Consider the following 60,948-nt stretch of genomic DNA (forward strand, 5'->3'; position numbering starts at 1 on the left):
AACTGGCCACACTTCTCAATTTTGATATGTGACTGTGAAAGCAAAATGCCTACATAGGAAAGTTGTCTTGCATATGTGAGATAAGACAAATTTGCTTGCAACAAGATGGAGGTTACAGCATGTGGGACTTTGATAATCAATGTGTGTCCCAGAACGATATCAGCAGACTTTTTAACTGCCTCTGCTGCAGCTGCACAGGCCTGCACGCACGTAGGCAAACCTGATGCAACCGAGTCTAATTTGCACGAGTAAAACGCAAGTGGACGTTGCTTTTCTCCGAAGGCCTGCGTTAAAACAGCCTTCATGTAGCCTGCACCTCCGTCTACATGCAAATAGAAAGGTTTGTCATAATCTGGCAATGCTAAAACTGTACGTGTTTGGAGTGCGAGTTTTAGATTGCTGAACGCTTTTTCTGCTTCTGGTGTCCATTCTAATTTATCTTTCAGTGCTAGATTTTTACCATAAATTAGATTCTGCAAAGGCTGAGCTAAGGAAGCATATTCAGGTATCCAACTTCTACAATAATTGCAAAGACCTAAAAAGCTCATCATTTGTTGCTTCGTGAGTGGTTTTGGAGCATTTTGTACTGCTAGTTTTCTGCTGTCTAACAGTGTTTTCCCTTCCCCTGTGAGTGTGTGTCTGAGGTATGTGACCTTTGGGCTCCACAGTTGTAGTTTGTGCTGTGAGACTTTATGGCCCTGCTCAACTAAATGGTGTAACACTGTCATTGTGTTTGCTTTACAGTCTGCTAGTGTGTTCCCTGTGATGAGTATATCATCTACATACAAGAAAAACTGCCCCGGAGCAGGGAGTGTGCACAGCGACATGGACTTTTTTAGAGCCTCTGCGTACAGGGTGGGGCTGTTCTGAAAACCCTGAGGTAACCTTGTGTATGTGTACTTTTGACTCTCAAAGGTGAACCCGAACAGATGCTGTGAGTCAGGGTGCAGTGGTACAGAAAAGAATGCATTTGACAGATCTATAACTGAAAACCACTGTTCCTTGGGGGTCACTTGATTCAGGAGTGTGTGTGGATTTGCTACCACAGGCGGGATTTGTTCTGTTACTTCATTTATTGCTCTGAGGTCATGTACTAGACGGTACTTTCCCGTATTTGCTTTTTTCACTGGGAAAATAGGTGTGTTACAGGTTACTTTAGTTGTTTTTATTAAGATGCCTGCCTTTTCCATGTCTGCAATTACTGGTTTTATTCCTGCTTTGGCTTCTCTGTTGTGAGGGGATACTGTGATTTTACTGGCCTGTAAGTTGTGGTAGTTTTACTACAACAGGATCTGCTCCTTTAATTAGTCCTACGTCTGTTGGTCCTATAGACCACAGCTTTGCAGGTAGTTCTTCTAGTTCTGGATGTTGCTCTAAAGAGAGTGTGTATCAATCCTCACTAACTTCATGCATGTGTGCATCTGCGCAGTCAGTCATGTGGGTTGCTGGCTGTGTTGTGAGTACCCACCCTAATGTGTACCTCATACATCCTGTTCTACGGCCCTGAAACCACCCTTCATGTGTTTCTTCAATTGTCTCATATCTGTCCCTTTCAACCTGAGTGAGGATGCGGCCTAGGTCTTTTCAGTCTGTATTGTCATTGCGTGCTACTGACACATGTGGTTTTGGCATCCTGTTTAGCTCTTGTACCTTTTCTGGCTGTATTACAGAACACACTGCGTTGCCGCTTTGGGTAACAAAGGTGTTGCAGTGTGAGTTTCTGCGGTCCTAGTCTGTGCACTTGTTGGTCATATATGGAGTCATGACCTGGGCTTTGTTTGAACCTTAAGGTGTTGTGGTAATCAGTAAAGTCTAGCTTTCTTGAATGAGTTGGCAAATAGCGATTTGCTATATGCTGCAAGGGTTCTAATGGAGGCAGGTCTAGTGTCCAATAATAGTGCGGTTCACCCTGTCCTTCACACACAGTAAGCTGACGGGCCTCAGGACTTTGCTCTTCATGCAACATTAGTTTAGCATACATGCCCTCTGGCCCTGGCACTACACCGATCTTTAGTTTTTCTAAAGCATCTCTCCCTAAAAGGTTGACTGGGCAGGATGGGTCATATATACATTGGTCCTTACAACTTCTGCCGCTTTCTTTGTGTACTAGCAACAATCTTTCTGTTAGTGATTTAACACTGGTGTGGCCTGACGCAGATTTAACTATCAGGGTGTCACTTGAGTATTTAAAATTTTTGGGCTTTTGATTTAACACGGTTTTACATGCTCCAGTGTCACATAACATGGTTATAGATTGGCCACTGACATGGATTGTTACTGTGGGTTTGTGTTCAGAACCTAGGAGCAACTGTTCTATGTTGAAAATTTCTGTTTCCTCTTCTGTTTCCTGTTCTAGTCACTTACTCTGATCCTCACTTCTATTCCTACAGTCTCTTGCAAAGTGTCCTTCCTTTCCGCAGTTATAACAGCGATTGTCTCTATCATTTTTGTCCCTTCTATCTCCTCTGAAACCTGCTCTTCTCCTTCCTTTGTTCCTCTGCTGTCCCTGTCTCTGTCCTCTGTATCCACCAGCAAATGCCACGAATCCTGTTTCAGGATCCACAGTGAAAACACCTCCTTTCTCTTTCTTTTTTAGCACTCGGGTTGCATGTTCTGCATACTGCAGAGCATCTGTTAGGTTACCGGTGTTCATTGTCACCCAGTGTTTTTCAACATGGGCTCTAACTGGGGGAAGGAGACCATTTAAGAATGCATTCTTTAATTGCTGTTGGTATGGTCTCTCTGGGCCTTCTTCATAATCTAGGCCTGAATGCTGTCTAAAAACTGGGCGTAGCCGGTCGAGGAAGTCTGATGCTGTCTCGGCTTCCTTTTGTTTTACTTCTCCTATTTTTGCGTAATCTGCTCTGGGGGCCAGGCGGACTCTAATCCGCTCATACAAGTGTGTTATAGCAGTTTGTAAGTCAGCAGATACAGGAGCTAGGGCCCTACCATGTTCGTCTGATCCTGTAAAATCTTCCCTCACTGTTCCCATTTTTAATCCTAACAAGTCTTGTATCACTTGGTGCATTTCATGGCCATTTAAATACCACTGTCTTCTAATTAACTCGACAGCTTCTCTCCACTGTATGAAGCCTTCATTTAAAGGTGGGACATCTTTGAGTACATTCTGTTTATCTTTTGTGACCATGGTCTAAAACAAATATGTTTGGGTTCTCATCTCGCTCATTATTTGCACCACCGGTCAGCTGTCCAAATCTAGGATTAGGTGTGGCTATCATTGGGAATAATTCAGAGGGTCCTGGGGGGTCAACACTTCCTCCCATGTCCCTGCCTGATGGATCTTTCCCTATGTCTTCCTGTGGATTTTTATTTACAGTCATACAGTTTAATGCGTTTCGGGCTTGAGCATAGGAGTTAGGTTGGTTGATAAACGGATTTTTGATTGCGGTTCTGGTGCTGACGGCATTGATACATAAGGGGTGGCTGTGGGCTTTGTAACGCTGTTTCTTTTTTTTTTTGCCTTTTTGTCTATTTTCACTACATCTTTCTTCCTCCTCTTTCCACGCTTTAAAATATTGTAACTCTTGAATACGTTTTGTTTTCTTTTTAGGATTCTTTTCAGTATTTATTTCTGCTTGGAAGGTTTCTTTTAATTTAGTCAATGCGGAGGGGCTACATTTTCCCTCCCATGTGGGACTTTTAGTTTTCTTTGGATTTCTCCATCTACATGCACTAATTTGTCCGGCGCCTGGACATTTTTTTTTCTAACCACTGCTCGTCAGCAGTGAGTTTTGAAGCTTCGTTACCCATTTTAATCCTTTACAACTACACAACTGCGGCACCTTCTCTGGCACGAGAATCGAGAGAGTTAGTTGACACGGCCTTCTACTTTCAAGCTATTCTTGAAAGCCGTGTCAGCTTTACGTGATAAAACACGACCTTTTTCTTTTCACCAGTACTTGGGTGGCCAACAGTAAACAAATTAGTGGAATAGTTCAGCCTCCTTATTGTGCTGTAAAATCAACTTATTCCATCAACACAAAAATAAAACAATAAATACCTTTATGCGCGCGCTAACTTTACCCACTACAGGGGAGCTACCAGTCCTACTTCAGACGAGCTCTATTTTATTTTAAAATGCTACCAGCCTTCTTCAGGCGAGCTTTTACATGCTACCAGCCCCTCTGGGCGAGCTTACACGGTTTTACGCAACGTGTCTCAGAGTGTCAATATTCACCTGCTTGTTGAGTTATTGCCGGGTTGTCAGGTCCTCCTCATCGACCCCCACCGTCGTGGACCACTTCTAAAAACGCTGGCCAGAACCCGAATTCACGTCTCTGGTCTTTTATCCTGTACCTAGACAGGAGCTGTCAACAGACTTCAGCGCGGGCTTCTCACAACATCAGGACTCGATGAGGTTTTCCCGTAGGATCACACAAAAGTGTTATGTCTAATCCGGCTCGAAGGACCAAGAAATGTGAGGAGTTTCCCTGTAATGCAACTCAGGTTGGAATAAATGACACTCAGACAGGTTTTACAAATTAACGTGCACACGGGTGAGAGCTTGAAGGAGACTCACACACCCTGGAGCAGTTGTCAGCCTTTATTTATACTCAAGCATGTTTGCGTCTCAGAAACATGCAGGAAGAGATGACATACAACTGTGCAGACTTCCTGCTGAGCTTGCACAGTGTGCAGGCTTCCTGTTGAGCTTGCACAATGTAACTTCTCTAGTAAAAAGAGCAAACGCATCTAGAAAACCTTAAATGAAATGTACTTCTAAACATAAACATAATAAAATCTTTCAACATCTCCTCAAAGTGCAACAATTGCATTCGCAATTTTATTTTTTTTACGTGCACTCAGAATAGAGTCACAAAAATACCGCCATAAGCTTCAAGGCATTTAACCCTAGAACTGCCAAGAGGGTCTTATATTGCATGTTTTCTCTTATTTTAAAAAAGGAAAATTAATGTAATTATTTTACAAATGAAAAAAAAATGTAATCAAAGGTAACAAATCACATCCAGTAAATGGCCTGTATTTATATAGCGCTTTTCTGGTCCCTAAGGACCCCAAAGCGCTTTACATAGCCAGTCATTCACACACACATTCACACACTGGTGATGGCAAGCTACGTTGTAGCCACAGCCACCCTGGGGCGCACTGACAGAGGCGAGGCTGCCGGACACTGGCGCCACCGGGCCCTCTGACCACCACCAGTAGGCAACGGGTGAAGTGTCTTGCCGAAGGACACAACGACCGAGACTGTCCGAGCCAGGGCTCGAACCGGTAACCTTCCGATTACAAGGCGAACTCCCAACTCTTGAGCCATGATCGCCCCAGTACACATAGATTGTTTGCTGCAGTGGACAAAGTTTGCCAACTTTAATACTCTCCTTGACCTGTGCTACTGGAATATCATTTTTTAATACATTCACATGTATCCCACTGACACATGTGACACAAAGTATTTGCTGTCTCATAACTCCAGCTGTGTTGTTTGGAGAGATACACTGGAGGCTCATGAACACTGTTTGTGGGGCAGTGTGGTTAAAACAAAGTTATACTGTGATATGTAAGTTTTCTATAAAGGAAAAAAAAAGGCAAAAATTGTTTTAACTTTTTTTAAAGTTGATTTATTTATTAGACGTTTGATGGTACAAAGCCGACTATAACACAAAGATGTATGTTGAAGGACTTGACTTCAGGTTGCTTATCTAGCCTTGGCCAGACCCACCATATTCTGGCCTCTGTTGAAGATGGAATAGTACTGTCTGAGGAAGACATCGCCTAGGATCCACAGGTTGGTACCTTGACCACTGAAGCCAGTGAGGCAGCCATAGTTCTGGGACTAAGATGTAACAGAAAAAAAATAAATAAAATTTAAGGAATATGTAGAGAAGTTATAAAATATAAATAAGGAAAGAAATGCTTACCGGACTGATGTAGACAGAGGCTGGGAGAGTGAACTGCTGTCCATTGATGTTGAAGGTCACATCAGGCATTTGGCCAATGTTGTTGCAGCTGACCATGTACTGATGGAAAAGCAAAGATAAAATAAAATAATCTGCCTGTAAGTTTTGTAAAGTTTGAAGACTATCAGTTTCACAGACCAAGTAGTACTTCACTCAAAATATTTGTCCATATTTTTTAGCACTGACCTCTCCATTCTGGCTGCTTGCTCCCAGCCAGTAATTGATGTTATCAATGTCACCTTGAGGTCCAACAATCAGAGAGGTTCCAGTATCCACAATAGCCTGACAGCCACCATTACAAGCTACAACCTGGCCATTACCAGAAACACTGTAATGGACAACACAGTATGCATCAGCGAAGAAACTTATTTGCCAATAAAGCTCTATAATGATTCTGAAATCAATATAGAGCTGTAACTTTTGGTTTTACCTGTCAACTGTGATCTGCCAGTACAGTTCATTGGAGAGAGGAATCCAGGTGATGGAATCAGAGTAGTGGTTGGTATCAACACCACCAAAGGTCACCACACTGCCTCGCTGATTGTTACTACAAAGAAAACCAACAGTTCAAACTACAGGGAAACTAGGAATTGAGTACAAATTGATATATGAGGCATCTAAAAAATATTTCCAGTGTCAAGTTAAATGCTGCATAATACTTACGAGCTCAAATACACAGAGAAAAGGTTCTGGTCGATTAAGCCCGCATTCATCATGTTGTCAAACACAGGTGTCGCACCAGAGGCAGATAGACTTGGGTAAGCCAGACCAAGGATACCATCAGCCTGCATGTACTGCATGAAGGGGGCCTCAGTTTGGCTCAAACCAAATATCTGGTTTGTCACAGTTAGACCACCAACCTGCCAACCAAAGATGAAGCCAGTACAGAGTTTGAAAACCAATGGTGATGGTTATTTGAAGGTACATGCTTGGTTCTTTATCTATTGAGCTCCATTAAAACCAAAACCACTCCAATTGTTATTTAAAAATCACATCTGACAAACCCCTTCATTTGTATTTTATATTTTCAGATTTTACATTCATACATACTTTTTGAGGCTATTGCAGTTTTTACTGTGAAAGCACTGTAATACCTTTACAATTACTATTAAACAGGTGAAAGTTCTTTTCCCTGGTTTTTAAAAATATTTTGGAGCAATACATTTTCAGGCTAACATGGTTATAATTTTGTAGGGATTATCATGGCGTTTTTTCATCTTTACAGTTGTTGTTAAGCAGATGAATATTTTGGGGTTGTTTTTGCTTGTTTTAAAATTCTCACCGTAACAGTGTCATATCCCAAGAAGCCAGTCATGCTGCCAGTGCCATATGTGATACTGAGAGGACTGCCATTTTGTCTGTATGTGCTGCTCCTACCAGGGTCAAATTTGACATGGTTGTCTAAAAACAAAACATGGTTTATGGTTAAATGCTGTACCTCAGTTCCATTACCTAACTACCAAATCGTAAATATAAAAACCATCCATCCATCATCTGAGTTCTGATAATGGGGGCAGCAGTCTAAGCAGTGAAGCACAGACTTTCCCCACCCTGGCTACTTCTTCAACTCCAAGCCAGCAAAGAATTATAATCTCTCCAGCAGCTCCTGGGTCTTCACCAGTGTCTCCTCGTGGTAGAAGAAACTTGAAACAGTACACCTACATTGTGTGTCTATTAGAAATCTCTCAATCTTGCACACCAGATCAGGCTCCTTCCCCACCAGAGAAATAACATGTATCACTAGTTAGTTCTTTGGAAGTGCTAGGAACTTCATCGTTGATCGTCACCGCACCCCTACGGCCCTTTTTCTGGGTGAACCCATGTAGCTTCTTCAGGCTAAAGTAAATCCAACAGATGTTCATCCTCAAGCACCTAACCTGGGCCTGACTCCAGGGTGGGACCTTGGTAACTCAGTCTTGGGAACTGTAAATTGTACCCATGGCCGTTATATATATTTTTTGTCATTATAAAGGTTTTCAGTATCACTCTCTGACTTTGTGTGGAAATACATTATGTAATCATAGATTTACATACTGCAGGCTGCACTGTTGCAGTAGATGGAGGGAACCCACAGGTTAGATGAGCCAGTGTCAAAGATGACTTTAAAGGACTGAGGTGGATTTCCAATTGAGATGACTCCATAGTAAGACAGCTGTAGATGAAGAGGAAACATGAAGATATACTCTCAAGACATTTGTCATGTTCTCTGTATGTTGATATGCATGTTCAAGGTTTAGATGTTGTTACTCACACCAGCATCATTGGTCATGGATTCAGGGCCCACAGCAAAGCTCCCATCAAACTTGGCCATGGGATTGTATGGGTATTTTTGCCTATACTCCTCCCATAGACCCTGTTCCTCCAAGACCTCCCTGGCACTCTTACCCTTTTCCAGAGGGATCCTAGGAGTCATCAAAGGGAGCAAATTACATTTTGCTCATTAGGATACATTTAAAAATTTATTGAGCTGTGAACAGGTCTTTTTTCATACCAACACCCTCTTAAAACTACATATATATATATATATATATATATTTTATATTATACATATATTATATTTGCATATATGATAGATGACCATGTAGATCTATTACTATTTTAATTTCAAATAGTAAAAGTAAAAAATAAAAAAAAATAAAAAGAAGAATGAAACGAATGAAATATAGTCTGGCTGACTTACTGAACGAGGCAATCAGACAGTGCCACCATGGCAAACACAGCAAAGGCCCACTTCATTGTCTCAACTCTGCCGTCTACTGCAATACAAGATCATGTATATAAGAACAATAGAACACTTTACTCCTGTAATCAAATATTAGGTGTACAACCCTGTTAATGGACGTATATGTAGACTCTTAATCATGATTGCACAGAGATGCACTCTGCAGTCCCTTTTATAAATATAATACAGTGAAATTTCATTGATGTAGTCTAAGCTAAATGCACACATACAAGTTCAAATAAAAATTATAAGGAAAGACAAGAAAGTTTGTGCCACTGCAGCTACTGCTGGGTCAGTTTTCAAATGCTTGCAGTAAAAAAGGTTGAAAAATAAAACCTGTTTCTTTAGTGCGTAGCATCACCGATGATGTCACACAGTGAAAAAGCTCCCTATCGGAACCAAATTGCAGAAAAACCATGAACACTTAAAAAATCTCACACTGTTAATGTTTAATCATGTGAATGTCGAACTGGCATTCAGACCTTTGGGATGTGGTGTAGCATGAGATTTGCATCATCACTGTGCAGCTGAGAAATTTGCAGCTATGTTTACAGGAGCTTGCTGAATTTAAACCTTAATCAAAGGTTGAAATCAACATCTAAGCGTGTTAATATTAAATATTATTCTTTTCATGTTCATTAAAGAAAGTGGTGAAGCATGAATTAAGATAATTCTGTGTCTTTTTTAAAATTTTGTTTTGGAGACATGTTTTTCACACAGCAATGGCAGTATCAGTTGGGCACAGCGGATTTGTTCCTTGCTCTGCATTTCTAGTTTAAACAGCAACATTTGTACTAAACATTTTTAAACTCAGCAGTCTCTTATAAATTCAGTGGCACTAGGCAACAATGAATAGATAAACACAGACATAGATGTCAAAGTTTTTGAGAAATAGCACTTACCCTGCCAAAGTAATCCTCCAGCTGTAGTTTAGTTCTTTATCTCTTCAGATTGGAGAGTGTACATGAACCGACACAGTCAAACAGCTGAAGATTTGTTATTTATACGCTTTGAGAGGGATAACGTCAGCTGTCTTTCAAGTTTTGTCATGAAGCAATCTGAAAGAGGAATCTGGTGAAACCTCCTTATGTCATCACTATTCAATAGACAATATAATGAAAGGTCACAGCAGTTTTCAACACACTTTTACCTCTCTGACCGGTGTGGACCAAAACCAAAGTAAATCAGTAGCTGTCAAACATTTCTGGAATGTTGCCCTGCAGAAGCCTGAAAAATCTGAACGAGCCATAAACATGATCCAAGCTGAATATTATTCTGAATTTACTCTAAAGCAGAGATACAGTCTTACATGCCTCTCTGCAGCTTCTCTCCTCCTGTTATCCCCCCCAAAACCCCGTAGAGACTGTTTCAGCTCCCAAACAGACAAAAAACAAACTAAAAACCAGCAAAAAATAACTTAAACATAAAAAATCACAAAGAAAGAACAATACAGCAACCACATCTCAACCACAGAGTAAAACAGTGAAATGTGGATTATTAAATATTAGGTCTCTCTCCTCCAAGTCTCTGTTAGTACATGACTTAATAATCGATCAACAAATCGATTTACTCTGCCTTACAGAAACCTGGTTGCAGCAGGATGAGTATGTTAGTTTAAAATGAATCAACACCCCTGAGTCATAATAACTATCAGAAATCTCGAAGCACAGGCCGAGGGGGCGGTGTGGCAGCAATTTTTCACACCAGCCTATTAATCAACCAAAGACACAGACAGGCTTTTAATTAATTTGAAAGCCTGATGCTTAGCCTTGTCCACCCCAGCTGTAAAACTCAGAAACCAGTCTTACTTGTTATCATCTATCGTCCACCTTAGCCTTACACAGAGTTTCTGTCTGATTTCTCAGACTTTTTATCTGATTTAGTGCTCAGCTCAGATAAAATAATTATTGTGGGTGATTTTAACATCCATGTAGATGCTAAAAATGACAGCCTCAACATGGCATTTAATCTGTTATTAGACTCAATTGGCTTCTCTCAAAATGTAAAAGAACCCACCCACCACTTTAATCACACTCTAGATCTTGTTTTAACATATGGCATAGAAACTGAACATTTAACAGTGTTTCCTGAAAACCCTCTGCTGTCTGATCATTTCCTGATAACATTTACATTTACAATAATTGATTACACAGCAGTGGAGAGTAGACTTTATCAAAGTAGATGTCTTTCTGAAAGCGCTGTAACTAAGTTTAAGAATATAATTCAGCCACTGTTATCATCTTCAATGCCCTGTACCAAAATAGAGCAGAGCAGCTACCTGAATGCTACTCCAACAGAGGTCGATTATCTTGTTAATAATTTTGCCTCCTCACTATGTACGACTCTGGATACTGTAGCTCCTGTGAAAAACAGCCTCAAATCAGAAGTACCTGACTCCGTGGTATAATTCTCAAACACATAGCCTAAAGCAGATAACTCGTAAGCTGCAGAGGAAATGGCGTGTCACAAATTTAGAGGATCATCATTTAGCCTGGAGAAATAGTTTGCTGCTTTATAAGAAAGCCCTCTGCAAAGCCAGAACATCTTACTATTCGTCACTGATTGAAGAAAATAAGAACAACCCCAGGTTTCTCTTCAGCACTGTAGCCAGGCTGACAAAAAGTCAGAGCTCTACTGAGCCAACAATCCCTTTAACGTTAACTAGTAATGACTTCATGAACTTCTTCACAAATAAAATTTTAACTATTAGAGAAAAAATTACCCATTATCATCTCACAGATGTAACATTATCTACAGCTACTTTGAGTACCATTGATATTCATTTAGAGTCTTTTTCTCCAATTGATCTTTCTGAGTTAACTTCAGTAATTACTTCCTCCAAACCATCAACGTGTCTTTTAGACCCCATTCCTACAAAACTGCTCAAAGAAGTCCTGCCATTGATTAATGCTTCAATCTTAAATATGATTGTGGTAGGACTTGACTTAAGCGGTCAAAGAAGTGCAGGAGACTGATGCTGTCCAGTGTAGCACGTGATTTATTCACCATTGTGTGACCCAAACAATATTTACAAAGAAATAAATAAGAAACTCAACTCCAAATTAACTCCGTTCAAATAAACATAACTGAACTTAAATCAACAGAAATTAAGGTCAAACTGCACACAGCTACACTGACCTGAACCTTTCCTCTCAAACACCTGAGTTCTTCTGTTTAAATAGTCCACTTAACCAAACTATTTCCCCTCTGGACTATTCCATTCAGTAGGTAGGTAAGATGAACATAATTATATTCAAACCTCTACTACTCTTTACTGGCAACATAAACTCTATGGTGTAATCAATACATACTACAACAATAAATCTATTTATCCATAAACACTAAAATCAACTTTATTAAATTACAAGAGTTCTTCCCCTCCTGCACTTGGTCTCTTCCTGTTACCTCAGATGAACCCAGAAGGTATAAAGCAGGAAGTAAAACTACATTTCCTCATTTTGCTTCTGGAAGACAGGTAGGTAAGGTAAGTTCTAAACAATACAAATTAACAGTTGAAATAAATAACATGTTAACTTAACAAACTTGTAGGAATTGACGTAAACCAAGATGTTATATTATATAATCTGTAAAAGTGCAAAACATAAACAAACCCGGGATAGTAGATGTTTGCCTATTGCAGATTACATGTGAAATATGGTTAAATCAAAACAAGAATGTTAACTAAGAATATAGACAAGTGGTGTTCTCACCCACTTTGTCACAATGATCAATATTTAACCCTCTCGCAGTGCACACCCTGGACAGGTCGCCTGTCTGTCGCAGGGCTAACACATAGACAGAGACAACCATTTGCACTCACATTCACTCACGCGTTCGCACCTATGGGCAATTTAGTGTCTCCAGTTAACCTAACCCCACTAACTGCATGTCTTTGGACTGTGGGAGGAAGCAGGAGTACCTGGAAAGAACCCACGCAAACATCGTGCCACCGTGTTGTGACTTATGCTACAGTCAGTTGATTTCAGTTCATGTGTAGGGGAGAAAGTAATCGAGTTTCTCTGCAGTGTTGGCTTTTGAATATTGAATACTAGAGTCAATCCTGGAATAAAGTCCACTTGAAAGTGGTTGAGAGGTCTGCACCATTTGAGGAGTAGAGAAATTGATGTTACTTTTGTTTTTATTGCACAAAAGAACAAGAATATGATGGTAAAGTCCCCAATGTCTCCACAAAACAACAGAATTTCAGTTCTTCGCACACATCTGCACAGAGAGCATGCTAACATAAAGCTAGCCAAGAATCCAGAGTGACGATACAGCTCAGTGCATTGTAACCCCAGCCCAACAGCCTGAGTGTGGATTTCAACAAGTAACAAACTTCAAAAACTTCAAGAATGATCCTGCGCATGGCGTCATTTGGAAAGTAACAAGTAAATTGTAAAACTCAACATTCTTTTGAAAATGACAAAGTGACCTCGAAGGTAATATTTCACATCCTGACTCATGTCGGAAAAACACAGATTGTTTACTGCTACTGTGCTGATTCATCTGGATTGACCAGTAGTCTAGCCTACGGTGGACAAAGTTTCCTGACCTCATGACTCACCTGAACTTGTGCTACTTGCAGGTCATGTTTGTAGCATTTGAAACTTTTTCATTACGACATTTAGTGAAACAGGTCACTAAGTGTCGCAATGCTCAGTGATGAAGCTTGCTCCAACTTAAAACAAGGATGGACTCTACTAACTCAGTCACTGTAGCAATCCCAGGGGGACATGGGTGTTCAAATGTCAGAACATCTTGCTAAAGTGCTGAAGGCTCAAGAGATTACCTCAGACCATTTAAAAATTGGTTCACCATTATGACAGATTAAACTGAAGAGGAAGACTGGTTGAACAAGTGTGAAGTATGTAAACTACATAGCAGGCTTCACTGTGAAAAGGGTTAAATCCAGTGACGAGGTGGCCATTCTTGAATCTTCAAATAAGAAAGCCCTCCCTGCATATAACAAACTATGACCTGTGTATGTCTCTTTGCTTGTGTGTACTGTTTTTTTTACAAGTGAATTGCAAAATTCTGCAGAAATATGACATCTTCATAGGAAGATAAATATATTTAATGTCTACGTCCAAAGTTTTAAGTTAACTGCAGCAACCTGCTAACTTAGCTTAATTATGAAAACAACAAGGAACACAGATGTCCTTAATAGCTCCAAAATTAGCCTAAATATATGAGTATCAACCAACCAAGTGTTACTATACACTGAGAAATCATTTCCAAAAAATGTGTCTTTTGGCACTTACATCTCCAGTCTGGGATGTCTCATTCTTTTACAAATGAAGTCATTAAATCACAGCCTTATTTATTTGTGTAAAGGATGTTCTCTCAAGCCATCTGGTTTGACGAGTTTTCTAGCCTACGGTGAACAATGTTTGTTGACTTATGACTCAGCTAAATTTGTGGGGTTGTTCTTATTTTCTTCAATAAATTATGCATTTATATTAAATGCATAATACATTGCATTTATATTAAAAATGAAATTTTAGCAGAATATAAATGATGTTAAATGCCTAATACTCATTTCTGTTCGTATCTACACCATGGTAGAAGCCAGCTCTCTATCTCTTTAACAATCATACTCTCTAGACTTAAAGTCCCTACTCTCACATCAAAACTCCTGCCTTTTCTTCTCTCTCGCTGCCTCCTAACACACCTTCCCCCTTTCTTCTTCCTTTGTGTCAAGAGCATTTCGTTTCAGTAAGTAAGGAGAGAGACGACAAGCTTGTTAAGACATGTACATGGGTGAGAGCTCTGAGTGAGACTCACACCCAGCTGTAGTCTGCCTTCTTTATTTATACACTCGTTTACACAATGTATAGTTTCATAACTCTGACAAGGGCAAAGGCATGCTTCCCCTTTCGACAACTCTTCTGCACGTCTTCGTCCTCGTGAATATGGCATAATCTTCTAGCTTCAAGTTCCTTAGGCGTTTTCCTGTTTTTCTCTAAAAAGTAGTTGAAACACTGGTTTCACAAGCAGTTATACAAGAGTGGTTATTTTCCACTGCAGCAATATGCGTGCTAAAGATGTAAAACATAGGCTTTATAAAAGTATAGTAAAACAAGTAAAAATCTCTTAACATATTCCCTCCTGTTTTTACGAATTTAGCAGTGTGCATAATCATGGTTTTACACAGATCAGAATATGACCTCTTGTTTTCACATTTTGAATCACTTCGTCATTAGAACCATAGTTTATGAATAACTACAACACTTTACACAGAATCATCATCTCCATCGGGATCACCCTCATCATTGTGTTCATTAATCGATACTGAAACGTAAGCCGTTAATGATGTAAAAATCATCTTGGTAATCATTTTCCTTAAACATGGAAGAATGCATGTTGAAAATACACAAAATAACAGTAAAATTCCTACGACTATTAGACCCTTGTATAACAAAACAGTCCATGAGCTACTTAATAACCATCTCAGCCAGTCAGTGCCTCCATCCACATATTCCTTTGACTGCACATTCTGGAGCTGTTTTAAAACTTTTAAAGCATCTGTCATGTTACTAGAATGTATGTTATCAGGTATGTAAGTACAACAGGTGGTGTTAAAAAGTACACATAAACCTCCCTTTTCTGCTAACACAATATCAAGCGCCACCTGATGTTGCATAACCATTATCCTGAGAGCGTCTGTTTCTTCGTTCTGTTCGCTGTTGACTTTGCAGGAAGCATTCAGAAACAGTCCGAAACGGTAATTTAGAGTCTCTATTCTTAAAGCGTGTTTTCCTACTCCCACCCATGGGAAAAGTGCGTGAGCAACCTTTTGTCTTTCAGTCCAAAGTTTAAATTCCTCTGGGACATCGGAACCCCATATGGAATCATGCAGCTTGGGGTCTAAGATGCTTCGTCTTTTCCTTGTTATCGACGTATGCGTCTACGGTTATTTTAAAAGTGTGGTCAGATATGAAAATGGGAGCGCACTGACCTGTCCAATTCTTAGGAAGGATAAAATAGGCTCGTTGGCCACAGAGCCAGGCCATTCCTTGCACCCAATAGGTGCCATTCGAGATGTTGCTGCTCTTCACTGGTCCTCCAGGAGCGTGTGTCTGTACTGCTTTGCAGTTGGTGGTGTTTCCCATTGGCGTGGATCCGTTCTCTTGACGGTAGCATAGGGTGTGGTTCAAATTCCCATTGTTTTCGAGAAAGACTGGGAATGATCCAGCCTTACTCCTGTGCTTCACTTTCAGGTCAACCCAGAACCATTCGTCACATGTGCCATTTCGTAGTCCTATCTGGAAAGGTTCACCATGGTTGATCACAATTCCCTGGTATTAATACCCAAGGCTGGCATAACTTGCGGCACACTTTGCCTGAGTTATGTTCATTGCCTTCGCGTACAAGGTGGCATATTGTGTCGTTGTGGGCATGTAGGAGCAAACATAGCAATCTTTCCTGGGTGTGCTGTCATGTATATATCGATACCATGCGTTATTCATCCAGGGGTGGATTTTATCCTGTGTCATAGCATAATGATGTGAATTATCATGTGTCCAGGCTCTTTTCTTGCGAGGTCCATTTTTCTTCTTGAGCAGTATTAGACATCCTGCAACCAGGGCTGCCAATGTCAATGAGATCAAAAGCAGCTTCATGATGACCTGATACACCTAGCTCCTCTGGTAAGTAGACCACAAGCAAGAAGTAAAGGGCGGGGTGTACCCAATCGGCCCTTCCTCCACTTTATGGATCACCAGAAGGTAGGGGAATCGGCGTCTGTTAGTCTATGCTCTCACTCACTTTCTTGCAGTGACTTTGATGTATCCAGGATGGTCGCTCCGCGATCTTACATGCTGTGGGAGTGGTTAGAAGCACTTGGTATGGTCCTTCCCAACGGGGTGAACTCCAGTTTTTCCTCTGGAGCACCTTGATTAGGATCCAATCACCTGGTTTCAACCTGCAAGACACTGGTGAAAAGTCCTCTGGCAGTTTATTATTCAGAACGATTTCTTTGTTTTCTAGCAGTTTAGCCATCCATTCTGCTAATGTGGTTTCTCTAGAAGATTTAGTTAAAGGTTCACTCGTTATAGGTAGTGGAAATGGTCTACCATGGATGATCTCAAATGGTGTGAGCTTCTGAGATCCTTGTGTTAATCTCATCCACATTTTTACCAGGCCTACACATTCAGGCCACGGTCTTCCTGTTTCTTCCATATACTTCCTAAGTCTCTGCTTGATTGTGCCATTTGTTCTTTCTACTAATCCTGCACTTTGTGGATGATTGGCACAGTGGTTTTTGATATTAAATCCTAGTGCTTCTGAGACTTTGTTAATTACATCATTTACAAAATGGGTCCCATTGTCTGACCTTATCAGAGTTGGGATGCCATAGGTTGGAATGAAGTGATTACACAGACATTTAGCAACTGAAATGGCATCTGCTTTCTTTATTGGATAGATTTCAGGTAGGGATGCAACGATACCAATTTTTTCAAACCGATCCGATACCGATACTTGGATCTGAGTACTTGCCGATACCGGTACAAAAACCGATACTTCTACCACACACAGTTAAACTTAACCAGTAGTAAAAAAAGCGACCCCAGACAACTCTTTAACCCAAACGAAACGTTTACTGAACGTAAGGGCAGAGACAAATACTGTACAACACATCCCTTTTTAAACTCAAATGATATTCCAATTCCTTAACCAAATGAAATACACTGTATAAATGACATAATTCCTTTCAAATTATATTAAACAACCCAACTTATGTTATCACGTTTTGGTAAGTGACTCACTAATATACACTCCAAAACACGTTATATAAATCCACTAAACACACAATATTCACACATGGGCTCCACACACACTCACATTCAAACTTGTTGCAGGCCTGTTTGCTGCTCACGCCGGATGATGGAGAAAAATCCTCTTCTCCCCAGTAAGAGCACAAAAGTCTGACTTACAGTTCCGTTGCTCGGTAGGTCGCCGTTCACCAGTCCCACACTAAATCCACTCCCTGCGGACCCGATGCTGTCTCTGCTACAGCACGTTAGCGAGTCACTGTCCAGCTCTCTGACAGTCCATAGCGGCTGCCTCCTTGGCGAAGCCAAGCAGTCCGGGCTAGCCTTTAGCCTCGGCGGTCGTAGCTGGAAACACAGCACGGTGGTGCGACCACTGAAACAAAAAATCACTTCACCCACACTCTGTTGTGAAGCTCTCACACGGTCAGCTTTCTAGTCACACACTCTTTTGTGCTAGTTAACCTCAGTAAAACTAGCCGAGTCTCTCACTTTGGTTCAGCTAACCTCGTGCATCTCTCCATGCCGATACACAGGTCCCGCTTTTATGCTACCTTCACGGGCCTCCAGAAAATTAGAACTCTGAAAAATATTTTAACTCCTTCAGAGTTACATACCATAAAATAATACTTTTATGATTAACATAACAGTTTGATTGCTCTAATTACCTGTATTTACCTTGTGACATATTACAGGGCAAATTACATTTAGGGTAGAGTTACATCACATAACATCAACTGTGAACACCTTATGTTACTGTGGCGTTTAAGTCCATGGGAATTATGAGCATTCCCATCCGGGCTACATTAGTATCGGTTCATGGTATCGGTTAACTTTTACGAGTACGAGTACGCACATTTTTACAGTATCGGCCCGATACCCGATACCAGTATCGGTATCGGTGCATCCCTAATTTCAGGCCATTTTGAAAATACATCTATGATCGCTAATGCGTATTTTGAGCCTTGACATTCATTTAGTTCAATGAAATCCATGTGTATTGTATGAAAAGGATGAGGTGGTGTAGGAAATGACCTCTTCTGGGTCTTAAATTCCTTGTGAGTTATGTCTTTGACAGGTCATGCATGTTCTTACAAATTCTTTTGCTGAAGTTTCAAAATTTATAGTGTAGAAGTGTTTAGTGACTATAGTTATATCCTCCTGTTGACACATGAGTAACTCCATGTGTCACCAGGGCCGCTGTTTTATGTAACGACTTCGTAGTATTGGTTTTCCGTCGCACATCATTAGGTCATCTCGTAAAATTGCTCCGCATTTTAACCATTTCTTTTGTTCATTTAATGGAGCTGCTTTTTGTTCATTTTTCAGTATGTCTATTGGTATCTGTGCGTTTGTTTCCATTATTAGTGCACTTTCTGTTTTGTTCGCAGCTGCTTTTGCTGCTCTGTCTGCAAAGTTGTTTCCTTTTGTTATGTCTGACACATCTATCTGATGTGTAGCACATTTGCATAAAGCTAGGTTATTACTTCTAGCAGTCTTTTAAGTAGACTTCCGTGCTGAACTGGGCGTCCTGTTGACGTCACCATACCTCTATTCTGCCATATCTTGGCAAAATGATGTACAGCAGAGTAGACATATTGTAGACATATTGGCTATCAGTATGAATGTTGATATTCTGTTCCTTATGTAGTTCACATGCTCTTATCACGGCTGTTAGTTCTGCACTTTGTGCTGAGTGTGAGGTAGTTAATGGTTTTGCTTCTATTATGGTGTCACGAGTTGTCACGGCATAGCCTACACAGTTCCGACCAAAACTATCTTTAGATGCTGAGCCGTCTACAAAAATGTCAAGGAAGCCAGGCTGTGGTGTGCTATAAATGTCAGCTCGTGGTTTCGTTTCCTCATCTAACTTCTGCATACAACAGTGCGGTTGACCATCATTCGGTGTAGCTAAAAGTGTGCTTGGATTCAGCTGTCCAGACTTTTCTATCGTTATGTGGGATTGTGACAACTGAATACCCACATATGATAGTTGTCTGGCATGCGTAAGGTACGACAGATTTGCTTGTAGCAGTATTGAGGTTACTGCATGTGGTACCTTAACTATCAGAGTGTGTCCTAAAACTATGTCAGCTGATTTCTGCACTGCCTCTGCTGCAGCTGCGCAGGCCTGTACACATGTTGGGAGGCCAGCTGCAACAGAGTCCAGTTTTGATGAGTAGAATGCCAGTGGACGCTGTTTTTCACCGAATGTTTGTGTTAAAACTGCTTTCATATAACCTCCTCCTCCATCTACATGTAGTTAGAAAGGTTTGTCATAATCTGGCAAAGCTAAAACAATATTAGTTTGCAGCACGGTTTTCAAGTGTTCAAAAGCTGTAGATGCTTCTGTTGACCAGGTTACTTTATCTTTTAACCCTAAATCTTTTCCATAAATAACATTCTGTAAAGGCTGTACCTTTAATGCATACTCAGGTATCCATGATCTGCAAAAGTTGCACAGTCCTAGAAAACTCATCATTTGCTGTTTTGTCTGGGGTTTGGGGCATTTTGTACTGCTAGCTTTCTTGAGTCTAGTAGTTTCTTTCCTGTCCTGACAGCGCAGTGCCCTAAGTATGTTACTTCTGCTTTCCATAGTTGCAGCTTATGTTGAGAAACCTTGTGACCTTGCTCGGCTAAATGATATAATACTGTCAATGTATTTGTTTTGCAGCTTTGTTCTGTGTCTCCGTGATTAGAATGTCGTCTACATACAACAAATATTGGCCTGAGCTGGCAGTTTACATGATGACATTGATTTTCGTGAGAGCTTCAGCATACAAAGTGGGGCTGTTCTGAAACCCTTGAGGTAGACGTGTGTACGTGTATTTTTGTCCATTAAATGTAAATCCAAATAAGTGTTGTGACTCTGGGTGCAGAGGCACAGAAAAGAATGCATTCGATAGATCTATCACTGAGAACCATTGTTCTTTGGGAGTAATCTGATTCAAAATTGTGTGGGGATTAGCTACAACAGGCGGTATCTGTTCCGTTATCTCATTAATAGCTCTGAGATCATGCACTAGTCTATACTTCCCTGTGTTTGCTTTCTTGACAGGAAATATTGGAGTGTTGCATGTTGAACTCGTTGTTTTTATTAAAATCCCTGCTTGTAGCATGTCTGTTATTATTGGTGTGATGCCTTCCTTAGCTTCTGAAGTAAGAGGGTACTGAGGTTTCAAAGGCCTGTACATGGTTGTTGCTTTTACTCGTACTTGATCTGCTGTTTTTATTAGGCCTACATCTGTTTGACTTGTGGACCATAATGTTTCAGGCAGCTGTTTCAGCTCAGGGTATGTCTCCACTGTCAAAGCTTAATAAATGAGAGTCTGTACAGTCAATAAGGTGTGTTGCAGGTTTAGTTGTCACTACCCAACCTAATGTGTATCTCACACATCCTGTTCTATGACCTTGCAACCAACCTTCATGTGTGTCCTCAGTTTTTTCATATCTATCTCTCTCTACTTGAGTTAGTACATGGCCCAAATGTTTCCAGTCAGTGACGTTGTTTCGTGCTACTGAGACGTGTGGTTTTGCCATTCGGTTTAACTCTTGTGTTTTATCGTTCTGTATTACAGAGCATACGGCATTGCCGCTTTTAGTTACATACAGGTGTTGTAAAGTTAATCTTTGTGGGCCTAGTCTGTGCACTTCTTTGTCATATGGAGGATCAGGACCTGGGCTTTGTTTAAATCTCAAAGTGTTATGATAGTCTGTGTACGCTAGTTGTTGAGAGTCTGGTGGCAAATATTTTTCTGCTAATCGCTGCAAGGGTTCTAATGGTGGCAGATCTAAAGTCCAGTAGTAATGGGGCTCACCATTCCCTTTGCAGTAAAAAAAAGATTGGCTTGTTGATTCCTCCTCACACAGCATTAACTCTGCGTGCATGCCATTCTCACCAGGTACTACTCCTATTTTTAGTTTTTCTAAACTATCTCTGCCTAACAAATTAACTGGGCACTGGTTTTTGCATTTTCTACCACTTTTCCTTTCCTCCAGTATCAGCAGAACGGTAAGCGGCTGTACATTTGTATGTCCTGAGGCTGATTTACAATTACAGTGTCCACTGAAAATTTCAGTCCCTTTGGTTTTTCATGTAGGACTGTTCTACATGCACCAGTATCACATAGCATGGTCATAGGCTGACCATTTACATAGATAATTATAGTAGGTTTGTGCTCTGAATCTAGAACTAATTGTTCTATATTAAAAATGTCATCCTTTGCCTGTTCTTCTTCTTGTCCCTTTCCTAGTCAATCCTGCTGTTTCTCTCCTCTATTCCTGCAGTTCCTTGCAATGTGTCCTTCTTTACCACAGTTCCAACAAGTATTATCTCTCTCTCTGTCACTTTCATATCTTTCTCTGTCATTCTCTCCCTTTCCTTGATATCCGCCTCCTCTGTTTTCATCTCTAAAACCTCCTCTTCTCCTTCCTCTGTTTCTCTGCTGTCCCTGTCTTGGGCCTCTATATCCTCCTGCAAAGGCTATGAATCCTGTTTCAGAATCCACAGAAAAAATATTCCCTTTATTTTTTTTCTTTAACACACGAGTAGCGTGCTCTGCATATTGTAATGCATCAGGCAATAATCCAATGTTCATGGTTACCCAATGTTTCTCTACGTGTGCTTTTACAGGTGGCAGAAGGCCATTCAGGAATGCATTTTTTAAATGTTGTTGATACGGGGTGTCTGGGCCTTCCTCATAGTTTAATCCTGAATGTTGTCTAAAAACTGGGCGAACGATCGAGGAAGTCGGATGCTGTTTCAGCTTCCTTCTGCTTTACTTCTCCTATTTTAGCATAGTCTGCTCTGGGAGCCAGTCGAACTCTAATCCGCTCATACAACTGTGTCATGGCAGTTTGTAAGTCAGCAGATCCAGGACCTAGGGCCCTGCCATTTTCTTCTGATCCTGTGAAGTCTCTTCTAACTGTTCCCATTTTTAATCCTAACAGGTCTTGTATTACCTGAAGCATTTCATGGCCATTCAAATACCACTGTCTTCTAATTAACTCGACAGCATCTCTCCACTGTATGAAACCTTCATTTAAAGGTGGGACATCTTTGAGTACATTCTATCTATCTGTTTGTGACCATGGTCTAAAAACAAATATATTTGGATTCTCATCTCGCTCATTATTTTCACCACCGGTCGGCTGTCCATATCTAGGATTGGGTGTGGCTATCATTGGAAACAGACCTGAGAGGCCAGGTGGATCTACACTGCCCCCCGTGTCTCTCCCGTATGGGTCTTTTCCTGTGTCCTCCTGTGGGCTTCTACCTACAGTTATACTTTTAACATGCTTTGAGCTTGAGCATAGGGGTTAGTTTGGGTGGTGAATGGATTTTTTGATTGTGGTTCAGGTGCCGACGGCGTTGGCACATAAGGAGGTGGCTGTGGTTTCTGTAACATTGTTTCTTTTTTCTTTTGTTTTTTCTCTCTATTTTCACTAGAGATGGCACGATACCACTTTTTTATGTCCGATACCGATACCGATATCATAAATTTGGATATCTGCCGATACCGATATGAATCCGATATAGTGTGTTTTTAATCAATAAAACTGTTTTTAATATCTTGCTGCATTTTGTATAAGTTCATACTCAAGTTTAAATAAACAATAACACTAAAGCTATTCTGTTATACCTGTATGTAAAAATACACTGCACCCAAAATTATTTTATAGTTCAGCAACACTGATCAATCTAATAAACTTAAACCTACTCCATCCTCCCTATTCTGGTATTTTAAAGAGTACTTAGCAGAAATATTAAGCAACCTAACTAATAGGGTTGCAAACTCCCAGCAAAAAAAAAAATAGGAACCACCCCCACCCTCCACGCCATGATGCTTAATCGATGTAATCAACTTTAATTTGATGCAGGGTGAAAAAATGCACAGAATTAAATTATTTTTCAAGAATAATTAAATAGATTCAACATCTTTCTTCAACAGAATTGCAGACTGCACAGATGGTATCTTCCCAAAGGAAAAAGTACTATAGCTTACTAGGGTATATTAGACTTAACAGTTACTATATGCAGTAATGGACTTCTATACATTTTACATCAGATTAAAACTTTGGGTGTAAGATTCAGATAATTATTTATTAAAAGCTAGACATTTTAAATGAGAATAAGAAAGAAAAGTATGTCTTTGTGCCCCCTTTTCCCTGTTAATGCCCTATCGGCCCCCCTGGCTAAACTTTGCTAGATCCGCCCCTGCACAGTTACCAGCCGTCAGCTACGTAGAAAAGGATCCTGGTCTAGGAAGTAATATTAAATACATTCTAACAACAGCTTATCAAGGTTAAAGGTGCTGCTGTTGTTCCGCCGCTGGTTTCCTCTTTCTGGTGCAAAGTGGGCCAAAAACAAAGAAGAGAGACGGACTCGCGACAGAAAAGCCGATCAGCTGATCGTTAAGCAGTTTCACGATTGAAGTAGCTGCAGGAAGGTGAGGGAGAGAGAGAGAGAGAGGCAGTCGCTCCATATATCGGTTGTTAAGCTTAACATGGGAATGCTTTACAAACATTCAGAGATGAACTTACACACTTGCTTTACTTCTCTCTGGGATAACTTCCTCGGAGATGAAATGCTGGTTTGGTAGCGAGGCTACAAATACACACAGCCGCTTATCACGTGAGCACACTGCTCCGACGCGCTACGGTTATGAGCCGAGTTACGCCGTGTCGCAAGTTTTGTGAGGTGTTTTTTTATATTTAATGTATCGGATTACATTTTTAATTTCTCACCGATATCCGATCCAGTAATTTACGTCAGTATCGGACCGATACCGATCGTAATATCGGATCGGTCCATCTCTAATTTTCACTTCTCCTTTCTTCCTCCTCTTTCCATGCTTTAAAATATTGCAGTTCTTGTGAGCTTTTTATTTTCTTTTTGGATCTTTCTCAGTATTTATTTCTGCTTGAGGGTTTCTTTTAATTTTGTCAATGCGGAGGGGCTACATTTTCCTCTCCATGTGGGACATTTAGTTTTCTTTGGGTTCCTCCATCTGCATGCACTAATTTGTCCGGGCGCCTGGACATTTTTTTTTTCTCTAGCCACTGCTCGTCAGCAGTGAGTTTTGTAGCTTTGTTACCCATTACAACAATACTGCAGAGCCGTCTCTGGTATTAGAGTTAGGAGTGGTAGTTGATATGCCCTTGAACTCCAAGCTATTCATGGAGCGGTGTCAGCTTTACGTGATGAAACACGACCTTTCTCCCTTCTCACCAGTACTTTAGCTACTGACAGGAAATAAAATGACAGTAACAAAGAGCAATCCAGCAGCGCATCGTGCTGATAAAATGATTTACTCTTCACACACAGAAAACACAAACATTTAATATACAATCGCGCAGATCCTTTTAGTGGATCAGTCTACCGGCCCTTCAGGCGGGCAAATCCCTGCACTTTTATACCAGCCCGTGCAGTGGCGAACCTATTTTTGGATCCCTGCACTTTTCTACCAGCCCGTGCTATAGGCGAACAACGCTTTACGCGAGTGTATACGTGTGGGTTTCTTTTACCTTACTGAAACGTCGATGCAGCCGGTTTCGTTAGATCGCTCCACTGAATCCCACCGCCGTGGACCACTGATAAAAACACTGGCCAGAACCCCAATTTAACGTTTCTGGACTTTCTCCTCTACCTAGAGAGGGCTGTCGACAGACTTCAGTGTGGGCTCCCCACGACGTCAGGAATCAGTGTAGATCTCTGTTTGGAGTCACAAAACAGTTGTTATTTCCTATCCGGCTCGAAGGACCCACAAAAAAATATGTCAAGAGCATTTCGTTTCAGTAAGTAAGGAGAGAGACGACAAGCTTGTTAAGACATGTACATGGGTGAGAGCTCTGAGTGAGACTCACACCCAGCTGTAGTCTGCCTTCTTTATTTATACACTCGTTTACACAATGTATAGTTTCATAACTCTGACAAGGGCAAAGGCGTGCTTTCCCTTTCGACAACTCTTCTGCACGTCTTCGTCCTCGTGAATATGGCATAATCTTCTAGCTTCAAGTTCCTTAGGCGTTTTCCTGTTTTTCTCTAAAAAGTAGTTGAAACACTGGTTTCACAAGCAGTTATACAAGAGTGGTTATTTTCCACTGCAGCAATATGCGTGCTAAAGATGTAAAACATAGGCTTTATAAAAGTATAGTAAAACAAGTAAAAATCTCTTAACACTTTGTCTTTAACCAGCACACTCATGGCCAACAGTATCAGAGGCGGTCATTGTTAACCTGGCCCCAACCAATCTGGTATGGAAATCTTATTCTTCATGAACCAGAGTTTATAAGTTTGGTTTGACTAAGATTTTATGCCAGATGCCCTTCCTAATGGAACTATCCCCATTTATCCAGCCTTGGAACCAGTGCTGGAAGAACAATGACTTGTTGCCCCCACTGTCCAGGTTTGTCACTCCAGCACTTAAGTGTCAGAATGTGTTGGAATGTGTTGTTCCTTAAATTAATCTCTTTTCCTTTGGTTAAGTAACAATATAACATGTGTCTGTAAAATAGTCCTAGGCTATGTTAACACTTAAAGTAAACACACAGAAGTACACACATAATGTTATGAGGGAACACTTTCTCTGTTCAAAGATGTGGAGAATAAAGTCAAACTAAACTGTAACATTCTGTTAATTAGGGATGTTTTCTATTTTCCTGTTCCTTGTTATTTGGAATTTTTTATGTAGCTGACCTTCTGCTGCTCCTGCTTCTTGCCAATCAAATTTCACCTTTTCTTAGTTTATAGTTTAATATTGCTATCTCCTGGTGTTAATCTGAGGGACTTTTGCTTGTTCCTGGGGTGGATTTCAAACATATTGCAATGTCTAAATCAAATGGTCATGCCTTTATTCATCTGCAGAGCAACATATCTATAGCACAGTGTCTTTTTTTACCACTTAGAGTTATGGAATGTTGTAAAGTATAGTAAGATGTTAAAAAAAATGGACAACAGTGAAAACTTGTCCTCATTTCGGTCATTCTGTTTTCCAGCACAGACATTTTTCTTCCATTGTGATGTTTCTCACTCAGTCTCTGGTCTTTCAGAGATCCAAGCTTTCCTCTTTACTGGAATCCCATCCCTGATAGATCTTTTTAAGCCTTCTTCACTTTTGGGTCTGGGATTAAAAGCAGAATTGTCTTCTCCATTTCTACATGGACAAACTTCCAAGAGCTGGAATGTCCTCTGAGCAGCATCAGCTGAATGAGAACTCCCAGAATGCCATGCTCTTCTTCTGGGGAACTTTTCAAACTGAGGAGCTTTTGAATACAATACACTGATTGCAGGTGTAGGGGCGGCAACTTCGGAAGAGTACACATCACTAGCTGGCTGAGGTTGAACTGCTACTGACTCAAACTCGGAATAGGAGATATATGTATTGGGAAACATGTACACCGAAGGGACAGAGGACTCGAGTGTAGATGGAAGGGAGACTTGTAGCTTGGGATGATGGAGACTGGTCTTCCTGTGAGTAACTTCTCCTGTTATCCTTCCTTCATCTGCGCCTGTTGATATTCCTAACTCTCCAAAGATTCTTTCACTTTTCTTCTCATAATTTATCGATGTATTCCTTCTCCTCATCTGAACCTCCTCCAGTTTAATTTCTAGGTTGTAAATGTCCTCACTTATCTGGTTGACCCGATCAAAACAAGATAACAGAGCAGTAACACAGGGCAGTAGACTGTCTAGGTACTGCTGGACTTCAAAACCAAGCTCAGACACTGACGAGTCCTCAGACCTATTGGAGAGAGCCGAGGATAGAGAACGTGGGGACGAGAATGTGGAGGACAAAGAACGGGAGCGAGAATAAGAAACGGTAGAAGACAGGGTGGACAGACAAGATTCCTGTGAAAATCTGGAAGGAGGGATGTCCATGCCTTTGAACTTCACCCTGTGTCTGAACTAGAAAGGGGAATAAATGTGCAGAATCAGCAACAACAGCTACAATTTTCAGTTACTCAGCTGAGTAATGATGGAATGCTTCACATCTAATAGACTATTCACCTGTTTAGCCTTAGTGAGTCCCATCCATAGCTTGAGCCTTTTGATGAAGAACTCCACCATTTCGTAGTCCTGAGGTTTAATGGTTGGATGAAACAACTCAGCCTGCTCTGCTCTTTAGAAGACAAAAGAAGATGAATGGCATCAGATGGTTTACTAAACCTTAAAATCCCTCTATGGCCCTGTCTTCAGTAAAATTCAGCAAAACATTTAAAACAACATGCCATTTAACAAAACTTTCTATGATAAAATGTGGCATTCAAAATTTTGTGAACCACTTAGAATTTCTATATTTCCACATAAATATTATTGAAAATATAGTGATGTTTTCAATAATATTTATGTGGAAATATAGAAATTCTAAGTAATAAAAATTCAAAGATCATTTCAACAGTAAGGTATGCAGGCTTACAAAGCGCAACTTCTTTGCCATGAAAGCCCTTTTCTATTTGCCATCAAAAGAACAATTTTCAATCAGAGCTCATCTTCAAAAAGAAAAAAAGGTGCTTATGTGCAGTTTGCTAAAGCTTTTAGGTTGATTGAACTATGTTATGGGAGAAGATAAGGCCACAAGGAAAGTTTTCTGTTTGAAGAAAGGAAAACATTTTAGTCCAGCATAAGAACTTTATCCATTTGTGAAACACGGGGGTGGTACCAGCATGGTTCGATAGTGCTTTTGCTGAGTTTGGGCCAAGATAGCATACCATCATTAATGAAGCAATGAATTATGAGGTCTACCAAGAATTTTCAAACAAAAACATCAGGACATCTATAAGTTACTCGAAAAAGAAAGTGGGTCAGTAGACTATTTGGCTTGCCATCAGCACTCAGCTCAAAAGCCTGCATCTCTGATGTCATGGGAATTGGTGTCTATGGGATGTTTAAAAGATTTACAGATGATTTTACATTCGTTTTTATTTACATTTCATATACTGTTACAACTTCTTTGGAATTTTGCTTTTGTGTTATATTTATGTTCCTTGTGGCGCTTCATTGTTCAATATTTAATATCTGACCATAAATACTTTTGCTGTAACAAAACAAATTTCCCACCTGTGGGACTAATAAAGGTCATCTTATCTTATCTTATCTTATCTTAAATACACACATCTTCAGTGATAAAAACTGATTTGTGAATTTTCATCTGTTATAAACTGTCTCTGTGTACGCAGGAAGGAGAGGACCCAAATGCAGACTCACAGGCGGAACGTGAACTCAAAATGTAGCTTTCTTTGCTGGACCAAAGGAAATACAAACTAAACTGGGAATTGGTATGACTAAGGACACGGAGAGGCACTCAACTATGAGGGAGATCACAGCGCTGGACAGAGGAAAACAAAGGGCTTAAATACACAGGGAATGACAAGGGAGGAGGAAACACACGGGGAACACAGCTGGGGCCAATTACACACAACAAGACAGAGGGCGCAAAGCTAAACATAACACATGAGACGAGGGACCTTCAGAGTAAGAGAAGTAAAACAAAACATGGTGCACACAGCAGGAGACTACCAAAGTAAAACAGGAAGTAACGTTGACACACACAGAGAGACATGACTGACTGGGGAAACATGGATAAACAAGGCAGGCTGGGGAAAACAGAAGGATCACAAGAAGGAAACAAGACACAAGAACTCACACAACCTACAGTATATAAACACAGACACACAGAGAGAGACACAGAGGGCAAAGACACGAGGGGAAAATACTAAATAATCAAGGAACTAAACAAGAAATATAAGAAACTCGAAACAGAATACCAAAAACTACTAAATGAACTGAACATAACCCATAATATAAAATATTACTAGAACACAGGAAACTCAAAATGCTGTATCAAAAGGACCTAGAACCATGACATCATCCTTGTATCTTAAGATGGAATTTCTAGGCAACCAGACACCTAGAAGACTTTCACAGCTACAAATTGCAAAACATCAAATGTAGGCATGGCAAGATTATAAACTTACACGTTTAAAGCCTATGCCACTGAAGGGCTATTTTTGTCTGTATATATTTTATACAGCTGTATATATATATATATATATATATATATGTATATATATATATATATATATATATATATATATATATATATATATATATATATATATATATATATATATATATATATATATATATATATATTTTTTTTTTAAACACAGTTTCTCAAGGGGCTAACAACTTCAACAGTCCCCAAAACTGAGTTGCCTGTGAAAAAAGAGCAAAACCACAACTTAGACATCCACATTATTCACACTCTCATAACACACACACACACATATATATAGGGCCTTGAGGGTGACCACGTTAACGGCGTCCAGAGGACGGTCTGTGTATTCAACCCTACCTCTGGCGCTGGTGCCCACCTCTCAATTTTAAATCCATGTAGACAATGAGGGTTCTCGGGAGGGCCGTGCTAACACCTGCTGCTCTCTGGCAGCAGCACCATGCCCTCCCTTGTTTTAAATGCACTTTAGAACAACACGCAGCAACACTACACATGAGCGGGAGGAGGGAGGTATGGGGTCTTCACACACCCCGCTTCTCTACTAGCCATCGGGCGGGGGCTGGGAGGAGGTGTTGGCTGTCCGATTGGCCTCCCTGCTGCTGCGGAGCCTGGGGCGGTCTGCTTGCCTCCACCCCGGGGAAAGGGTCACATCTCTTGGGTCTGGTGCCGCTTTCCCCTCTGGGGCGAGGGTACCTGGACCCGGGGCATAGAGTATGTTTGGGGAGTATGATTGTGTGTACATGTCTATGTATGTCTGTCCCTACGTTGGGTGAGTGCTGAGTGTTTGTATATGTGTGCATGAGGGTGGGAAAGCATGTTTATGTCTGTGTGTGCCTGTTTGTCTGTGTCTCATATGTCAGGTCGGGTCTTAGACTCCACCTCCCTGGGTACTCCCAGGCCCTCCAAGTGTGGAGGCCATCTCCCCTCACCACACTCCCTGCTGGTAACTGATGCCCTCGGGGTTGGTGCATTGGTGGTTCTTGGTGGCCGGGCTGGGCGCTCAGGTATGCACCAGCTCACTCCCGGTGGCTACTTGGCGGGGCCTGGTGCCTGTCGCCGGTCAGGCCTCTTCCGGGCAAAGGGGCCTCGGCCTCGGCCTCGGGGCCTGCAACTCGGTTCACTCTGGCACAGCTGGCTGCCGGCAGAGCCGGTGGGCACGCCAGTGCAGCCCCTCTGGCTTCTGCCTGCGTGGCTACTGGGTGACCCCTCATCTGGGGATCTCCTCAGCCCTTCCCAGGAGGGTGGCACGGATGCCCCTCCGGTGGTACTCCTTGGGCTCTCGCACTCTGGGGCCTCTGGATGTCTGGAGCCTGGATCTCCTCCATGCCTGCTTCATGCCCTGGGGGACAGGGCTATGGCCCTCTACACCCTCTACCAGACCGTTACATGGGGAAACCTTTTGTATACAAGTGCGTTGATCCACACAGGTGTGCACACAGGTGTTCACTGTTCGTAGACATAAACTACATTTTTCTTAGCTGCTACTTCAAAGCACATTGTGTGCTGTCTGTCCTGCGTGCTGCACAACAACTTTCAATATTTAGTATTTACTGCTGTTCACACTTAGCTAGCTTAACGTGATGGTGTTGTGTTTAGTATGTTGCTTTGTTTTTGTTTGGTTTTTTTTGCTTGTCTTCTCTTCTTTTTCTCTCAACAGGTGATCCAGGAGATTTTTTTTTCTCTTTGTCTTTGTAAGTGCCCTTTCTCACTGTCCCTTTTCCCTTCTGTTTTTCTTTTCCTTCCTCTCTTTCTTTCTCCCTTTCCTATCCCCCAGTCATGTCTGTCCCATCTGTAACAACTGAAAATAAAATAAATAATAACAACAAAGTTTGATCAAATGGACCAATACGGCAATGCCATGATGATCCATTTGGCAAAATAAATCCATTTGGTATCCTTGTTGGTCTTCAGACAACAATTCTGACGGCTAAAGAACCAAATGGGACAGGAAAAAAAAAAAGAAAAAGAAAAAAGAGCAAAACCTACCTTTGGTTATAGCAAACATAGCTATAGCATCAAAAGAAAGATAATGTTGTATACCTGTAAATATGGATAAGAACAGCTCCGCAGAGTCTAGCCAAAAGCCAAACACCTCCTCCCATGAGAAGCAGCCCATAGAGAGGGCCCAGGATGGGGTGGAGCTGGCAGATTCTTTGCAGGACCTTCCGACCATGAAGAAAGGACAAGACTGAGACGCTGGTTTCTTGTGCTGACAGGAAACCTTCTACTGATTGTGAAAAAATCTGAAACAAACCATATCAAGAACCATATCAAATATCTTTCATCACACCTTTTTAAATATCTTTGCTTAAGCTGATGTGTTTCTGCTCATACCACATTCCCAAGGTGAGTGCAGAACAGCAGCAGCAGCAGTAGTAGGACAGCCAGAGGCAGCAGCTCCCTCCAGGCTCTGTGCAACACTCTGCCTATCACAGCCCACCTCTGCACAAACTGTAAGGTTCCCAGCAGCTGGAAATGGGAATGAGTTGGGTTTGTTTTTTAATGAAAGTGAAATATCTGTGGACCAGTGTTATACAATGACAGACCAGCTCTACTTCACCTTTAGAACAAGCAGAGTGAGCAGGATGGCTGCACACTGAGAGGACCTTTGTGACAGAAGGGCAGCACTATGGAAGTTGATGAAGTTGTCTGGTTGGGACCGCAGCTAAATAGCACATAAAGGTTATTGAATACTAATTTTGTTTTGCTTGGTGTAGCTTCAGTGAATACTGAGTATGTTTAAAATGTTATTCTTTACCTGGGAAACACATGACGACGCACAAGACAGGAAGCGGAGCTGCAGGATAGCTGTTGTCAGCAACAAGAAGGCAAGGAGCAGCTGGAACCAGTGATGGCATTGATGCAGATACTGGGCACGCTCAGTGGCCACAGACCACAGCTCCCCAAGCACAATCAGGAGAGCAGAGATGAGCAGAAGAATCTGCGGTATAAAGTCATTGGATTGGGTGAATAAGTACTTTTTATTAATTATTTAGCGCTAAATCTCAGATTATTGTGAAAAAATTTTATTTGAAGGACTGTAGGATTTGTTACCGGGAGTGCCGTCTGAAGGTCCAGTCCTGACACGGATAAAGGGATGAGGAGTGGATGGATAGAGAGACAGGATGTGATGGCTTGTGTCCGAGTCCACTTGAGTTTTATGCACACACACAGAAATAAAGCAGACTCTCTGTGGTACTGAGTGAACTCTATAGAAAGAGCTTCAAACCTGAAATGAAAGAAAAGAAATCATCAAATGAAAACTCAGCTTTTCATTTTTGTTCTTTTTTTGTCGACTAAATATGTAAATGAATGCAATTCGATAAAAAGCATGACCCATGCGTAAAAAAAAGCTTTGATTTTATCATTACGATGGAGGGTAAATGTTATGCAAGAATCTGTGGGCCATAAACGAACAGATAAATAACAACATTAAAAGACGATTGGACACCACAGACAAAATGTGCAACACAGTTTTTTGGTAATTTATGTGTTAATGCTTCATTTGATTTCAGAAGAAAAACAAAGTTCCATTGTTTTGCTTTGGCAAGTTCTAATGGGCTCACACGCCTCATTATTTACAAAAGAGTCAATTCAACAGTATTAATGAACACACTCAGCATGTCTGAGAGATGCACTCCTGTTGCTCAATTCCACTTACTGTTTCCTGCTTTTCCCTGCCATGTGAGGGGCAGTGACAAGCTGGGGTATTGTTCCACTGTTGTTTGACTGAAGGTGAACCACCTGGCTACCGAGCGCATGTGTGTACTGCAGCTGTGTTAAGCCCACAAGTCGCAGTGAGGGGTTTTGGTGGAGATGTGGCACCAAGGTGTGATTGATCCACAGCTCTGTGTCAAACCAACTGCAAGAAGAAAGAGTAGAATAAGCTGAACAGTTGCACTGGGGAGGCAACACAAACACTGTTTCATGCAGTCCACCAAACGTGTATTGACACATAACTGAAAGTAGTCCCCAGCAAAATTACCAGGCAGTAAATTTAAAGCGAGCAGTTATGGACTTATATAATATATTGGCTACAGCCTCCTTGTATTGTGCTGCTGTCCTTTGTTTCTATGTATAGGTATGTGTGCATGTGTGGGGGTGCGGCTGTGTCAGGCACCTTCAAGCCTGGTGGGTGTGGCCCTGGATCATCACACACACCTGGAGCTGACCTAACGTCATCGGGGAGCTACATAGCAGTGTGGCTGAGAGCTCCACTACGCGGGATTGTTATGCGTGACTACCTGTTAGTTTCCCAGCAAGCCAGTAAGTGCTAGTCTGGAATTTTCTGAAGTCTGCCTTTGTGCGTGTTTACCAGGAGGATTTGCGGGAATGAGGAAGCAGCTGGTGGATGGTACACAGGGAGCAGAGACACGGAGCACAGGCATGAAAGGGAGACACGGAACGGGAGTTGGGAACACAAAGGGATTTATTGGTTGTCTTTATTTTCTGCACTGTAAATAAAATGCGCTGTCATCATGACCAGAGTTCTGCATTTGGATCCTCCTTTCCCTCATCCCCACAGGCTGCCAGTGCAGCCATGACACTAATAGAATAGAATAGAATAGAAAAGCCCTTTATTGTCATTGTACATGTACATCGAAATTGTGACTAAAACTAAATTAAAACTAAAGCAAGATTTGAAAAATTATTTTATATAACTGGAAAAAAAGTGGAATTTAAAAAAATTAAATGAACTGAAACAATAGTAAAGTAATGGAAATATTTTGTATATAATACTTTTGTTTTCTTTGTTCTTTTTAAATGTACTTAAAGTAAAAACAACTGCACAATGCAGACTTTTATGATTGGCCTTTTTAAAACCCATTTTAATACCTAATACTTTTCATTTGTTTATTGTTTATTTAAAACAATAAACAAACAATTAAAACTATTTTAAAAAGTTTTTGATCATAAATGTATTTTGTTTTCCAAAAAAAAAACATATTCAGCAAAATAGTTTATTGTATTCCAATTGTTATTTTTTTAAATGGTTGTAACAAGGACTTGGAGTTAAGTGCTTAATTTTGGTTGTTTTATACGACAGTAATAAATAAAATCTTGTCTTTTTAAAATATGTCACTATGTCATTATTTAATAAACTAATTGCATAAAAAAATTTCAAATTTGCCAATATTTTACGCACATAAAACAACCCAAAATCATTTAATGTCATTACGAGTGATGTCCCCAGCAAACATTGTTGAAATGACGTTGTTCTGTTTCCACTGAAAAATCAAAACCTGCTCCACGGTTAGGATAGCTAAAGAAAACACAAATGCACAAACTTGTTGTTTGCTATGTCATGTATGAATACCAAGAAAAAAATAAAAATACTTATTTGGGGGGACCCAGAAGGTCAAAGTTCACAACACTCACCTTTTATCATGTATATGATATAAACAGCATAAATCTGACACAGTTCTTTCAGCGAGTTGGGACCAGAATTGCAAACACGTTACTCTAGTGCAAACTTGCATAAAAAAAATGCAGTTACAAAAGTGCATATGGTGGAAACACAGAGATTTCTTTTCTTAAGGCACAAATAACAGGGAATTTAAATCAAGTGTGCAAACAGGTTTTCTAATGTGTGAAATGCGCAATTTACTACTGATTGTGGCAATAATTGACACTGAAAAAGAAACATCATCTTTTGTTTTGCTTGTTATTCAAATGAAATGTTTAGAAAAACAGCACCAATTTTGTATTCCACCTGTAAAACTGACCCAATTTATTACCGTTATTTGGGGATTGGCCTCACATGCTATTTTGTCCTCTTAAGTAAATCTGCCCCTCTGTTGATTAGCTCACCAATCATTAAACATCTAAATATTTTCTGACCTTTTGAATTTAAAGAACTCAAGACTTGTCCGCACATTTTACGCTGTGTGGCTACAGTGTGTGTGTGTGTGTGTGTGTGTGTGTGTGTGGCATCTGGTGTCACCCTTACTCTTTGAGTGAGGTGAGGTTGGGAAACCCCAAGGGTGACGCGTGAAGACGTCGTTTGATGGTGGAGTGCAGAAGCCTGGCCTGTCTCTGCTCCGTTGCGTCCTGGTAGTTCACCATCAGCACCAGCAACAGAAATAACAGCTGCCACACACAGTGCTGCAAAAAAAGAAAAGAAAAAAAGTGTGATGTCTGGGAAGAAAAATTGCCGATAAATCTTAAATATTTTCTCCTCACCCTCATAAGTGACTGCAGTGCTCGGACTTTGCGAGCCTCCTCTTTCGCCTGCAGCAGGCCGTAGCCGCATGGCGGTCGGACCTTCCCGCTCTGCTCTGCAAACGGCCTCACCACAGTGGCCTCCTGAGCCAGCTGCTCCTCCACCTCTGGATCCACAGGTCTCCACAGGACTGTGTAGATCAAGGCCAGCACACACACCTGAAAAACAGGTGTCAAGAGAGGTTGGATGGAGAGAGGTTGAAGTCCCTGTGTTAGATTTGTATTGTGATTGTCATTTATGCTTAGAAATATCTACTTATATATTCTTAGAGTTTTATAATTAGGTGTAGATTGGTAGAGGTTTGATCCTTAATAGTCTGCAAGCTTTGTGTGCATTCCAGAGCTCTCTGACTTTCACACCCACATTTTAGGAGGATGGGAGAGGTCGTACCCTGTTTTATTGTTTTATGGTAGGATAAACGTATCTATGTCTGTTTTAGGCTAAGTGCATTTTGTTTAGATGAACTGCTGGACTTCCAGGCCAGTAGGTTTAGGAAGTCATTAATGGGTTCACACACACACACACACACACACACCTACACACCCACACACACACACACACACACACACACACAGTGTATTCTTTGTTCACATGCATACCTATGTTATATGTTAATGACCCTATGCATATTTATGTAACCACAATAAAAGGAGTGCTATGGGGAACCTGGCTGAGAGTCTGACGGAGGTCAAGTGGGTGGAACGACACTTGGCTCCAGACAGGCCTCCCCGTGCACGGAAACATAAGAACTTTGCCTACTTGTGTCTTGTTCTTTGCTGTGTAGCAAATTGTCCTGAACGTTCCAGCGAATAGGTTTATGCTATGAACCTATCACCCTGCCCCAACTTCCTCTCAGTACATATGAGAGAGGGTGGAAAGTCTGAACATCCACCCTTATGTGTTAACAATGAGAGCTAAGACAGAGCTTTTTCCTGTTTGCTAACAGTACATCACCTTTATTCGTAATCAAAGAGATAATCAAAGGATAAGTCTGATTAGACTGAAATGAATGTTGTAACGTCTGAACTTTGTGTGAGTACACATGATCCAGCTTCAGCCTCGGCAGATTAGTGTGTGCCTGCAGGAATGCGTGAAAGATAAAAACTGTCTTGTCAATCCATCATTATACAAATGCAAGTCATGCAAGAAAAAGGAGTTGGAATCTGCCAAAACCCAGAGAGGTGAACAAACTGGACCACATGCTTGGACTCACCTTGAGAGGTTCCAGCAGCAGAGCAGAGGTGAGAAAGGCAGAAAGAGCTGATACAAGCCACATGAGTACTACTGTCCTGGAGAAGAAGCTTCCATAGAGTCCCACCACAGCCAGACACACTCCAAGCAGCACAGCAAGCAGAGGGTAAATGACACGCAGCGCCCAGCGAGGAAGTAGCCGGCCTGGCTGACTCCGAGCAACACCTGTTCAAATAAAATCTCCAAATGTGAATAAAAAATTCTAGATAGGATGTTTTTTGTCTCATAGTCTAACAAAAAGATTCCAAACCAGGGTTAACTGTAAAGGGACTCATGGAAATAGTGATGACTACCTCAGTTTCTTATATTCAGCTTCTCCCCAGTACAGTGCTTTGGGATAGAGAAGGCCTTAAACTTATATATAGTTAGCTAAAATAATAATTGTGAATTGTATTTGCATATGTAGTATGGGCGACCTGCTCCGTTACTGGGCTGTTGCATTAGGAATTAGATGCCCACACAGCTCTGTTTCCCATTCTTAAACCATCAAAACACTTTATTGAAACAGTATCCACTCATTGAAGGAGCACTGGAGTACATCTGACAATACATTTGTGGGTACAATTAACAAGAAGAACCTTTTATGGTACCTATGCGTGTCGTGTAGGAGGAACATGTGGAGTCAGGAGAAGTGCTCGGCAGGAAGGTGCTTGCCATCGAGTCTACAGATGGACACTTATAGAGTCCTGTGCCATACTGGGAGTTATCCTCACTGTGCTCTGACCAGCTGCTGCAGGAGGTGCTCCGCCTAAAAACCAAAAAGAGTTGAAGTGATATAGAATGTTCCCTTTCAATAAAGAACATTTATTATCCTTACATGGTTGAGACTGAGGATGTGTTTCTCGGAGAATCCCGCCCACTGTCTGAGTTGCTGTTTTTAGCATCTGCTGTGTCCTCTGCTGCTTCGATAGACATTAGTAAATCCTCCTCTGGTGAAGAATACAGAATCAGACATTATTCAGAAAACTTGGTGTTCCCAGAACAGATTTGGAATCATTTTGCTTTAAAGAAAGTCGGCAAGAAACAGCAAGAAGCAAAGTGCTGGAGACCTTTCACGTGAATAGATTAAATTAATCATGCTTTAACAGTTTCTTACCGGAAAGAGTAAGAAGTGTTGTCAGATTGTGGCTGTGAACTTGGACTCGATTGGAGTTCCTATCTGGGGATTTGTGCGGCGTCAAGTGAAGCTGCATCAAGGCCTTTTTCCGCTTTAGCTGACGAGCAGATGAAGCCTTGCAGGCGTCAGGGGCTAAGGTTGGCTTGGAGGGACTTGAACCCGCTGGTAGACTGAGTAGGCTGTCACATGATGGCCACGCTACAATGCCATCTTCTTGATGTGCTTCGTCCTTCTTGGGCGCCAAACCCGAGGCAGCCCAGAAGTCTAAGATGCTGGAGTCTAAGGCCTTACTCTCCGGCAACTGGAGAGAGATAGAATAACAACTGGGGTTATTTTAAGAAAGAGACAGGAGTAGAATAACAAGGATACTGTGTATATGCATATCCTTACGGATGAAGGACTGTCAGTGACTCGGCCAGAGGAATCTGGCAAAGACAGAAAAGTAGGGCAGGAGAACTCCGATTGGCCAAGGAATACGTCCATCTCCACAGAGTGACAAACAGGAGAGGGAGGGACTGACATGTCCACGGTTACCTGAGTCACATGTAAACATACACCTGCAGCGTTACCATTTCTGAGTGTACTCTCACACAAGTGAGACAACAAACAAAGCATGGACGCACAGCTGACACGCCTCTAATCAGCAACTCTCCGATGGCACGAGTATTCCGTCTAATGTTTTGAAATTAAAGCATTGATCTTCAAGTTACTTTAAACAGGTTCACTAGTAAAAAAATAAATAAAAATAAATAAATAAAAAGTTGATACTGTTTTAAATTACCCGACTGTGAGCTTTTCTAAACAAGAAGCAGAGGAAACACTGGAGAGGAAACACCAGCACAGCAACAGTCATCCCCACAGCAACCGTCTCCACGTTGGCCACCAGATGGGCTGAAATGGGTCCGCTTGAGTATAAGGAACACACATCGGTTTGATCAATAATCCACTCGCTTATATCTGGAATTATTAGATCTTCGAGTATTGACCTAGAAGAGTACTGTCAGTGACATCACCTGTGCCCCACAGTGCCAACAGCTCCATACCACAGAGCCCCCAATGCCAGGTAGAGATGCAGCATAAGGGCACTGCAGGTAGCTCTCTGTCCCCTCGTGAAACAGCTGTGAGGGGGGCGTTCCAACAGGGATAGCCACAGGTGGCGGTCGACCATGCCAAATATCAGCTGGGAGGTGAACACCCTTTTAAATAGAGTGAGCTCCTCTGGACCTTTGCGGACAAATGGAACGGTTCAAAGACAATGAAAGAAATTATTTAAGTTTACAGAGAGAGAAAGCACACAAAGTGGAACTTTGATAGGTCTGCTTAAGAAATGGCCTTAGTGCTTTTCCATTTAAACAGTTGAGTTCAGAGTAACATCTGTAACCTTACAACAGGCAAGTACTTCCTTCTCCACTGTGCTATTCGTCTCATTGTCAACAGAGAGCCAATCGTCTAACAGGAAGAAGAACATGTGGTCTGTCTGAGGGTCCCACACCACCACATGTTGCACATACCATGATGGGTCCAAACCTGTCCACAGAGGCAAGTATAGGTAGCACTTAATAAAACAGCCCATGACATAGGGTGTAATTTCCCCAAAGTTTACTGTGTATTTCTGATACAATTTATCCAAAATTAAGGTGTCATTTTAATTAGCTTAAAATATTTACCAGGAAGTTTACAAGAATGAGGGAGTAACAATTTGAGGTCTTACTGGTAAAGAAGAAATAAAGTACTGTAAGCATTTTCAAAGAAACCTTTGAATATTTTACAATAAAGGAGACACAAATCATATAGTAAATAAATACATTAGTAGTTCCTATTTTCTCTTGTCTTACATTTAAACCACACAATAATTTTAAGGACGCGGGTTGTAATGCTGAGTGGACTAAGTGCTGCATCCTAAATCATAATTACACAATAATTTAAGCTGTGTGAGCAATATTATAAAGTGAGTTTTAGCTCAAATTTAAGGCTCAATTTGATGAAAATTACAATAGAATTTAAATTTATAGGCTGTATTATAAAGTTCTACCAATTAAAAAGGGAAATTCTTTTTGCTTCCGAGTCCCCGGGGCCCAAGCTCAGATGGAAAACTGTCCAATAAAATATTTATTTTCCTTTTGCAAATCGTGTACAGTGACTAATAAAGAAAGGGACCAATTATTATTTATTTATTTATCAGCGCGCAATTAAAAACTCAGCATCTGTGATGGCATGAGGGTGCATTGGTGTACATGGCATTAATGAGTAACTCGAACATCTTTGAAGGCACCATTATTCATGAATAATATATATACTGTTTAGGGGCACCATATGTTGTCATCCGGACATTAAAGGCAACGCCAAACCATGCTGAGAATGTATAGTTCTGGAGTAAGAGTCTGGGTGCTAAACTTTCACACCTGTAACTCACACCTGTCACCCAGTAAAAACACTTGGGCATTATGACTAAAAACAGGAGAAAAGAGGCTCTCCTGAGTTCCCAAATGCTAACAGAGGGGTGTTAAAGGAAAATGTGATCACATATCCAAAGTGTCCATGTGTAACACACAACAAAACAAAACACAAAACAAAAGAAATGTTATTCCTACTTTCAGCATTTGATTTGTTTGCTATTTTGCAAATCATTGAAGGTAGACTAGACGGCCTGTTGTTTGATTTTGTACACCTGAGGGAACAGAACTGGAAATAACCAAGAGGTCTGGTCCAATAATTGAGACCACATAATGTACCTGTGTTATCATGCCAGATGCGAATTTTCCAGACTTCTCCCAGGTTGTCATCTGTCTCCACATGAAACTGGTCCAGGCTGCCACGCTGGAAAGCTCCATCCCTCTGCAGATGGTGCGAGCCGCTCTTTTTCACACCATACAAACTAATGCCAGCGTGCGCCGTAGTTCCTGATGGGTAGCACCACAGAAACGATCACTTTCCATTTAATTTTAAAGCATTCAAACATGATAATTCAGCTGTTACATATAATGTTTGGCTTTTCATTTTCTGTCTCTTTAATGTCTTGTCTTTGGCTGACCTGCCCCGGGCCTCCAGCCAGTCTTTACCAGCACTCTGTAGTGGTACAGCCCGGGTCGCCCACACAGAGGAACCTGACTCAGTCTCAGGCTGTCTAAGTGGTCCAGCTTGTGGGCAATGAGCCCCACCAGCAGGTGAATCAAAACCAGGGCAGCACAGATAATCCCTACCACCATGTTCCTCACAGGTTCTCCTGACTGCAGATTTGAATAGGGGGAGAAGGAAAAGAACAAAATTGATGCATTTATTTTATTTTAAAATATCTACAGCTGCTGTAATCCTCTGTGTTCTCACGTACAGGTGGTAGCAAAACAACAGCCCCTGGATGAACAAACAAACTGGCCCCAAACATGGTGAGGTGCTGGGTGAGACAGAGCGCTGTGTGGAGTGTGCTGCCCTCTAGTGGTCGAAGACCTTCCCTGCTCCAACGCCTCTCCTTCACATTGTAGTACTGGCACAGAGAGCTGAACACGCACACCGACACATCGACTGGACCGCCGTCGACAAGAGATGAACTCAGGTTGACAGAAAGAGGCGTATCTGTCCCATTTAGACTGTTGTAGAGGAAAATTAATTCATGTGAAGGTCATCTTTATTCATCAAAATGAGCAATTAGAGCAGTGAGTTGCAGAAGAGAGCCATGACTCACAGGGGAGACAGAAAAATGGTTTCTTCCGAGGAGCTGGCCAGATGAGAGAGTGTAAGAGCCCACTCTCTCACCAGGGAATCCTGGGATGCATTAGTCCTCGGCACTGCAGAGCTCGCTTCAATCTTGACATGTCCTACGGGCAGTGGAGTTGCTCCTAGTGATGTATAATGTAGTTTAAAAGCAGTTATTTTATTAATAATAACACAAACAGATATTGCAGGTTTAATAAATAATTATGTACAAGAAGCACTACATGGTTGGTCCTGAAAGGTACCTCCTATCCTAAAATGTGTACACTCATGTTATGAGTACATTTATTAATGAAAATGTATTCATACTTTGTAAGTATGGCAATCGTTACATTGTTTAGGACTGACATAAGTCACAGCAACACACTGATTATTTTTAAACAGTATTATTTTATTTATCTAAAAAGATAAAAAGCTATTCCCTGACTGTGATGTTTGCCCCCTGAGGTAGTCACTATGGACTATGATAAACTAACTAAGAACTAGAATCATGCACAACAGACGTACAGTGCTATTCTTTCTTTTTTTGTTTTGCATAGTTGTCACACTTCAATGTTTCTAACAAATTTTAGCATTAGACAAAGATAACCTGTAAAAATACAAAATAGCTGTTTTTTTAAAGCTTTGTAAATCTACCTTGCCCTATTTGAAAAAGTGATATGATGTGAGCCATTATTCACAAATGGAAAAAATTTGGAATAGTGGTGAACGTTCCTAGGAGTGGCCGATCTACTAATATTAGTTCTAGAGCAGATCACCGACTCATCCAGGAGTCACAAAAGAACCCAGACCAACATCTAACAGCTGCAGGCCTCACCTGTCTCAGTTATGGTCAGAGTTCAAGATTTAATAATATGAAAGAGACTGGGCAAAAATGGCACCCATGGGAGAGCTCCATGGCAAAAACCATGGAAAACATCCTGATGATCCCCAAGACTTTTGGGGAAAATACTTTTCCCCTCAAAAAAGATTGATAAGACAAAAGTTGAACTTTTTGGAAGGTTTGACTCCTGTTGCATCTGTTGTCAAATGAACACAACATTTCATAAAAGAAGACCATACCAACAGTCAAACATGGTGGTGGTAGTGATGGATTCTCCTCTCTTCCATAAAATCCTGAAGGAGAAGGTCCAGCCACCAGTTCATATCCTGAATCTTAAATTTACTTGTGTATGCAGTAGGACGATAAAAACACACCAGCAAGTCGACTTCTGAATGTCTAAAAAAACCCACGCAAAAAGTCACAAATCTTGCTGAATTAAAACAATTCCTCAAGGAAGAGTGGGTCAAAATCGCTCCACATGGATGTAAAAGACTCACTGCCAGTTATTTCAAATACTTGATTGCACTTGCTGCCAAGGATAGAACAATCAGTTATTAAATTATTAGTTTTAGAGTGCAATTATAACCAGAACCAGGTAGGTTTGGATAACTTCTTTCCCTTAATAAATGATATCGTCATTTACTAAAGTAAAGACATAATTTAAATCTTTGTCTAGTATTAAAATTTGGTTTCTTATATGAAATGTACAGGTTTGATAAAATGTGTAATGTGTAAAAAATATTATGTAAGAGAGGGGGCAAATATATATTTTTATAGAACAGTAGCTTTGGGTCTGAAAAGCTCTAAACCTGTATATTATTTAGCAGCCACCAAGAGGCTGCAAAAAATGTTTGGTCCTTTTGAAGTATATAAGAAAATTCCCTTGGCCGTTGCATTCATTTTGGGTTATATGAATAAAACATTTAATCCATTTTATAAATTTAAGTCATAGTGCCAGAAAGAATGACTATCCTGGCTAGGCTAATTCCCACATAGCAAAATTGGTATGGCCCCGATCTGGCCCACACAATGTGCTTACACATGGCCCACATAACGCAAAGAATGATGGCCATTTGGTGGCTCAGATCTGGTTTGCCAGAGGTGGTCCACACATGGGCCAGCACAAGGCCAGCTGCAGACACACTGGTGGTCCTGTGCTGGCCCACCCTAACCCTAACCCCTAACCCTAAGGATCTATTTAATAATTTTAATAATATTTAATAAGTGTATGATTTTTGCACAGAGATCCTCTACTAGCTCGGCACATCTGGTTTCAAAACACAAGAATAGTGATGATGACAGTGCTCATCTCAAGGCTTCAGACTAGAGTATTTATTTACACCTATTTTTCCTGGTGTAAAAACATCACAGAAAACATAAATGCATCCTGGTAATCAAGATAGCTAGTTAGCGCAAGCATTAGCTGATAGCTCCCCAGCTCACTCTTCTTTACCTAGTAAATGTATTTATTTATAAACAACAGTCCAGGATGTTAAACAGTTATACCAGCCTTATGAATATTTTATGAAGAGAAGAGGTTAATGTCTTTAAAATCTATGTCAGACCTAAAAAACACAATGTTCTAAACTCAATATGAACTTTTGTAACTGTGTTTGCAAGAAAACCCCACAGAGCTCCATTAAGTATCAGGCTATAAAAGCAATGAGCTGTGACATGCTACAGGACCCCATAGAGTTTAGGAACTGTGTATTGACTTAATAAGAGGCTTTAAACTAATAAATAGTAGCTTTTGTGTTCATATTTGTAATGGGCATTTAGCTAAAAATAAGAGCCAAATTCTACACTCATGAAAACAGAAACAGGAAACAAATCTGGAGCAGGACAGACCCAGAGTAAGAAAAAAAAAAGCAACTGTACCTGGAGCCAAGGTGAACTTGAAGGAGATATATAAACCTGCATTTTCATCCAGGCTATCTGGAACTTTTACTGTGAAGTTCAGCTGTCCTTTAGTCGGTAGTGTTACAGTAAGACATGTCCCATTCCCATCTTCACGTACTCCCTCATTTCCATGATCCAAGGAGTACTTATTTGGCAGGGAGACCTGAATGGCTTGTTCAGGGTCCAAACCCACAATGGGTATGGGCTGACCCTGAGGAGTGCTGAGCTCCATGGCCACAAGAGTGGTGGAAATTGGAGGATTGGCTCCTTCCAGTAAAGCGTTGGCATCCAGTATTTTTTCCAAACCGAACAACACCTGCACCACCTCAGACTCTGTATTCTCCAGACGAGCTATCAGGGACGAGGGCATAGTAAACTGACAATGATGAGAAGCCTTAGATTTGTCAGGAAATGACGACTGTCTTGTTATCTGGTTTGACTGGCAGAGGAGATCAGAAGGGTCTCCTTGGAAACCCACTGAGGTGATATAGTTGGTGGAGAGCAAAAAAGGCACCTCGCCAGAAACATATGAACGCATCAGTGTGCGCATTAGAGCTCCAGCATAGCTCAGTGCTGACAGGGAGATTACTGATGTTCCCTGCAGAGTTCCCGAGTAGGCTGGGTAAAAACCACTGGCTGATTCAGACGCAGCTGCCAGAGTACCACCTGGAAACACATAAAAAAAGGTAAATTTCATGTCAGTACATGACTATTTCATGCAGGAGATGGTGGTTGGCCAGCACCTATGACATTAAGGATGTTTCTTCCTGTATCTGCAGCTGACAAAACGGCAGGATCCGTCTCTTTCTCTATTACATGGATCATCTTCCCCACAGTTTCCAAAACTTTCTTCTGAGAGGTTTCACGTACCAGCTCACTGGGAACAGACTGGAATAAAGAAAACATGCAATGTCAACACAAGCAAAAAGAAAAAGAAGAAGACTACGCTTCACACAGAACATAATGTAATTATAATTAGCTTGAGCCGCAACATAAAAGTCACGCTCTTGTTACTAAATCTATAATTATGATCCAGTAATATAATGTAAAAGGCTGAATTTCTGCATAATAAGTAAGTAGATACGTAAGTTTTTTTACATTGTAGTATTGCTATTTTTTTCATGAACCCCACACAGCAAGATACCGAAGCCCAAAGTTGTTCCATTTCACGTCTGTGAGCTAAATTAAGCTCGCAGTGGGCGAGTGGTACTGACCTTTTCCTTCAATTCTCTACCAGAAAGCCAAGTACATTTTTCCAAAATGTCAAACTGTTGCTTCTTCCCCTCAAGCTCACAGTTTTATTGTCTGGACATTGTCTGTGGGTTCCTTACCACAGACTGTGACAGTGTCGCGCTGATCTGATCAACATCTAGTAAGGTGGACACTGGGAGAGAGGCGAGAGCTTCTGTTACATTTTCGCGGATCTCCCTCCTATCCATGAGTCCCTCGGTGGTCCATTCAAAGTCCATCTGGTGAAAGGAGTGATACCAGTAATGTAATATCTTTAACAAGTGCAAAAGTCACACCCATGATGCTTGTAGTCTTCAGTCATCTTGTGGCGGAGATCATAATCTTTAGTTTAACCTCTTTCACCAGGTCACTTGCCATACTTTTAGGACAGGATTGAGTTGTGTTTTAGCCATATGCTAAGCTTTCAGAAATTAAATAAACTAGTGTTTGCGTCCTGATGAAGTGTCATAAATGCATTTTGGTTTTGTAGTACATTTTAGTCTGCTAAATTTTCAAAATAGCCATTAAAAGTGGTGCATATCAACCCAACCATACCTTGACACCTGAAGTGCTACATTTTAACAGGTTGAAGATTCTTTTCGGGAGCCAAGTGCAGAGTCAGGACTCAAAGTAACAAATAATAGTCAAGCTTTATTACAAAACTAGTAGCTACAAGCCAGAAAAGGAAATCAATAAGGGGTAATCCAAGTAAAATCGTTTTCCAAAAGGGAACCAATATGACACAGCGATAAAGAGACTTAATTTTAAAGAACATCAAAATACATAATGAGTGGCAGGGCAATCAGGATGTTGGGTGCAAGAAGTTATCAAGACACGGTGTAAGACCATTCACCCAGGAGAGCTGAAAGCCCCAGAGTCACATGATTGCCAAAGAAAAAAAGGAAATGAATGATCACTGAAACATTAACTTGACAGAGTGAAAACCCATAGGGAAACACATAGGACACTAATAGAATGTTAATCTTATAATCTAAACTAAAACAAAACAAAAAAAAAACAGGATGTAAAGCTCAAGAAAAAAATCTCTAATACCAAAGTCCACAGAACTAAATAGATCTTAAATATAGCATCATTCATAAGAAATGAAAACACAGGCTGTGAATGATAATAGAAACAGAGAAAACCAATAGAAATGGCAAAAATAAAAAAATACATGAGAAAATCCACAGACCATGACACATGCAGTGGAATATGAAAATATGACATTGACACGCTACCTGATTGAGCTTGCTGGTGAGGGCAATGGAATATGGGATGATTTCTTGAGGGTTACCATGTTGGACCAAACCCCACAGTTCAGTCTGGCTCTTGTTTTTCAGCCACTGACTGGCAGCTTCATTGACTGCAGGATTTTCCACTGTCAGTGTTCTTGGGAATGCAGAAATGCAGTTCAGTGCATTAAACTTTACAGATACTGGGCCTGAGGTGTATTATTCATAAAGAATTCTCTTAAATTTTAACTAACACAACTTCTTGCCTGTTTAAAGCCACAGCTTTTGCCCCTTGATGGTTCTCTACAAGCAGAATAACTCTGATAACTGACACGGTTTCTCGTTGTCCAGGACTTCCCACAGGGACCAGTGTGCTGAATGTTGACTGTGTGCCCCTTGGGAGAAAAATTCAGACAATTCAAACTATAACTTTGTGTTATGAAAGGCTTAATTTTAAAGGAATAACTAAGCCTGCATGCACTTGGATGTACCTTGTCTATTAATAACTGCAAGCTGAGGCCATTTACCTATAGAGTGTGAGCACAGGGCACACAGTGCTAATGAGTTGACATAATGCCACCTGGAAGGTATAGATCAACTGAGAGACTCTGCTTTCATCATCTTGCCATCCTGTCCCAGAGAGAGCAGATGTTAGACACAGCCATAAACAACAACGTACATTAAAGTCCAGCTGTGTGATTTGAACTTGTTTTATTAAATTTGTCAGTTGGGTTAAAAAGTAGGAAAAAACCCAGACATTTACACTTTTGACCCGTCAGATGAAAACATCAATGCAAATTAGATTGTGTAGCCCTGTGGTTTTATAACTTAGTGATACCTGAACAGTTGTAGGTGACCTTTGTCTCCAGTAGTTGTATGTCTGACTCTGGACTCAGATCACACAGGCCGCCATGTGGTGGATTGTTTGTTTGTATCATCAAGATGGCACTGCCCCGCTCCCCACTGTGAGGCTGGGCTACATCTAGGGCAAAGTAATAACTCTGTCCCGGCTGAAGGATACCTGATCGCACCACCAAGCTGCGAGAATATTTCCCTTTAGTGGTGACCTCATCAAGGACAAGGGACAGACCACTTTGATCATGAGCTCTCCATTTGTACTGTAGAAGACACGTTCATGAATCACAGTAATAACAAAAATCTCACTATATGTGGATATTTACATATCTCCCAATGTAACAATAATCAGCCTGTCATTGCCTTAATTTATCTACTAAATACAACCTCATGCAATATTTCTTTTGCATTTAATTTCACAATAGTTACCTGTGCCTGGTCATCACATTGTCCACAATGTCCAGAAAGGACAACAGGGGTGTTGTAACTGATGTGGTTAGCAGATGAGTGAACAGAACAGGATACACATTCTATAGTCACAGGAAGTAAGTGAGCTTCACTGACAGTTACCTGAAAGAAATAAGACATCTGTAGGTGCTGCTGGTGAAAGACTATATTGTAATGCAAGCAAATATAAGGTTTGATGGTTTCAGCCCAGTAGCTTCTTCCCTCAGTGACATGTTCATCCATACCTGCTTAAATCTCCAAAATCATCTGATTGCAAGCAATATTCAACATAACTCCATACCGTTTGGTTGACAGAGGAAGGTCTCCTCCCTTCCTTGTGCACAGTAAGGGTGAAAATGTAGATTGTGCCAGGGTGTAAATGATTGCTTGGTATAGTCATCCTACTGCTGGTCCCCCTGATGGGCTGCTTTACAAAACAGGACTCTTTGGAGTTCTGCAAATTGTTATTTTAGTTAGACACAGAATGAATGCAACACAATAGAAATCTTAAACATCCAAAGCTGCCTACCTCTGTCATGCAGGTCCAGTGATACTGAAGGGCATCTTCTACTCCTGGCTCAATATCAGGGTCATAAGAGTTGGATCCATCAAGGACAAGGTTGTTTAGGCTGGACCACAATCTGTGGGAGCCTCCCTTGATGAAAGCTACTAATGGTGAGTGGACCACTGTGATGTTAGTCTTCAGTTTGAGGAGGATGGGAGTTTCCTGGAATGAAAGTGTGAATACCAGGCAGTAGCTCCCTACATTAAGCGCATGCTTTGGGATTGAGAGAAAAAGCGTTGCATCCTCCAGATTTTGGAGAATGACTTTGTTTCCGGAAATATCAGTGTTGCCGTAGGTACAGTCTGACTCGGTGAATACCTCCCACAAATAGAGAGTCTTGTAAGAAGAGCAATTAATATTCACACTTACTTCAAAGAAACTTGTTCTAGACCTGAATATAGTAGACTGGCTTTGAACCAGGGAGGCCTGAGGGCTGGAACATTGAAGATCCTCCACCTCTATGTGTAGCTGTGAGGACACATTGCTGACACTGTTGAAAACTGTGACCATAACTTTGTATTTGCCAGTGTTATAATAAGTGTGGTTAACAGCATTTGACTCTGTCACTAATAATTCCTTGGACTCTCCAAAGTCCCACACATATTTAATATTGCTTCCTTTGCCCACTGTTGCAGAAAATCGGACAGCATGTTCAACAAATATTTTCTTTGAACGACAGACAAGCTTTACTTTCCTAACAGGCCACTCAACTGTAGCAGTCAGGTTTACTGTCTGAGAGCATTGTCCATTGCTGGCTGACACACTAACAAATAATGAACCATTATCCAAGGGAGTAAAGATGACATCTTTTCCCATGAGCCAAGTGGGCCTTGACCTTTCCAAGTGAAACATCCAGGTGTAGTTGACTGGAAATCCACTTTGAACCTCTGCTTTGAATTGGGTTCCTTTCTGAGCTTCTAGAGTACTAGAACAACAGTTTACAAGTTGCAAACCTTGAACTTGCTCAGTGATTAGAATGCCAGAGGACGCCTCTGCACTACTGACCTGGTTGAAAGCTTGAACTGTAACTATGTGTCTCCCGACTGGAAGACTTGATGTGGTGTATTGGCCTTCAAAAATATCATGACTTTGAGTCCAATGTTTGTTTTGGAAAGTTATAAGAAAGCTTACATTACTTCCTCTGGAGATTGTTGGAATAAATGTTACTTGTTCGTTACTACAGAAGGAGGACTTGCTATTGCCCAGCACGAGACCTTTGATTGCATCCTGGACTGTGACATCGTGTGAAACCATCTGCCAACTTATCTCATTGGAAACATTCAGATACACCTGGTAGGTGCCTGCATGTGGAAATCTGTAGCTAAATGTTTGACTGGTTGAGGTAAAAATGTTTTGTTTTGCAGTTCTAGCTTTCCAGTCCCAATGCAGATCATTACCCTTGTGAATAAACCCATAAAAGGAAAGAGTAGCACTTGCATTGACATAAAATGGATGTGTGTTGTTGTCAATTTGAAAGCCTACATCTTGGACTTCTTCCTGAACCAAAAACTGTTTGGTGTTGTTACTCTGGCTAACAGCGTTCCAAACTACAACTGTGACAAGAAAAGAACCCAGACTTGGAAAAGTGTAAAGCAGAAAAGGTTCTTGTGTCTGAAGGGGTAAAAGGTTAGCATTTATATGCCAAAGGTATTGTAAGTCTGATCCGGTATCCACAAAAACAGAGATATTCACTACTTTCTTCCATGCCACAAAATTTGACTGTACTGTTATGACTGCATTTTTTACACGTTCAACTACTACTAAAGAAACACTCTTGGTAACCTCACCCAACACATTGAAGGCTCTAAGCTGAACTGAAAGATTACCAAGTGTTCCAGGTAACAAATGAAAAAGTTCTCCTTCACCTGCAATTTGTTGGGTTGTTTCACTCTGTCTGGCAAGCCAATGGAAAGTAATGTTGGAGCCTTTGGTGACTGAAGTAGTAAACAACACTTCCTCATGAGTTGGTATATATTTCTCATTTATCAGGCTTTGACATTCAATCTGAAGTCCCTCTATTCTTTCAAATGCCTCAATCAAAATATCTGCCTCTCTTTTACTCAATAGATTCTGTGCTATAACGCTTACTCGATACACTCCTGGTCTCGGGAAAGCAAATCTAAACTCATGAGTTCCCTGACTGGTTAAAAATATGCCTTCTACTGTCCAAAAGTAGCTGGCACTGCTAATTCCAGCACTGCTAACTGCTGTGATGACAGTTTCCTCTCCTACCACAGAATAAGGCTGGCTGGTGTGAAGTGAAAGGTCTGAAACAGGGAGTAATACATTCACTGTGAGGGTTGTAGAGTCCCGGCTAACAGCGTTAAATGCTATTGCAGTGACTGTGAACTGACCCAACAAGGTAAAGACATGTGAGACATTATGTTTCTGCTCTGCTGGCGACCCATCTCCAAAGTTCCACAGCACTGACACATTGGTGCCAGCACAACTGGCAATCCAAAATGATGCTACTGTATTGACAATCAGTGCATCACTTTGGCTATTATGCCTAATAGAAAGTCCACTCACTGGTTTTTGAATGGTAATGTTAACTTTGGCTGTTTTGTTGCTGACTTTGTTACTTGCTGTTACTGTCACCTCTTCAACACCTTCATCTTTAAAGACAAAACACCTCTCAGAGTTTTCTGTTACAGCAGCAAGATCATAAGAGTTACTAAACCATTTGAACTGATAACCCATCATCTGTTCAGGGGACACTAACACACTAATGCATATTTGTTCGCCAACTGCCACCACACTCTGTGAGGATTGCATCACAACATTCGTTATTGGACTTTGAACACAGATACTCGTATTAAATGAGGTACGTGTGAAAGAACTAAACACAGTCAGGTTAACATGAAAAATACCATGGCTTGGAAATATATGCATGGCTGTGGCCTGTCCTATCACAGTTACATTTGAGTCTTTAAACAGCCAATGGAAAGTCAGACTGGATATGTTTCCATTCACCAGAGCTGTAAACTGCGTGTCTTTTCCACTCATGATGCATTCTGTCGGGAGAACACCTCTAATAGTCAAACCATAGACCTCAACAATGATAGACTGAACAGCTTTGCTGACAGAATTACAGACAGTCACTTCTACTGTATAGTTCCCTGGAAACTTATAGATGTGTGAGATGGAACCATCCGTAAGATTCTCCTGCCGGGACCCATCACCAAAGTCAAAATCCCAGAGGAGGTCAGTGCCAGTGGAAACCTCAGCTTTGAAATCTGTAGCAGAGCCAACTTCAATTGATCTGTTGCTGGAGACAGTTAATCCAGAGATTTTCTCCATAACTACCACCAAATGCCAGGCACTAATGGATGAAACTGTGTTATTAGCCAGTACTGTGATGTTGTATACTTCTGCAGATCCAAACCTATGGCCAGTTCTAGCGTGGATGCTTTGGACAGCTTTAGAACCATCTCCAAAGTCCCATGTGTAGAAGACAACAAAAGTGGAGGGTTCGTGGAAGCTTCCAGATGGAAAGTCTGGTTGACAACAGGTACCAAAGTGGAAGGGGAAATGAAGAGGCTTATTAATTGAGGGCGGACATTTATCTTCATGGATGTTTCAGTGTTGTCATATTGATTGGAGACTTGAACGTGAAGTGTGTAGTCCTCTGGAGTGAACACAGAAAATGAATTTTGCTTCAATGTACTGAATACTATAAGTGCACAACAGTCAACCAAAGCGTCATTTGTGGTACTTCCTACTAAAGATTTAAGAAAATTTCTAAAATATTATCCTTTCTAAAGTGGTTAAAAAAAATATGAATCTCCATTAAAAGAGAAACGAATGGTTTAAAATATCTACATATGATTCTGGGGTCCCTGCCAAAAAGGCAACAAAGAGAAAATTTAAAAGTTAAATTAAATTAACTAAAAGTTAATTTAATGTTCGCTTAACTGGCTGTTTAAAGCACCATTAAACTCATATTATTTACCTTTTTGGCCAGTGTGTGTTGGAGAAGCTAATTGTAAACACAACACTGCTCTACTGCGAACACATAAAATCGATATGCTGAAGGAGTTTGCAATCATTTGCCTCATTACACATCAAGCAGACATATAGGAACATTAGTATTTAGCATCTGGTTTGGTTTTAACCAATATGTCCACCAGACTTTCTAACAGTGTTGATGCTTGGTAGGTAGAATACAGTGGGTTTAGTGGAGTTAGTTGCTAAAATCAGCTGCTTGGTAAAGAAATAGGAAGGTCTGATTAAAAGTGGCAGTGAACCAAAACATTAAAGACATGGGATGTAAAGTTAAAATAGTGAAAAATATTACAATAATCAGCAGTGTCAATAATTTAAGTCTTCTGTGTGTGTTTACCTGGGATCCGATAGCTGTAGTTTACCGAGTCCTGGATATACATTTGCTTCTCTCTTCTTGCCACATGTGCTTTCATGGACTGACATGGAGCAGGCTGCGTGTGGATAACACTGCTACTACCATCCCCAAAATCCCATCTAAGTGACAAGTTGCATGAAAAGCATACAAAAAGAGCTTTATGAGTGCATTCTCAGTGTAAGACTTTCTTGTCAATGAAAAATTAAATAAAAGTCTTAGGAGAGATGGCTACAGAAGTCCTCACCTAAAGGTAACTGGAAGGGAGATATCAACTCTGACCCTCACAGTGTAGAGGTGAGTAACATCCATAGTCACAACCTCACTGACTGACAGGAACTCTGGGTCAGCTAGCAGCGTGATTTCATCTGCAGTCAGGAGGATTTGCTGGCTCTGCGAGCTCACTGGGTTGGATGCTGTCACCTACAGATAGTTCACTGATTACTAAAACTGTTTTTTCAATCCTTTTTCTATTAACTGTAATCATGAAATTTCTATTTATTATATTTGCCAAATAATATAAAACAACTAATATCTGAGCATAGTGCACATCACAAAGAGGAACAAAGCTTCTTCTTCTTCTTCTTCTTTTTTTTTTTTTTTTTTTTTTTTACCAGCAGCTTATACTCAGCAGGTTTCTTGAACATTACGCTGTAAGATTCCCCTTCATAGGCAAACTCTTTCAGGTCGTCAATCACCCATGAGAATTTTACTGAAGAGCCGCTCTCCACTGTGGCTGTAAATGACTACAAAATAAAACATAAAAAATGTCATTACATTAAACTAAGGTAACTAACATTACTTTTATATCCATCTTTAACTGTGATAGCAACTCTTACTGAAACACTAACTAAATCTAATACAAAATAATCAATGGCCTCCAAATTAAGCACTTAAGACGGCTCAACCACAAGTGGCCCAGTCAACCACAAATATTTGATGGAGCTTTCCATACAGCTACTGCAGTACAACTGATATGCAAGGTATGAAGAAGATGCACTGACACACTGTACTCCAGGTACAGAAGCACACTCACAGACACACCAAGAAACCCCATTAACTAGGCTAAGATTAACCAAGGGAGTCAAGTCAGTCAGTGATGTGTCAGCCTGAAACACTGTGGTGATCAACAAAGCAATGTGACCAGTGCAAAACCAGTTTTTCATTTATTGCAGAGAGCTTTCACCAGCTGATGAAGTATGGATTCAAATGTGAATCGTTGGTCCTATGCATTGTGAGCTGAAATATCTTGGACTTGATGAAATATTGCACCAATGATCCACTGGAATTGTAAATTAATGTAGATAAGAAACGTACTATACTTATCAACTTTATGTTACGTGGAAAGGTTCTTTAGGTATTCCTGCAATGTATTCTTGAAGTTATACTTGCAAATTTAACATTTTTTTGCTAAAAACAAACAAAACCAAAAAAATCTGACAAAAACAAACCTCTGGAAAAGATTTTAAGTTGCCAATTTGATTTCTCTGTAGTAAGAAAAAATAAATGTAAAATTGCCAGTGGCTGGAGTTATGTAGTATATTAGCTTTTTCCTGTGTTGGCCACCACACACACATGTAACCCTTATTTGGATAGACGGTTAAAATGATGGATGGATGGATGGATGGATGGATGGATGGATGGATGGATGGATGGATGGATGGATGGATGGATGGATGGATGGATGGATGGATGGATGGATGGATCATTATGAACTATCATCTGGGGACCATGTGTGTCCTCCAGAACTTGGACAACAATTCATCCAGTTGTTATTAATTTCTTTTGGTTGCATTCAAACTGGCATAACAATTAACATAAACTGCTATTTTGAGAGTCACACAAGCTATTTCGTTAAAATATATTGTTAAAAAAAACTTAGCATCTTTGTCACAGTTTCCTTTTTGGTGGTCTCACCTGCGATGTATCTACAAGCATCCTCAGGCATCCATGTGGCTCAACACTAAGCCCCATCACAGGCTCGTAGCCACAAACCTTCACACACAAACTCTGAAAGCTTTGTACGTCCATCACACTGATGTTCAGGATCTGAATTCCAGGTGATGATAAGACCAGAGTCACAGATGAAAACCAGGAATCCTGGGATTGCTTCCTACAGCCAAGTGAAGACTGAAACATATTTTCAGGACAGGATGGAAGAAACGGAACTCCAGTCTGGAGCACCGGGGCTGACCATGAGCTGCTGGCTTTTTCTCCAAACAGGGCCTTGAGAATAATGACAGTTGGGATATTGATTTGGACATGAATCTGGTTCTTATCATCTGGGAGTGGGTGAATGACCTCAAGTTGGAATTTAGACCTAAGACTGGGATTAGGACCTGTAGTAAGGGGCCTATTACCACTGACAGTGGCTGTCTCTGTCTGAGTATAGTCAAAGATGTCTTCATGCTCCGTAGCTCTGTGAAGGGTGTCCACATAAAGCATCCTTAGATTGCACACAACTCCATCCACCCACTTGCTTCCTTGGGGCAGTAAAGTAACTCCTTCCAACCAGCCTCCCCACTCCATCCCCCTAAAGGACAGGTAACTTTGGCGCCAGGGAGAGTTTCGTGAGGCTTCGCTGTTTAGGCAATGTAGAAATGTTCCAGAGTCAAGAGTGTGCTGTATAGCCACAATATCATCAGGGTAAACCACGATGGCTTGCTCTAAGAGGGGCAGCTATTGAAAAAACAAACATGATAATGTGTAAAGAATTATTGTGGCATACGTTTTAAAAGGTGCATTGTCCAAAAAGGTTGCAACAGGATCAACAAACCCTTATGGTGTTCAGCTCGAAGGTAGGGTTAATTTTCAGAGGCACGTCTGCCACCACGTGGTAGAACGGTGGTTGGTCGGAGTATCTTGGCGGTAAAGCAAAGCCCCGATTTCCGATGGCAGAGTCATAGGTACTGCATGGACTGGTGGTGAGCACGCAGGCTTCCAGTAGATGGCACCAGTACTGCCCAATGCTGCAGCCCCCTGTAGTGTTACACAGAGGTACTGCTGAGCAGCAGCTGAATGGATTAAGGAGAGAGCTGCAGCCTGACAAATTAAAAAATAGATTATTACTTACAGTATCTGACAAATACATCCTACAAATCTTTCCCATTGGCACCTACTCAGCTCGACTTGACTTGACTCAGTTTTTAGCGTTTTCTATTAGGTAGTAACTTGGTTAGTAGTTCCTAGTAGTACCTAGTTGGCCTGGGTTCCCAGCAAACTGAGGCAAGCTGAAAATGTGATGTCGATAGACTGCGTGCCATTTACGGGCCTGAGAGTGATGTCACTGGATAACCCAAGAGCCTGCATCCTTTTCTGGCTCTCTTCTTTTACACCAAGTCTTACGAAAGGCCATGGAGTGACCAACAGGTATACATCACCTCAATGTCCTCCAGTTTGTGTTGTGTTTGTGTTGCATACAAATGACACAAACTGCACACTGGACCTTCCTATAACTATCCCACCCACATTGAGGTGGTACTCAATTGTATTGAAAAATATCCCAAACTGAGTTGAGTTGTGTAGAGTTGAGCCAAGTAGGTGCTATGAAAAATTAGGCTTTAGTCACTGCTGTTTAAGTACCTGGAGGTACCAAGTGGTAGTTAGGGTTGCAGTAGGGCCGAAGTATCTGGACACGAGCCAGAGAGGACACAGGACTGGGCTGGACCACCAGTTCCACTGATAACAACTGACCTGCATGGCTGAACCACAAGCCCGGGAAAAGCTGCATCTGTGGGAGACATGGGAGCATACTTATATACAAAAAAAAGGAGTTGTGAGTGTTTCATCCTCTCCTTTCCCTAGTTTGGAATCACATAGCAACCGTTTATTTTATAATATCCTATGATTCCTTGAGTCAGGAGTCAGTGATTAAGCACAGTACTTTACTAACCTCTACTGTGTGCCGTCCGATGTCTGGAACACTGGGAAGAAGCTGTACGTTGGTTTCTGCATATATGCCGGTCATGAGAGCCAATCCAATGAGGTAACTGTCTACAGATGGTAAAGGCTCTACAGAAAAATGAATAAAGCAAAATCCCTTCAGGCCATTTCAAGTGACATTTTTTGCATATTTGACCTGACCCATTGAGGCATGGACTGCACTGGCAACAGTTCCTTCAAGTCCTGTAAATTGAGAGCAGGGGACCTCCACGGTATGGACTTGTACAGCATATCCCACAGATTCACAATTACACTGAGACTTGGAGAACTTGGAGGCCAAGTCAACACCTCAATTTTGCTGTCGTACTCAAACCATTCCTGAACCATTTTTGCTTTGTGGCAGGGTGTATTATCCTGCTACAAGAGGCCGAAGCAGTCAAGAAGAACTATGTCCATGAAATGGTGTGCATGGCTGGCAATAATGCTTAGGTAGGTGGTACGTGTCAAAATAACATCCACATGGATCCACAAGGATTTCCAACAAAACATTGCCCAAAGATTCACACTGCCTTTGTCAGCTTGCCTTCTACCCATAGTGCATCCTGGTGCCAGGAGTTCCCCAGGTAAACGATGAACACATTGATCCCTAATATATCCCACCCACTAACATTGTCAAGATGAAGAGAATAATCAGTGTCATAATGTCATGCTTGGTCAGTGTATATATTTGGCTTTGCCAAATTATCAGCATGTTCAGTCGAGCTGTCTTATTTTGTTTCCAGAGCTTGAACTTTGCTTGCCCTCTGCTTTTGGTTGTTTGCCAGCTTGCCTGCCACCTGAAAACCTGCCATACTGCCTGCATTCAGTTCTCCTTCCTGCTTTCACATTCATACGAGTTTCTGGTGTTCTTTAGTGAAACAAAAATCTCACCATTTACTTCCATTTCACAGATGAAACGGTATTCTCCTGCACACTGGGCCTTCCTCCACCTTCCCAGTGTTCCCAGTGCCATCTGAGTGCACTCCCCTAGACTATCATCATCTTTGTCCCACCATATTGGACTTTGTGGCTGTGCAACCCCTTCCTGGTCAGAGTCCTGCAGCCATACCCACACAGTGGTTTTCCTAAAATACAAAATGTTACACGTTCTGTGTTAAAGATGAAAAACAGTCTGAAGAAGCATATCCTCCTGAGATAACCAGGGTAATCGTTTGTCCTCTGCAGTAGACACACAAATCACAAAAAACTGGAACTTCTCAGGAGGATATGATATGAATGATTGTGTATATTGTTCGTCAGACTCACACTGGAAAGGCATGGAGAAAGAAACTTTGAAGTTCCAGGCTGTCAGCCGATGCTAAGTCCCCTCCAAGGGTCGTTCTGCATGAAGCCTGTGCTTCAAACCATGACACTGCCATCTCTGACAGCCAATAGCATCGTAGGCTGGTCAGATGAACCTGACTGCCTTGTGGGCAGGGAATGTTCTCTGCAAGGCAACAGCAAAACTTAGCTAACCACATGCAAGGAGTACTTTCTTAAATAACTCATGTGAATCATATCAGTGATTAGCTTTAAATCCAGGTGAACAAAGACACATTTGACATAATCACATTTCAGCTGTTATGTTTAACCTTGACATTGTGTTTGTGAGACTTCAAACCACCTGCTGCTTTTATCAGGAAATATGAGCTACAGCACTGGTTTTAGGAGAGAGGCACTACATGCTCCATGTGTAATGTTCTGTATGAAATACAGTCATTTTAGTGGGAAAAATGTTCCTCTTTAAAAGTTCTCTGCTACAAGTAAAATGCACACATTCAAACTGTGACAAGATCATCAGAAAAACTTAAGAAAAACTTTAAACTATGAAAAATTGAAGTATCCATTAGTCTCTTTTTGCTCCTTTAGTCTTTTTAGTGTTTTCTATCCTTTTTACTGGGCTGACGCGCATCATAATTCTTAATCTGAAAGGTAAGTACAAATGTCAAATTAGCATGCAAACCATAAAGATTTAAGATTTCCCTCTGAACTGTTGGAACTGACTTAAAAAATCAAATAAAAAGTAATCTATACCTCATAATTGCACTCAGGTACAGGATCTTCTTTGCACTCAAAAGTTATTATTTTATAGGCCTTATTACCATGAAGCATTAATTTTAAATAAAATGCAGCTAAAATATATAAAATCAACAGTTTATTTATTGATAAAATTATCAAATATATGGTTGGTATAAATTCAATGGATACGTTTCAAACAAATTTCATTTGATCAGCTTCCATTAAATTTAATATTTGAAATATTTGCATTTTGTATGTAACAAATTATATGGGGAAACAAATGCATGTAATTTCATATTTAAACTGAACATTACACTTTGGGCATTTTTTTCTTTTTTAAGTGCGGTCGCACAGAAGGAAGTCTCAGATATTAAGTAGGTCCTCTTGGGATTAAACCAGGAATCAAATATTCAAACTGCTACAATGTCAAGATTTTGTGAAAAATGTTAAATAGTTGGTAAAAGCTGGTAAATATAATATAATATTGTTCAACCCTTCAGTGATTAAAACAATGTATCATTATCAACAAGAATTTCTTGAAGTACATCAGTGAAACCGTTGTTATTACCAAACTTTAGCCACTAAGTTGGTGTTTAATAATAATGATTTTTTTTTAGACTTACAGGAGATAGCAGTTAATAGTTACATGGTAATAGCAGGATTTAATTTTGAAAGTCTGGCATTTTAACACATGCTCATAAACTCCTAAATAATGGAGAACTATCATTTGATGAAGAAGGATGTTTTATTTTCTTCAAAAATATATGTTTAAGTTATTTTCTATTATATTTAAGTATACTGCACTTCATCTTTAACTCGGTTTAACTCACTTTAATAAACACCAACGTTATTAAGCTTCATTAAAGCTTTCTTGCAGTTTGTTAATGTGCTGACAAAATTTGTCCACAAAAAGCCACCAAGCTGGCAAAGTCCTCGCTAAGTAAGTACGCGTTTCCAGCATTTCCAGGACTACGTTTCTGCCACACACACAAGGTGAAAATAGTAGTCACATTCTCTTTAACATTAAACAAACAGCAACATATACAATAAAAGCCATAATGCACAATTCTTGCTGTATACTGACATCACATGTAAAGTGGATGAAGAGTGCTACAACAATACTGTCGTATTCTGTGATCTCGTCTTCACATGTAACCATACGTTTTCTGAATTTGGAAATTATTTTGAAATGTTGAAGCTGATACTGCAGTTTTTCCAGAACACAGCATTTCTTTTCTATTTAGTAACCTGGTACAAACTTAGGATTCTCACCTCCAGCAGTTGTGATCAAAACCATACAAATAATCCATGGTAAAGAGTGTTTCTGCGGCACAAGCGTGGCTCTCATCTTGCCAAGCAAATCACGCATGGAAACAGAGCATTGTAGAAATTAATTTTCTCCTTGTATTACACTAGATTTGAAGATTCTCCTCATCTTAAATTTAGTGTCTAATCTTCCTTTCCATCAGCTTCTGTGCCTTCTGCACACTCACACACACATCTCCACTGAGCCCTCCTTCCCTCCTCCTGCAGAGACACTATGAGTTATGGTGGTACTGTTGTTTTAAAGGCCTCTTCTCTGTTCTCTGTGAGCGCCTGGGTGACTTTTACTTTGTCTCTCAGCAACAGCCATAGAAGCAGAGTGGACAGAGGAGGCCGGAGCTGCTCATTACCATGTTGTAAAACCTCCTGGCACTCAAAGAAAAGAAGCAGACTCCCTCAGGCTGGATGCAACTAAGGGTCCTGACAGAAATGAGCCTCACAGCCCAAAGAGTCACTGCAGTAGTTGTTTTAGCTTCACAGCACAGTGTGGCCAAAAGACTTTTTTTTTTTCTGTTAGAGCTAGAAAGGT

The 60,948-nt window shown here is 40.9% G+C and overlaps 2 protein-coding genes across 2 annotated transcripts; both read right to left on the reverse strand.

Annotated features, from left to right (window-relative positions):
• Positions 1–5,667: 5,667 nt before the first annotated feature.
• Positions 5,668–10,003, reverse strand: LOC116323568 (pepsin A-like). Its single transcript, XM_039616550.1, has 11 exons — positions 9,812–10,003; positions 9,564–9,719; positions 8,620–8,695; positions 8,191–8,341; positions 7,974–8,091; positions 7,222–7,340; positions 6,603–6,799; positions 6,370–6,486; positions 6,126–6,267; positions 5,901–5,999; positions 5,668–5,815 (listed from the first exon to the last, which is right to left on the reverse strand). Exons 3-11 carry the CDS (start codon positions 8,673–8,675, stop codon positions 5,678–5,680), a joined length of 1,137 nt encoding a protein of 378 aa, XP_039472484.1. The 5' UTR covers positions 8,676–8,695; positions 9,564–9,719; positions 9,812–10,003; the 3' UTR covers positions 5,668–5,677.
• Positions 10,004–25,305: 15,302 nt separating this feature from the next.
• On the reverse strand, positions 25,306–60,444 carry pkd1b (polycystic kidney disease 1b). Its single transcript, XM_039616668.1, is given in 41 exon segments — positions 25,306–27,339; positions 27,442–27,553; positions 31,490–31,676; positions 31,784–31,918; positions 32,180–32,390; positions 32,504–32,678; positions 33,111–33,311; positions 35,400–35,554; positions 35,633–35,830; positions 36,886–37,088; positions 37,514–37,671; positions 37,741–37,852; positions 38,020–38,341; positions 38,431–38,574; positions 38,822–38,945; positions 39,054–39,264; positions 39,427–39,567; positions 40,773–40,940; positions 41,072–41,267; positions 41,369–41,534; positions 41,720–41,873; positions 44,450–45,136; positions 45,214–45,358; positions 45,802–45,939; positions 46,939–47,089; positions 47,199–47,327; positions 47,460–47,562; positions 47,771–48,050; positions 48,217–48,357; positions 48,764–52,275; positions 52,278–52,427; positions 53,142–53,278; positions 53,404–53,549; positions 53,771–53,902; positions 55,074–55,835; positions 55,933–56,198; positions 56,739–56,886; positions 57,049–57,167; positions 57,969–58,162; positions 58,344–58,524; positions 60,369–60,444. Coding segments are annotated over 41 exon segments (11,949 nt in total). The 3' UTR covers positions 25,306–26,460.
• Between the last annotated feature and the right edge of the window lie 504 nt (positions 60,445–60,948).

Source organism: Oreochromis aureus, linkage group 8 (assembly GCF_013358895.1).
Source record: "Oreochromis aureus strain Israel breed Guangdong linkage group 8, ZZ_aureus, whole genome shotgun sequence".
NCBI classification, from domain to species: domain Eukaryota; kingdom Metazoa; phylum Chordata; class Actinopteri; order Cichliformes; family Cichlidae; genus Oreochromis; species Oreochromis aureus.

Excerpts from the sequence above, each read along its gene's own strand:
- LOC116323568 (XM_039616550.1), bottom strand. The coding sequence starts at position 8,675 with ATGAAGTGGGCCTTTGCTGTGTTTGCCATGGTGGCACTGTCTGATTGC. Across the intron at positions 8,092-8,190 it reads CCATGACCAATGATGCTGGT|CTGTCTTACTATGGAGTCAT; the intron begins GTGAGTAACAAC and ends CTTCATCTACAG. Across the intron at positions 7,341-7,973 it reads CTGCAACAGTGCAGCCTGCA|ACAACCATGTCAAATTTGAC; the intron begins GTATGTAAATCT and ends TTTTGTTTTTAG.